Source organism: Oncorhynchus nerka, linkage group LG10 (genome assembly GCF_034236695.1).
Source record: "Oncorhynchus nerka isolate Pitt River linkage group LG10, Oner_Uvic_2.0, whole genome shotgun sequence".
Taxonomy (NCBI): Eukaryota; Metazoa; Chordata; class Actinopteri; order Salmoniformes; family Salmonidae; genus Oncorhynchus; species Oncorhynchus nerka.
In genome coordinates, this window is record NC_088405.1 from 31,876,468 (window position 1) to 31,933,033 (window position 56,566).

Sequence of the window (56,566 nt, forward strand, 5' to 3'; positions counted from 1 at the left end):
ATTTCTAAGTGACCCTAAACGTTTGAACGGTAGTGTATGTAAATGAGACATTTCTGTATTTAATTTTCAATAAATTTGCACATTTCTAAAAACATGTTTTCACTTTGTCATTATGGGGTTTGTGTGTAGACGGGTGAGATTTTTTTGTTTTGTTTAATTCAGGCACAACAAAATGTGGAATAAGTCAAGGGGAATGAATACTTTCTAAACTAAACTATTTTTTGAGCTTTCGTATATCTAGGACAGACACTTTAAAACCTTATTCCATGTGATCTATTTTTTTTACTGTCTTTTATGCAATTTATTAATGTGTTATTCAATGCGTTTCTATGTGCTATAGTAATAGGTGAAATTAAATATTTGATCAAATCACTAAATATTGATACCCAAAGGGGTCATAAAATTCAAAATCAAATAGCTAAATGATCCATGGTATGACCATCTTAAAACAATTCCATGTTAGCTTAAAATGAACTTATTTTGCAAGCAGTAGGCATTTAGGAGTGGAGCCTATAGTTATGTGATGACATCACATGCCCAGCATACCTTAAAGTATTTTACAATCAACATTTATTCAAAATCAGTTTCCCTCATTAGTTACAAGTTCAACAAAAGAAAAATAGAACCCTATTGAACGGATAAAAATGTTGTCGAGCTTTAAAATGTCTCATATCTGCCGTTTCTATTACACGTCAGAATATTTTTTCCCCCTGCTTTTGTCAAATAAACCTGGATCAATGGAAATGCCTAATGTGTGAGAAAGAGGAAGTCAGAGTAAGTAACAGCAGACAAAAACAATGTATATAATCAGAAAAAAAGTGATCACCTTACAAAAACATGTCAACTGTTCCTGATAGGATCCAATGACTTTGGCAAGATCATGTGCGCTTGCAAATAGCCTTGCGCCATCAATTACAGAGAGCTAGATAAGAGGACAATGTATAAGAATGTCTTCATTACAGAATAATTCCATCTCATCGGTTTAACATTAGGAAGAAAAACAGCACACGCTTCAAATGGCAGTTGACCTTTAAATGGAAAAAGTACATTTGATAACACTCAAAGCACTAAATCAAGGTTGTACCGGGTGAAATATACACAAACATGGCCCAATATAAAGAGGGTTATTTAATAAACATCTACAGTAACTAAAGGTCTGAACAATAGGATCAGTAGCTGGCAGCAAAACAATTCTGGACATCATAAATGCTGCATATGCACCCTGGAACGGCCTGTCCTCCAACAGCATTCAATGACAATGTGCTGTTATCCACTACAACACAGAGGAACACAGTTTGTTGAAAAACAAGACAACCCCAAAAGGAGAGAACGAATCAGAGGAATACTGCTTCTTTTTAACATTAAAAGCACCAACTTCTGAAAACAGCTGCAATGATGCCAAACAATGACCCAAGGCCAGGTCCTCCAGAGATACAGTACAATCAAACCAGGACATGCAGTACAGCAGCTATTACTTCTAACCCTTTTCCTTCTTCTTCTTCTTTTCCTTCTTCTTTTTCTCCTTCTTCTTTTTCTTTTTGTTGCCTTTAGGAGATTTGTCTTTCTCGTCATCACTGTTAGAACTGCTTTCTCCTTTATCTTTGTCCTTTTTGTCACATACTTCCACGTTGGGCTTTCCTTTGGTCTCCACTACCTCCAGTTTGACCCTACCATATTTCCCACTGGCATGGCCAGAGGAAGCAGCACAAGAGCCCTTATCCACCCTCCCCTCCTCTCTCCCCCTGGCCTTCTGCAGACCTGGTGGGGTGTGCCCGCGGACCATCGGCATCTTTATCCTGGGGCTTCCAGGGCATTCCTCTTTCACGTAGATCTTCTCCCTGTCGTTCCTGTAACCCTTTGGGCCCTCGTCTAGTTTGTGATACCTCTGATCTCTTGGTTCTCCCTGGTCCCTCCACTCTGGACCCAGGGGGTGCCCGATGTAATGGCTAGGGTGTCTTCGGTCCTCTCCAGGTCGTCTGTCTCCATGCTGCTGCTATAGACAAGGTGAAACAAGTAGCTACAGTTTGGGATTATAATACCACAAATATTTTGGGGAATTTTACTTTTCTATGGATGCTGAAGACAAGTGGACTGGAAAGGAACCTAAAGTTTATACTGAGGGGTGATCTAGGTTGAACAACGCAATGGTTTAACTATGCTGTTTCTTTGGTCAATGCAGTGTATACAGTTGGGTTACTGTGTGGGGCGAGAGAATGTAGCTAGGTACATGCCATGCTAGGCTCATTCCGCCGGTGGGTTGCTGCATGGCCCTCAGCAGTGGTCAGGTCTCCGAAGAACTCCTCACACCTCTGACAGTAGAACCCGATGACCGGAATCAAAAAGGTAGACCCTGAATATACGAATGAAAAGGCATTTAGGTGTCATTCTATTACCAAGTAATGATGGCAACAAAAATAACGCTTATATTTATTTATATTTAACAAGGCAAGTCAGTTAAGAACAAATTCTTATTTACAATGACGGCCTACCAGTCATTTATATTATGTAGATAGAGAATGACTGGGTAGAAAGACAGGTCTATAATGAACAATACTATACCGTCCTGCTTTAGCAATTCCTCCAGTTCCTTCACAAGAGTTTCTTTCCTTTTCATTTGGTCATGTCTCGATCTCCTCTGACTCTCCTCGTCATCTTTGCTCTAGAAAGTCCCATTTCATCACAATGTTAAAATGCAGTGTTTTCTAGTTTAGACATCACAACATGCTGTGACACAACAAACATCAGGAGTAATTATCATCAGTAATAGTGAGGTTTGTCTCAGAGGGAAAAAAGAGTGTGATTGGAATGACACTGCCAAGTAAATGTTACCTTCTGTTTGTCTGAATTCCTTTGGGAATGGTTGCCATCATGTGGATCACTATTGGCCCTTTTCTCCCTTGTTGCTAAAGAAAGGAAAGAAAAATGCAATTAGTCGCATCCTTAATATATACTGAACAAAAATGTAGTGTTGGTCCCAAGTTTCATGAATTGAGATAAAAGATCCCAGAAATGTTCCATATGCACAAAATGCTTATTTAAAAAAATAAAGTACATACATCAAATCAAATGTATTTACATAGCCCTTCTTACATCAGCTGATATCTCAAAGTGCTGTACAGAAACCCAGCCGGAAACCCCAAACAGCAAGCAATGCAGGTGTAGAATCATCCCTATTAGTGATAATCCATCCACCTGACAGGTGTGGCATATCAAGAAGCCGATTAAAAGCCATGATCATTACACAGATGCTGGGGACAATGAAAGGCCACTAAAATGTGCAGTTTTGTCACACAACAAATCAAATTTATTTATATAGCCCTTCGTACATCAGCTGATATCTCAAAGTGCTGTACAGAAACCCAGCCTAAAACCCCAAACAGCAAGCAATGCAAGTGTAGAAGCACAGTGGCTAGGAAAAACTCCCTAGAAAGGCCAAAACCTAGGAAGAAACCTAGAGAGGAACCAGGCTATGTGGGGAGATTATAACAGAATACCACAGATGTCTCAAGTTTTGAGGGAGCGTGCAATTGGCATGTTGACTGCAGGAATGTCCACCAGAGCTGTTGCCAGAAAATTGAATATTAATTTCTCTGCCATAAGCTGCCTCCAATGTCATTTTAGAGAATTTGGGCCAACAGGCCTCACAATCACAGACCACATGCAACCACGCCAATCCAGGACCTCTACACCCGGCTTCTTCACCTGCGGGATCGTCTGAGACCAGCCAGCTGGACAGCTGATGAAACTGATAAGTATTTCTGTCTGTAATAAAGCCCTTCAGTGGGGAAAAACACTTTGATTGGCTGGCTCCCCAGTGGGTGGGCTTGGCTCCCAAGTGGGTGGGCCTATGCCCTCCCGGGCCCAGTCATGATTGTGCCCCTGGCCAGTCATGTGAAATCCATAGATTAGGGTCTAATGAATTTATTTTAATTGACATATTTCCTTATATGAACTTCAACTCAGTAAAATCATTGAAATGTTGCATTTATATTTTGTTCAGTACATATTAACATTTTTCCTGCAAGAGTGAATGGGTTTTGTGTGTGTATGTAATTCATGAACTGAGATAAAAGATCCCAGAAATGTTCCATATGAACAAAATGCTTATTTAAAAAATAAAGTACATACATCAAATCAAATGTATTTATATATGACTGCTCTAACCTTTAATAATGAACTGTAATGACTCCAATGCTTGTCGTATTGGTTCTGTCCCAAGTGCTGGCGAGGCCAGTCTGGGCTCCTGTGATGCCCCAATTACAAGAGGAAGAGGCAGCACTGGTGCTGGTGATGGCACTTTCTCCTCCCTCTTCTGCTCTGGCATCTTACCCTCCTTCTGTTGCTGCAGCTTGACCATCATCTTACTGATCTCTGATGTGCCCAGATTCAGTCCAATGTTCTTCAACATGGTCTTGAACTCCTCACATTCCTTCACAGTGGGGGCGGGCTTCACATCAGGAACAGGCTGCACCCTCTGCTCAGGCCTCACACTGGACTGGACCGGTTGAGGAGGCATCTTGAACTCCAGGACTTCACCATGGTTCCCAAACAGAGGCTGGCTTTGATAGTAGGGTGGGCCTGCTGGCGAGATCTCTGCATCGCTCTGCTGGGTAATGGATGTGGACGGTGCAAAAGGCAGGGTGGCAGGGCGTTGTTTTGACTGGTTATCCTCATTCCCATAGAGGAAGTTCTCCTCATCCTCGACCTCCTCCAGCTTCTGAACAGGCGAGACCTCCCTGGTGCCCTGCAGCCAGGAGAAGTCACAGCCCACTCTCTCGTGGGGGAGAAGATTGCTGTCGGTCTCCTCCTGTCTGCTGATTGGCTTGGACCCATCTGAGGCTTGAAGAAATTCCTGTCTACTGGCCAAGACTGGTCCACATGGAAGACAGTTGCTCTGGATTGCTCTGCTGCTCTGGATATCTCTGCTAAAGTTATTGGCCTATGGAACAAACAGAAAATACATCAATGGGTTTTATTGAGGTTTGATTTTACATTTGTTAGATTGTCTATTCTTCACTGCAGATATAAATTAAAAATGGGTCTCGCCATGTTTGTAGAACATCATTAACTAAACATACCCCATAACAACCCATGACTTTCTCATACTATACCTGTATTGTGAGAATGGCATTCTTGATGGAAGGCATACTGTCCTCCAGTTGCTTGCTGTTCATAACCCGTTTCAGGCCCTCGAGCAGGTCATTGTGTACGGAGGAGTGATTACTGATCCTGCTGCTACAGCTCCGAATGGGGCTCCTTTTGTCCCTGTGGTCGGAATGATGGTCCACTCTGCCCCGGCTCTTTCCATAGCTGCGACTCCTACTCCTTGATCTGCTTTTGCTTCTCACCCGACTTTTCCCTCGGCTCCGGCTCCTACTACGAGCCTTGCTCTTGCTTCTGACCTGGCTCTTTCCACGACTGCGACTCCTGCTTCGTGGTCGGCTTTTGCTTCTTGCCCGGCTTTTCCCTCGGGTACGACTTCTGCTGCGCGGACAGCTCTTGCTTCTTGCCCGGCTCTTGCTTCTTACCTGGCTCTTTGCTCGGCTCTTACTCCTGCCCCTGCTTTCCTTCGCGGGACTGCGAGATTTGCTCCGGAGTCTCTGCCTCTCATAACCCCGGTTTTCTGGTACACCTGGAGCCTTGACTGCCTTCCCTGCGTCCAACAGGTTGACTCCTTTGAGGAAGTCAGGGACTGGCTTATTAGCTGCAAGGCATCTGAGGAATTCTTCCCCAGCTGTCAAGTTCTCACTGAAATACAAGTAAAAACGGTTTAGATTACTGTTCATTGCAAGCAGCCATAGCTGAAAGAGGTTGTGAACTAGGCTATGCATCACAAAATCCTTGAATCTTGACATTTCCCCACCTCTTGTCTCTTTGACATGATTCCAAAGGATTGGCGGGCCACTGTGGCATCTGAAGATGCTGTGTGTCTGGTGGGAGAATCTGTTGACCACCCAGACTGATCACTGTGCTGCGGTCAATGGAGTAACTGCTGCAATGTGGAGTCTGGTTGAGGTACAAACAACATGTAAACATCAGCATACTAGATAGCTGACCATTGTAATCATTAACATTATGGTGTTTTGGCTGAGCGCACCAGTATCCTAGTTTAAGCATTAATACATTTTTATCAAGGAACAAACTAAAGAATATATCGACTAGCTATGGATTTGTTGTGAAGCACATTAGCTGACAACGTTAGCTACGTACATTGATATAATGTTCCCTCATGGGCCTGTGGAGGTATTCACTTCCCGATCCGGGAGGTAAGAAAGGATGACAAGATCCAGGAGGTAAGTGTCCAGGCATTGGAACGTGGGGTGGCGGGCCAAAGGGCCCTCCGTAGCTGGGACCGGGTGGCTGTACATGGGATGGGTGGCCTAAGGGAGCAGGGCCCCGAGGAAGTTCTCCGGGATGGTGAAAACCACGAAACATTGTAGCCGTCAAATGATGACGGCAATTACGTTAATGCTAGATATCAAGACTTATCAGGGAAACCCCGAATGTCAAAACAAACATTTACTCATTAGTTCGCTTGCTTTGAAGTAGCTGGCGGGTGAATGAAAGCGGAAGACCTTCAAGCTGTAAAGTGTACAACATCCGGTATCCTGCATTTCAAAATAAAAGCCCACAAGGATTAGCAATAGCATTACAGCACGTTTTTAAACTATAATCTTTGATTACATTATGATCAAGCATTAATTGATATGCGGAGCTAATGTGGGTCCACTGGTTTTCAAATTGTGTACAAAATACTGATGGTCACAATTAAGATGAAAGTATGACCAAATAAAGATGACAGGCATGTTAAATCAATTAGATTTTATTGCTCACCTCTCATTCATTCACACTTCCAAGTAGTCTTTCTTACATCCAAGTATGTACACAATTTTGTTTATAAGCATCATTAGGTGGCATATTTTAAATAAGTAATAGAGGAGATACCAGTCAAAACTATTTGCAACAGCAAAACATTTTTGAGGCTCAAGCTTATTTTTAACCCATTCCTAGTAACAATAATGTAAACCAAAGCTTACAAAAAAAACCACTGGAGAAATAAAGCTTGTTTCTTTTCAAGTATTAATTAAATTAACTAAGGATGGACTACAATACTTCCACAATTGTCACCTTATCATATGTAGTTACATGACATTCAACTCCTTTTTCAAATAATCTTCAAAATAAGGCTTTATAATTTAGGTGTTACAATGGCAAACATTGGCTTCAACTTTCATGTGGCAAGATAGTGGAACACAGCATAAACACAAGCACTCACATATGCAAAAGAACACATGGGAACAGTCATTTGTTAACAGCCATGGAATTGTGGAAAAGTCTGGTTTGTTTGAGCTCTCATGTCATGCATGACTTGGGACCTTTTCTCTTCTGTTGGAGACATGGTCACTCTCCACATTCTTATTCGGTTTAGGGAAGAAATTATAATAACCATGCTTTATATTAATATTCACATTTAGAAAATAAGGCGTTTTCACTTCATGGCTCTTGCATGATCTCTGCTTCAGTGGCCTGCACTTTCTTTTCAACTAGTGTAGTTTTTGCTCCCCTGGCTAAAGCCTGCTTGATTGTACTGCTGGCCACCCTGCTGGAAGAACTGTTCAAACTGTCCTCCTTGGTTCAAATTCTGACCCCCTCGCCAACCTCCCCCCTGTCCTCTTCCCCTACCATCACCTCTTCCTCTACTATCACCTCTTCCTCTACCTCCGCGACCCCCTCTGCCACCCCTGTCCTGGTGGCGACCTCCTTCTTGATTGTGGTTGTCATGTTGGTAACCACCTCCTCCACCTTGATGCCCTCCTGCAGGGTAACCAGGGCCCTGGAAGCCCCCTTGAAATTTTCCACCCCCGTAACCTCCTCTCCCCCCACCCCCTTGGTGGCCACCTCCTTCCTGGTTATGACCCTGGTAACCACCACCACCACCACCACCTCCTCCTCCTCCGTCCGACCAGCCTCCCTGCACCTTGCCCCCTCTGCCACCCCCTCCTCCACCCCTCCCGCCCCTTTCATAACCCCTCCTCCTCGCTCGTAACCCCCTCGGCCCCCCTGAGAGTGTTGGTCGTAGCCCCCCCTGCTGCCTCCTCGTCCACCACCGCCATACTGTCCACCTCCCTGTGGACCGTCTTGCCTCTTCTGCCAGGTGGGCATCTCTGGTGGGGGGGCCTCAATCTCAGTGGGTCGCCCACCTCTGTCTGGCACACGTCCCATTAGAACCTGCACAACAAAAATGTAAATAAAAAAAGTTAATCAACAGAACGTGTACAAGCCAAGGGGTGTTTTCTGACAGCACAGCCAAAGTAGCCAAAGTAGTTTAAAAATATTTTCTTGACATGAGGTATGAAAAAACAGAATGTGACAGCAGCTCTCAAGGTAGTATTGAGATAAACGTTAAAAGTTAGCAAGTGGAGAATTACAAATCTGCTCCTTACCTTGTTAATGGCACAAGCAGTCTTCTCCCTTATCCTGCCACTACTTGTGCGCATAATCTTGGAGAGGTCCTCTCGTGCAGCAAAGAGGTGAGCCACCGAGACTTTGCTCTTTGTGGCGAGGGTTGAACGCAAAGGCGGGTATACATTGGCCAGCTTTTCAGCATGTTTCTGTGTAACAATAGAAATTCAATTTCTACATACAGTACTCAATTGTTTACAGTACAAATGCATTGTGATTGCAAATATGCTGTAAATGAATAACACAGACTACAACCACAACCAGTTACACTTTGAATAAGTATAACAATCTTCCCAGTACAGAGTTCTCACCTTAGCTTTGTCAGACCAACCAAAGGACTGAACTGTCACGTCAAGACGTTTCAACAACATCTTCCTTCGGACTTCATACTCATTCACAAGTGCTTGATTGATGGCTTCGATTTTTTCCTGTAAAAGAGAAATGTAAATTAGATTAGAACGTTTAATAGTCACATGTACAGGGTTGCAGATGTAATTACAGGGTACAGTGAAATTCTTGGAGATTCGAGCTCCAACAATGCAGGACAAAGTGGACTGCAGTATAGTACGCTGCTTAAGAATGTAACATATATTTTGGTTTGCAGTGGGAAATGTATTCCGCTATGCACATCTTTATTGTTTTTAAGGGTATTACAAAGTGAACTGGTCCAAGTGCCTTCTTCATCAGAGGACCCCCAACATGAGTTGATGGCACTTTGGCTAGAGCTTCTTTCAGCTGAGGAAAAAAGGAGATAATATTAATGTTGAGAGAACTAAACCTTAGCTAAAGTATAGCTGTATTCAACAAAAAGACACATACCTATCATAACATAATACTGACATAGCCTGGTGTGACATGGACTGACCTTCTTCTCGATCCCACTGAAGAACTGGAACATGGTGATGTTGGCTGGGGGTTTGGACATGCCCAGGGACACACAGATTCCCTTCAGCTCCATAAAGACAACACTGCCTCCGGCCTCCTGGGCTGCCTTCTGAGGCTTGTTGACCAGGATCATCCTGGAGGCCTCCAGCTCCGAGATCAGAAAGGCTGAGAGAGAGCATATCATTCAAACGGCAATCATCATACTGTATTAATATGAATTCTATAAATGATAGGGAAACTGACAACACAGGGAGAAGGTTGACTTATGCTGTTCACATACTGATGAGCAGTAGGCAGTTTGTCTTGTTGAGCAGCCTCTGGGTGACATCTCCTGTGGTGAGGACATTGTAAGGACAGGCCAGCTCAGACAGAAGACCACTCATCTCGAGCTGGAACCCCTCTGCCTCACTGGGACCTGGGTGGGGTAGATGGAGAGTTGGTGCAATGACAACCCAGAGAAATACAATTTTCTTTTATTATTCAATGCACAAGCACTGAGATGAGTTAAGAATAAAACCGACTCACAGTTGGTGGCATGGACATTCTCCTCCAGGTGACAGTAGAGCTTGAGCTCTGAGACGATCCAGGCACACACCTTGGTGAACTCTGGTGCTGCTGCTCCCCCGCTCACCGCAGCCTCCAGTGCTCCATCCTCCAACAGAGGGCCTTGGTACCTGAGAAAACAAAGACAGTAACCTCATAAGACTTTCACTAAAAACCTATACTTACCAGTTAATCTAGCTAGTCATTAAAGCAGCAATCAACAGTTGAAAGAATAAAGCCCCCTCCCCACCCTTGTTTTGGTAAAAAGCTGAGGGATGGAGATGGAAAAATGTAACCAATCAAATTCATAGAGCTATGGTGCAAGGACTGACCATCGATGATATAAACATTGATATAAAAATTATAGTTTTAACCATGCTTAGGTATTTTATTAGGATCCCCATTAGCTGTTGCAAAAGCAGCAGCTACTCTTCCTGGGGTCCACACAAAACTTAATACAAAATGACATAATACAGAACATCAATAGACAAGAACAGCTCAAGGACAGAACTACATAGTTGTTTTTTTAAAGGCACACGTAGCCTACATATCAATACATACACACAAACTATCTAGGTCAAATAGGGGAGAGGCGTTGCGCTGCGAGATGTTGCTTTATCTGTCTTTTTAAAACCAGGTTTACGGTTTATTTGAGCAATATGAGATGTAAGGAAGTTCCATGCAATAAGGGCTCTATATAATACTGTATGCTTTCTTGAATTTGTTCTGGAATTGTGAAAAGACCCCTGGTGGTATGTCTGGTGGGACAAGTGTGTGTGTAAGTTGACTATGCAAACAATTTGGGATTTTCAACACATTAATGTTTCTTATAAAAAAATAAGAAGTGATGCAGTCAGTCTCTCCTCAACTCTTAGCCACTGGCATGTATAGTATTTATATCAGCCCTCTGATTACAATTAAGAGCTAAATGTGCCACTCTGTTCTGTGACAGCAGCAGCTTAACTAGGTCTTTCCTTGCCACCCTGGACCACACAACTGGACAATAATCATGATAAGACAAAACTAGAGCATGCAGAACTTGCTTTTTGGAGTGTGGTGTCAAAAAAGCAGAGCATCTCTATTACGGCCAGACCTCTTCCCATCTTTACAACCATTGAATCTATATGTTTTGACCATGACAGTTTACAATCTAAGGCAAGGCCAAGTTATTTAGTCTCCTCAACTTGTTCAACAGCCACATGATTCATTACCAGATTCAGATGAGGTCTAGAACGTAAGGATAGATTTGTACCAAATACAGTGCTCTTGGTTTTAGAGATGTTCGGGACTAGTTTATTACTGGCCACCCATTCCAAAACAGACTGCAACTCTTTGTTAAGGGTTTCAGTGACTTCATTAGCTGTGGTTGCTGATGCATATATGGTTGAATCATCAGCATACATGGACACACATGCTTTGTTTAATGCCACTGGCAGGTCATTGGTAAAAATAGAAAAGAGTAGAGGGCCTAGACAGCTGCCCTGCGGTACACCACTCTTTACATGTTTGACATTAGAGAAGCTTCCCTTAAAGAAACCCCTCAGTTCTATTAGATAGATAGCTCTGAATCCACGATATGGCAGAGGTTGAAAAGCCATAACGCATAAGTAATTTCAACAACAGGTTATGGTCAATAATATCAAAATCTGCACTGAAATCTAACAGTACGGCTCCCACAATCTTCTTCTTATCAATTTCTTTCAACCAATCATCAGTCATTTGTGTCAGTGCAGTACATGTTGAGTGCCCTTCTCTATAAGCATGCTGAAAGTCTGTTGTTCATTTGTTTACAGAGAAATAGCATTGTATTTGGTCAAACACCATTTTTTTCAACAGTTTGCTAAGAGCTGGCAGCAAGTTTATAGGTCTGCTGTTAGAAACAGCAAAGGCCGCTTTACCACTCTTGGGTAGTGGAATTACTTTGGCTTCCCTTTAGGCCTAACAAAGACTTTCCTCTTGGCTCAGATTAAAAATATGACAGATAAGAGTGGCTATAGAGTCAGCTACCATCCTCAGTAGCTTTCCGTCTAAGTTGTCAATGCCAGGAGGTTTGTCCTTATTGATCAATAACAATTTTTCCACCTATCCCACACTAACTTTACAAAATTCTAACTTGCAATGCTTTTCTTTCATTATTTGTTTTGTTATGCATGAATACAATTGCTCACAGTTTGTTGTTGGCATTTCCTGCCTAAGTTTGCCAATGAAATAATCATTAAAATAATTGGCAACATCAAATGGTTTTGTGATGAATAAGCTCTCATTCAATGTAAGATGGAGTTGAATGTCTTTCTGCCCATAATTTCATTTAAAGTACTCCAAAGTTGTTTTCCATCATTCTTTAAATCATTGATATTGGCTTCATAATACAGTTCATTCTTCTTTTTGTTGAGTTTAGCCACATCATTTCTCAATTTGCAGTAAGTAAGCCAGTCAGATGTGCAGCCAGACTTATTAGCCACTCATTTTGCCCCATCTCTTTCAACCATACAGTTTTTAAATTCCTCATCAATCCATGGAGCCTTAACAGTTCTTACAGTCAGTTTCTTAACATGTGCATGTTTATCAATAGTTGTAAGAAGCAATTTCATAAATTCATCAAGTGCAGCGTCTGAATGCTCCTCATTAAATCACATCAGACCAACAAATCATTTTTGAGGGTATTTATTATTTGTTTACATTTACTTTGTTAGAAACATTGGAAGTAAAACAAGTTATATTTGGGGTTCTGATGGGGTACGACAGTTGTATATGCCTCATGAGCTTCTTTTATATTCTTCAAGAATCAATGGATACATAATGAGCTTAGTTCAACTGTCATACCCCATCAGATATTATTATTAACGTATAAGTCCAAAAATGTACCTATCAAAAGGAGCTGTGCATGCTGGGCAATTCGACGGAAACAGAATTACTCCATTTTGTCACTTTAAAAATGTATGCCAAACAAAAAACTATTGATTTTAAAGTTCAACAAACCATACAACTCTATGCACAAAGATTACTTTTAACAATTTCCCCTGAAAATTGTACAAAAGCGAATATAATGGAGGAATTGTGTAAATTAAAACTTTGGTAACAGGATAATAGTAAAATGTCCCTCAGATTTTTATGCTACTAGGTTTATCCCAAAACTCTTAAATATCTGCTCCGAATTAAGATTCAAAGATGTCTGCAGAAAGAATGGGGTGTCAGCTATGACATGGCACCTTGAGTTTGAAGAAATCTATTTTCATTATTGAACTACAGTATGTGAAGTGGATATACACCCGGTAACATAATTACATCATGTGTCCCATAATCTGTACTACATGTAACCGATGTGAAATGGCTAGCTAGTTAGCGGTGGTGCGAGCTAATAGCGTTTCAATCGGTGACGTCACTTGCTCTGAGACCTTGAAGTAGTGGTTCCCCTTGCTCTGCAAGGGCCGCAGCTTTTGTGTAGCGATGGGTAACGATGCTTCGTGGGTGACTGTTGTTGATGTGTGCAGAGGGTCCCTAGTTCGCGCCCGGGTCGGGGCGAGGGGACGGACTAAAGTTATACTGTTACATTGGTGCCGTGACCCGGATCACTGGTTGCTGCGGAAAAAGAGGAGGTCAAAGTGTAACCGATGTGAAATTGCTGGCTAGTTAGCAGTGGTGTGCGCTAATAGCGTTTCAATGGGTGACGTCACTTGCTCTGAGACCTGGAAGTAGTGGTTCCCCTTGCTCTGCAAGGGCCGCGGCTTTTGTGGAGCGATGGGTAAAGATGCTTCGTGGGTGGGGTCGGGGCAAGGGGACGGACTAAAGTTATACTGTTACATACACATAAATGTATAATTATATGAATGTCATTCTCATTTTTCACAAGTTTGACATCACAGCGTTACTTAGCAGAGCACAGTACAATAGAATACAGTTTTCCCAAACTAAACATAAGTGTTGATATTAGTTGGCATGGGTCTTTACATCAACAATTTTGTGATTTGATGTATTTCTGATACCTTTTAAGACTTTCTGGTAGATGTTTTCTAAGACCCCCTTTCCATCTGTTTAGCCTGAAAGCATAGTATTTTACTTATGACTAAATGTATCTATGCCTTCATTTCCCAAAAATATAGCGACTCTTATCTTTCATTTGACACCCAATTTTATACACTTAAATGAACTTCACATGTTGGTGCTCATGGGTCCTTTTCTATGGAAATGCCCTGTTTCAATTGACAAGTAATGGCGTCTTTTTGTAGGCACTATCTCCGTGGTGGTTCGTTGGACAAAGCCTATGGGAAAATGAATGTTTGTTTTTTTGATAAATGTTTTATTTTATTTTTTATTATAAGATCTGTGGTAAACTCAGGTTTATGAGATCGTATACGTTTTGTTCTATGAGATAATCTGCATCAACTAACGTCACTTTGTGAATTTTGAAGCACATAATAAAATAAATAAAAATATGTACATAAAGCACATAACTAACCTCTTCAGAATTGATAAAGGTCATGTTAAAGGACTGATATTATCTCATAGAACAAAACGTACAAGATATCCTCTGTTAATCTCAGACCTTATTTTCGGCGTTTATCCCAAAACCCCATTCTTTTCCCCCATATGAATGGCTGAACGAAACAGCCGTAGCTAATTCATTTCCGGTTTTACGACTACAAACCGGCGAGCTCTATTGAACTGATTTTTACTGTGAATAGCAACCAGTCATGAGATAAGTGGGACCTTTCCAGCTTCAGTGTATTCATAACACTAAGGCGGTGCCTGTCCTCTGTTTGTGCCGGCTGAATAAACATCAAACGGTTGGCATGATAGGTAATTTCAGACTAAATAGATAGGTCACTTTTACATTCACAATATAATCTAAAGTAAGTCATAAAGCCGTATGTATAGTAGCTAGCTAGATGCCACAAAAATGTATGAAAGAGCCTGCAGAGTTTAGATTTACTGCTCAGCTGTCTCTGGCTGTGACAGTAGTCCGATGACAGGCAGTCAACGTATCAGCTAACGTTAGCTAAATTAACCAGTTGAGCTAGCTAGTTAAAATATAATCAGATAAACTAAATAAAGACTATTCTCATAGAAAACTATTTAAACCTACCCCAGATCTTCCAGTGAGTCAATAATATCTGTCTCCATTTCTGTGATGAAACTTCAATTGATTAAATCGCAAGAATAATCTAATATCACTAAAGAACAACACTTCTGCTGGGTTGGCATGCTGGGTCCTAACTCAACCTCTTACCGGTGATAGGGCTGCCCGATACAATGCCTGTACCTCACGGAGTAATGCCAATGCCTCACGGAGTAAGATTTCAATTTCAAAGTATTAGAGGTGTGCTCTAATCTACGGAAGAGTATCAAATCCAAGTGAAGAGAAACATTTAAAAAACTGCGACATGGGGTGAAACTTGGATCTTTTTTTGCATGATCGTCTTTTAAAATAAGTGGCAATATTTCGAGAATAAAGTCGAAATTAAATGTAGTTAATAAAGAGACAATATTTCGAAAGTAAACTCGACATTTAATTTCGAGAATAAGGTAGCAGTTTGGCTATATTTCAAGATTAACATTGGGGATTTGGTGAAAGGCATATGTGCCTGGCTCCCTATTACTGTGCGCCACCACCGTTGAAATGCCTGAGTAAAATTACCTAGGCAAGCCAGTTAAGAACAAATTCTTATTTACAATGACGGCCTACCCCGGCCAAACCCTCCCCTAACCTGGACGACGCTGGGCCAATTGTGCGCCGCCATATGGGACGCCGGTCACAGGACCCCCTGATACAGCCCGGGATCAAACCAGGGTCTGTAAAGACGCCTCTAGTAATGCAGTGCCTTAGACCACTGTGCCACCCAGGACCTGGTGAAACAATACTTGAGAATTGGCTTTAGTTAGAGGGAAATCTGTGCTCTATTAGCACATAATAACCCTATTATTATGTATTCGGATTATTTTCAGAAGGAGGAACCGTGGTTACATACATAAGTGTCATTAGCAGTGGAGGCTGCTGAGCGGAGTACGGCTCATAATAATGGCCGGAACAGATCAAAAAATACCTGTTTGATACCATTCTACTTCAGACATTACCACGAACCAGTCTTCCCCAATGAAGGTGCCACCAACCTCCTGTGGTATGCAGGTGTGTGTGTGTGTGGGGGGATGCTGGAGACCGGGGGTTATGCGTGTGTATGTCCCATGTCAAGCTGCTCTCCAAATTCGCTACTACACCTCTATTTTGCAGCCAATTATAAAGCTATAGCTGCCCACTAGATTGAGTACCCTAACCTGTAGGCAAATCGTACATTACAGTGGGAAAGTCAATTATAGGTTTATCCAACGCTTGAGGGAGGAATGAACAATGAAGCAGCAAGGATTTTAATCAAGTGTCTGTGGGAGGAGAGGAAACTCAAGGACCAACTCTCCACTCCTGCATGCGCAAACCAGCATACCTCATCCAAATCCGTGTGGTTTCTCCTTCTGAAAATAATATGTGGCACAACCTCTTCCAGGTCCTAATATGCCTATTTTATAATAATATGGTTATTATGTGTTAAAAGAGAAAGGATTTCCTAAGTATAGTTTCACCAGGTCGTATAACTGCAGGCAATTTCAATGGTGGCGTTCAAAGCACCAAGAAGCCAGGGAGACATGCTGTTAACCAAATCCCATACTTGAATCTTGAAATATAACTGCGACATTATTCTCAACATTTTGACTTTATTCTCGAAAAACATTTCGAGTTTATTCTCGAAATATTGCCACTTTTAATCCAAGTTCCACCATCCTTTGCCATTTTTTTTCTTCTCTTCACTTGGCCCTAAAACTCTTCCGTACAAATCGAATCATTTGACATGCACTGGAGAAAAAATACAATTCATTTACAGGCATACAGAGATAGCTTTCGTCTGCAATATGTGATATAAATCTAGCTATCAATGGGGTCTATTTAAATTTGATAAATATTTATGTTCAGTCTTTGTGAAGTCCCTGAAGTACTTATGGTCAGCTATCCAACCTATTCTCACCAGGCAATGGTAAACTGTAGTTGGTCTGTGCCATTTGACCGCCACTAGGGGGTGGTGTTTGACAACATATTTCCATGTTTAGAGAAAGGTTTCATCTTTCACTTCAGATGTCAGTGGTTTCAGATATCTAAATAGAACATGAAAGGCATTTTTCCAGATGTTGTCTACCCTTTATTCTTTGAAGACTAAAGATACATATCTTCAAGATAAATGAGATATAAATGCACCTGTACCTGCTCTCTGTGGGAGACATCCTGTTGTGGACATGTCACTCCATCTTCCTTCTCCACTTCCCACTGGATCAATAAGTCATAAATAAATACTGATACTCCATTCTCCTTAAAAAGATCAAATATCTTTCTGTTTCTATGAAATAGAAATGTCGGCAATGCCCCAATGGCCTTGTGTACAAAGAGTCTGATAAACAGGATTCTCTTTTTTATTTGGCGGTTTAAAGTGTAAACAGTTTACAGCTGTTTATCTTTATGGCATGGTGCTCCCCAGTGAAGATACAACAAATATATGCCTAGCGAAGACAGAATTGGCAAATCAACCCATAGCACATGGTCGACAAGATGGAACAGGACAACAGTATTGAAACACAGTATCGAGCAGATTTACAAATAATAGTCAAATATGAAAGATATAGGAAATGGGTACGAACAGCGTATGGTTCATAAGATTCCTGTAAAACGTATTTAAATGTGTATTCGCTTATATTTTAAATATCATAACCCCAAAATAATCCATCAAGGTAGTAGATTTTTGGAACACAAAGATATGCATTTTGATCAAGGTAATAAGTACACTGAACAAAAATATAAACCCAACATGCAACAATTTCAAAGATTTTACTGAGTTACAATTCAAATAAGGAAATCAGTCAATTGAAATAAATTCAATAGGCCCTAATTAGGCCCGTCGGGTCGCAATTGTAAATGAGAACTTGTTCTCAACTTGCCTACCTGGTTAAATAAAGGTGAAATAAAACATAAAATAAAAATAATCTATGGATTTCACATGACTGGGAATACAGATATGCATCTGTTGGTCACAAATACCTTAAAAAAAAAAGTAGGGGTGTGGATCAGAAAACCAGTCAGTATCTGGTTTCACCACCATTTGCCTCATGCAGCGCGACATCTCCTTTGCATAGAGTTGATCAGGCTGTTGATTGTGGCCTGTGGAATGTTGTCCCACTCCTCTTCAATGGCTGTGCGAAGTTTCTGGATATTGGCGGGAACTGAAATACGCTGTTGGACATGTCGATGGAGAGAATCCCAAACATGCTCAATGGGTGACGTGTCTGGTGAGTATGCAGGCCATTGAAAAACTGGGAGATTTTCAGCTTCCAGGAATTGTGTACAGATCCTTGCAACATGGGACCATGTATTATCATGCTGAAACATGAGGTGATGGCACGTCAATGGGCCTCAGGATCACATCACGGTATGTCTGTGCATTCAAATTGCTATTGAGAAAATGCAATTGTGTTCGTTGTCCATAGCTTATGCCTGCCGATACCATAACCCCACCGCCTACATGGGGCGTTGACATCATCAAACCGCTCATCCACGCTGTCTGCCATCTGCCCGGTACAGTTGAATCTGGGATTTAGCCATGAAGAGCACACTTCTCCAGCGTGCCAGTGGCCATCAAAGGTGAGCATTTGCGACGCTGTACTGCAGTCAGGTCAAGACCCTGGTGAGGACAAAGAGCATGCAGAGGAGCTTTCCTGAGGCGGTTTTTGGCAGTTTGTGCAGCAATTCTTTGGTTGTGCAAACCCACGGTTTCATCAGCTGTCCGGGTGGCTGGTCTCAGTTGATCCTGCAGGTGAAGAAAACGGATGTGGAGGTCCTGGGCTGGCATGGTTACACGTGGTCTGCAATTGTGAGGCCAGTTGGACGTACTCGCAAATTCTCTAAAACGATGTTGGAAGTGGCTTATGGTAGAGAAATTAATTATTGCATTCAGCATGCCAATTCCACACTCCCTCAAAACTTGAGACATCTGTGGCATTGTTTTGTGTGACAAAACTGCACATTTTACAGGGGCCTTTTATTGCCCCCAGCACAAGGTGCACCTGTGTAATAACCATGCTGTTTAATCAGCTTCTTCATGCCACACCTGTCAGGTGGATGTATTATCTTGGCAAAGGAGAAATGCTTACTAACAGCATTTAAACAAATTTGTGCACAACATTTGAGAGAAAAGCTTTTTGTGCATATGGAGAATATCTGGGATCTTCTATTTCAGCTCATGAAATATGGGACCAACACTTTACATGTTGCGTTTATATTTTTGTTCAGTATTTATTTTGGGATGTAGCCTATCACATTACTGAGAGATTTGTCCCTTCATAAAATAATTGTGATTCTATGTGTAAATATGCATTCATATTACATACATAAATCCAGAATTCAGGTTGATTAGTTGGTGCATTTTCCCCCACTAATAATACATCAGATATTGGGCCGGAGGGAGTTTTCTGGCCTCAGAATATGTATTGGCTTTACTTTTCCCTCATAAACATAGACTATATGTCTACTGGGTCAGCAGGTAACAGGCTAGAGATGGTACATTTCACTGTTTCACAAATACACAAGGAGTAAAAAACATTGCCATATGATTGGTTACAGGATGCACTTATAAAGATTTGACCGAGATAGTAGTTTACTGTGGTAGCCTTCAATAACAATTTGACAAATCTGAACTGATTAAACTAGGTGCTGAAAAATCTGTTTAATACTGTACATTATCAAAATGTGTATCAATTTGCCACTCATCAACAAATAAAATAACATTGGCACACAATGACAAAATAAACAATGCTACATAATTCTCTCCATAAACAATACAAATAGATAGAATGAAAATAAAATAGATGAAACACAATCAAGTGAGATAACACACTTTTCTCAAGTAGACCAGTTCATGATAATAATGTTGATAATAGTGTCATCAATATTGTTGACAATAATCTGACTGAAAAAATATAAAGTCTTGTTGGAATGTGTCCCATTTACAACAACAAAAAGTATATCGTGGCAGAAGTGAAGTTGCCACTGCCTTAATATCCCTTATCAACATGATAACTCAACCGTTTTCAAAACAAACAATAAAGCCATTTGATGTCAAGTGTGGTAACACCTGTATGTGAGTGTGAGACAAGCAGGGACTTCAGAACCTTCAAAGATCAGATTATTGGTCTTCATTAGTGTAATATTATACATGCACTTGTACTGTATGTTCTCAATACCCAACAGCTCCAATAGAGCTACTGTTTGTAGGATCTGGCACCAAGATCAATGAGAACTCAAGCAGACCAATGTACTCTAAAAGCAGCTCAGCCATTTAGAAAATAACCTCTGTGGCATCAGAACACTTTTCTGTCTTTGATTTCAGCCAGGTATGAGGATATTGTGTGTTTAAGACTTTGCAGGAACACCACATTATCCATGAGTGGTCCAGTAGCAAAGAGAGTGATATTGCTCTGACTCACTAAGCACTGAATAATTTCCATCCCTTAACTCTTGTATATGTGGCGTTGGATATCTCTTGCTAATATACACTATCTTTTCCCCATGCCCCTTCTCCAACACGGAGTGCTCTGACCCTGAGGCCCTGTTCTTGTCTCTGTCCTACTGTGTCGAACAAAAGGTCAGACCCTATTGTCTCTACAGAGATCCATGTCCAACTCACCTGCCCATACCTAGTTCTCCCTATCCTGAAGGGGGTGGAGTCCCTGCAAGCAGTCTCTCTACAGATGAAAATAAAATCTCCTCTTACGTAACCTGCTGTATCCTTGGTGATGGAGGAACTGACCTGCTCACTCAACTGATGCCTGGCAACCACAACACAATGAGCACCTGGGCTCACATCTGGTGCCACTGTAAGCAAGTTAGTAATCAGTGCTCCACTGACTGAGGGCTTAGTGGAGATTCCATTACCTCTGCCTGAAGGCAACAGGCTTGATCCTTCAGCTGATTAAAAAAGGTCAAAGGTCACTCAATGGCTTGTGTGGACAGTGAGACAACAACGTTGACCCATATTCACATATTTAACCTGCATTGCTTTGAAAAATCCAGAATAGGTTGACCACTGACCAGCTTCACTAGTATCGCATGACTGTATGAAAAATCACATGCCTAAACCCATAAATATGTGTACAGTATACATAGTTCACCTTATTGTCCTGAGTGGGCACATATTACAAAGACTAGATTTCATCTTTTGAGTTCAAATCCCTTTAAAATAATAAGGTGGAAAACAATAAAGCTTTCTTGACTAACCAAAAGACACAACTATTCCTTGATTTATAAAACAAGTCTCAAGTGGTTATATTGTTCTTTATCTCATGCTCACACAGCAAGTACCATTTCTTGGATTCCAGAGTAAGATACAGAACTGGCACATAAATGATCATCAGTAGTCATGTTACAATAAACTTACCTTTAGAAACAATGTACCTGCCTCTGTTTCCCTCATCACTCACTTCATCTTTAACTTTCTATTGCTTTACATCTCGATCCATGTATGCATTCTCCCATCTCCAATTGCATTCTCACTTTGCATCCTTCTCCGAGTCCATTATAAAACGTTCACTATGTTCTCAAAACGTTATTGCAACTTAGTCACGTGACCCAAATAACTTCATTTCATGGTATTATACATGCCCTTAATGATTTCTTCAGCGAATCAACAGTAGATATCACATATAGTGTATGTGCACAACAGACCACACACACTGTAAATAGTAAGCATGTACATGCTCCGACATTCATACAGGCACAGGTGGACACCCGATCAATCTGTCAAACACTGGTGAGCCCCGTTTGAGCCCCAACAAACCTAAATCACTTATAGGTAGTCCAGGATCCTTTTCCCATGACACTGATGGGGTGGAAAGGCAGGTGTGTAGAGCTAGGGAGCATTCAGGAGTGTCTGTACCCTACCAAACAAGGGCTTTTTCAGGTCCACCACCCACATCCTCTCACTCCCCTTCACGCTCTTATGGCATGTGAACTCTCATGGTGAATCCCAAACCAGCCCTTTGCCCGAACCAACCTGCTTGGTGTGAGGGAAGGTGAAAGGACCTGGGAAGAGACTGGTTTGGGATTCAGCATCACTATTCACATGTGGTTCACTGAAGACATGTCCGTCTAGGTCAGAGGAGGTCCGTCCTACTCCAGGTCACCAAATGGGGGCCTCAAGCAGCCAAGTACTTCCCCCAGTAAGGACAGCTTCATGATGCGGGCTGCCGAGGACCTCCTGGGGCCCTGGGTCCGGCCCTCGGTGTCGCCATGTCAGCTGTTCTGAGGGCAAGAGGAGAGAGACATACCGTCATCACATTTTTAGAGCTCACGACAGAGGAGAGAAGACAGGAACACCCTTGCCAGTCATTCAGAAGAAGTCACAACTGTAAAGAGATGTTTAAGTGTTTGTAGATTGCCTACAGTGGCAACAAATTGGCTAATGGTATGGATTACGTTCATCTCATAATGGGATCAAGCAATATTTGTGAGTTTCGTTGAGGCTCTGAGGATGGAAACCACTTGCAAATACATTAGATTGAATCAAATCAAATTTATTTATATAGCCCTTCGTACATCAGCTGATATCTCAAAGTGCTGTACAGAAACCCAGCCTAAAACCCCAAACAGCAAGCAATGCAGGTGTAGAAGCACGGTGGCTAGGAAAAACTCCCTAGAAAGGCCAAAACCTAGGAAGAAACCTAGAGAGGAACCAGGCTATGTGGGGTGGCCAGTCCTCTTCTGGCTGTGCCAGGTGGAGATTATAACAGAACATGGCCAAGATGTTCAATGAATGTTGATCCAAATGTTCCCAAGGTAGATGACCCAATAATACCATTAGTGCCTCAGGTTGTAAAAGCAAGATTTGTCTCGATAAAATCGTCAATGCTCTGCGTTTGAGCCAAACTATATGGTCTTTATTTAGCCTTCTAAGGCTGATGAAAATCAACTTCTTGACACAAGCCACCATCAATCTGAATGCCTCTGTGGCCTCTGTGCTCCCTTGATCTAGATAATCTCCCAGCGAATGGAAGAGAAAAAGTCCCTCTTTCCCATGTTACTGAATCCCTTGTTTCCATGGGTATGAAAAGAATTGAGGCTTTAATAACAAAACGTTCTGCGGTGAGGCCGTAGGTAAAAGGTGAAGGAGACAGACTCTGACAACAAAGACAAAGAAAAGACCTTTCACTGTATTGTCCTGCGTCCCTGAATCTGACCTTGCCAGGTCATCCATTTTGGGCTTGATAAGAAAACACATAACACAATGATAACTGTAATGCTGTTATTGGGCTATTGTTAGAAGTAAAAAAAGACAAAGTGTTCAATCATGCATGAGAGAGGATCACCATTAACAAACAGAAGGTGGATAACAACCACTTGAGGGAAAAAGGAGTGATAATGGGAGTCTCGATGTGACACAGGTAAGTGCCAAAATTATTTATTTGGGCAGTTATCTGTATGTTGTGTCACAGAGCATTAAAGCATAACCATCTCCTAAAGACACAACAATACACACATGCACACTCACACAGCGACACATTCCAACACACAGAGACGAATCAAATCAAATCGTTATTTGTCACATGTTTCGTAAACAGCAGGTGTAAGTAGACTAACAGTGAAGTGCTTAATTTCAGGCCCTTCCCAACAACGCAGAGAGAAAGAAAATAGACAAAAGTAAAACACGTAATAATAAAAGTAATAATAAATACACAATAAGTAATGATAACTTGGCTATATACACACACGAGGTACCAGTACTGAGTTATGTGCAGGGGTACGAGCCCCGTCAATGTGAATGAGAGCGTGCTCGGCCCTCTGTTTCCTGTAGTTCACGATCAGCTCCCTTGTCTTGCTGATGCTGAGGGAGGAATTCTGTTCTAGCAACACACTGCCAGGTCTCTGACCTCCCGATAGGCTCATTGTCGATGGTGATCAGGCCTACCAGCATTGTCAGTAAACTTAATGAAAGTGTTGGAGTTGTGCGTAGCCACACAGTCATAGATGAACCTGGAGTACAGGAGGGGACTAAGCAAGTACACTTGAGGGACCCCTGTGGTGTTTAGAAGGTGTTTAGTCCCAGTGTCCTTAACTTAGTGATGAGCTTGGAGGGCACTATGGTTTTGAACGCTGATCTGTAGTCAATGAACAGCATTCTGACAAAGGTGTTCCTTTTGTCCAGGTGGGAAAGGGCAGGTTGGAGTGCAAAAGAGATTGCGTCATTTGTGGATCTGTTGAGGCAGTATGCGAATTGGAGCGGGTCCAGGGTGTCTGAAATGATGGTGTTGATGTGAGCCATGACCAGCCTTTCAAAACATTTCATGGCTACAGATGTGAGTGCTACGGGGTGATAGTCATTTAGACAGGTTACCTTGGCGTTCTTGGGTACAGGGACTATGGTGGTCTGTAGGTATTACATGTAGGTAAATAAAAGTTCAGTGAAGACTCTTGCCAGCTGGTCAGCGCATTCTCTGAGTATGAGTCGTAGTAATCCGAATGTTAACCTGTTTAAAGGTCTTACTCATATCGGCTACAGAGAGCGTGATCATACAGTCGTCCGAAACAGCTGGTGCACTCATGCATGGTTCAGTATTACTTGCCTTGAAGCGAGCATAGAAGGTATTTAGCTCCTCTGGTAGGCTCACGTCACTGGGCAGCTCACGGCTGGGTTTCAGTTTGTAGTTCATGACAGTTTGCAAGCCCTGCCACATCCAACGAGCATCAGATCCAGTAGAGTAGCATCCTGTATTGATGCTTTGCCTGTTTGATGGTTCATTGGAGGGCATAGTGGGATTTATTTTAAGCATCCAGATTAGTGTGACGCTCCTTGAAAGTGGCAGCTCTAGCCTTTAGCTGAGTGCGGATGTTGCCTGTAATCCATTGCTTCTGAATGGGATATGTATGCACGGTCACTATGGGGACAACTTTGTTACACCTATTAATGAAGCCGGTGACTGATGTGGTAAACACCTTAAAGCCATCGGATGAATCCCGGAACATATTCCAGTCTGCACTAGCGAAACAGTCCTGTAGCTTAGCTTCCGCTTCATCGGACCACTTGTATATTGAGTGCATCACTGGTACTTCCTGTGAATTTTTGCTTGTAACCTGGAATCCGGAGGATAGAGTTATGGTCAGATTTGCCAAATAGAGGGCGAGGGAGAGCTTTGTATGCGTTTCTGTGTGTGGAGTGAAGGTGAAGTTTTTTTGCCTCTAATTGCACATGTGACAGGCTGGAAGAAACTAGGTAAGACAGATTTCAGTTTTTCTGCATTAAAATCAATAGCCACAAAGCTCGCCACTTCTGGATGAGCATTTTTTATTTGCTTATGGCCCTACACAGCTCGTTGAGTGCCATCTTAGTGTCAGGATCGGTTTGTGGTTGTAAATAGACAGCTACAAAAAATATAGATGAAACTCTCTTGGTATGGGGTACAGCTTATCACGAGATTCGAAATCAGGGGAGCAGAACCTCGAGACTTTCTTAATGTTAGAGATCGCGCACCAGCTGTTGTTAACAAAGAGACACACCTTCTCCCTTGAGCTTTCCCGACGCTTCCGTTCTGTCCTGCCGATGGATACTAACTAGATCTATATTATCCATGTCCATGTGCACTCAAGACGCTGTGAAACATACAATATTACAGTTCTTCAGGTCCCGTTGATAGGATAGTCTCGAACGGAGCTCGTCCAGTTTGTTCTCCTGTGATTGTATGTTCTCCTGTGATTGTATGTTCACCAATATAACAGAGGGTAGAAGAGGTTTATGTACTCGCTGACGTATTTTCGCCAGGGCCTGGTCCATTGTGAAAAGTATGTCCTGCGCCACCGACTCGTTGAAGTAGAAATATTCATCCAAATCGAGGTCAGTGATTGCTGTTCTGATGCTCATTAGCTCTTTTCGGTCATAGGAGACAATGGCGGAAACATCATTTCCAAAAACAGTTAAGATCAGCCCAAAATAAAACACCCAAAATAGCAGAATTGGTCAGGAGCCTGTAAAACGTCTGCTATACAGCACCATTCTCAATGTACAGAGATCCCCTGACCCATACACAAGCACACACAAGCACACACACACACACACACACACACACACACACACACACACACACACACACACACACACACACACACACACACACACACACACACACACACACCTTAGCTGCAATCACCTTCTCTCTGTGTGGTGTTATCCCGTTCTGTACCACCTCTGCAGGTCCATCCGTCTGCTCCTGGGAATCCCGTCGACCCCTGGGCTGCCCCTGGGCCTCATTCTCCCAGCGGGCAAAGCCTTTGCTCTTGGAGGCCTTCCTGTGTGGTCGGTATCTCATCTTGGGGAAGGTGTGGGAGCTCCCGTCCCCAGCACCCCACGTGTGCTCTGGCCACAGAGGCTCTGTCTGTGTGGCCTGGCTGGTGGTGGCCCGTTGCAGACGCACAGAGATCCGCTGGGCCGAGCCAGTCATCAGGGTGATTGACTTATGCTCCAGGTCAGAACCGCCAGGTGTCACCGAGGGGAACTCAAACACTTCGTCCTCATCTGCAGGGAGGACAATATGACAGGAATGAAATACACTGACCAACCATCATAGTTGAAACGCTGTTGGTTACAGTATATCACTAAAGTGTTGCTGTACCTTTGCAGGTGGGCATGGTGGGGCTGCTGGGTAGAGAGCTGTGGGTCAAGCCCCCAGGTGAGACACTTCGCAGAGAGGTGGAGCGTGGCAGCTTCCTACAGGCCAGTACCAACAGCTCCCTGCACTGCTTATGGCAGTTCACCCCACAATCTGAAACAGAACATATAACAGTGCTATCAGACCATGGCCCTCACAGTGCATGTATAATGTAAAATCCCAAATGTCTTAAATGTGCAGTTCTCCGAATAATAGAAAACAGGCCAATAAATATGCGCACAGTCCATAGAACCTACCCTTACACTTGTATCCCTGTTTGATTATTCCCCAGAGCTAAGAGCAACAAGTCCAGAGGGGCAGGAATTGGAGGGAGTGGGAAAAAGACAAAGGAATGTTAGAATTTGTAATGGTGGAAGCATATTCAGTGTAAACCATTGTGTAATAAACAGGATACAATCTCTCACAACACCCTTCCTGTAAACTCTGTGTGTGTGTGTGTGTGTGTGTGTGTGTGTGTGTTCATTTTTGAATAGGAGGACTTCTCTGTAGAAATTCTCCTTTATTTTCACTGATGCCTAAAACAACACAAAATAGAAAGATAGAGGGAACATAATTTGTGTACATATTTTGACACGCAACAATAACTTTACTGTCACGTAAGATGTGCATCCTTTCATTGTTGACTATGTGAGTGGTGGCATTACCATATAAAATCACATTATTGTTCCGTCGACATGATTCAGTGTCGTTTTTATCAACTTTAATAAACCAATGTATCCTGCAGTCATGTCAACATATTGCATCTCTGTATTTCTAATCCCTCTATGCACTGTGAATCATCTCTGTATTTCTAATCCCTCTATGCACTGTGAATCATCTCTGTATTTCTAATCCCTCTATGCACTGTGAATCATCTCTGTATTTCTAATCCCTCTATGCACTGTGAATCATCTCTGTATTTCTAATCCCTCTATGCACTGTGAATCATCTCTGTATTTCTAATCCTCTATGCACTGTGAATCATCTCTGCTAACTGTGAATCATCTCTGTATTTCTAATCCCTCTATGCACTGTGAATCATCTCTGTATTTCTAATCCCTCTATGCACTGTGAATCATCTCTGTATTTCTAATCCCTCTATGCACTGTGAATCATCTCTGTATTTCTAATCTCTCTATGCACTGTGAATCCTCTCTGTCTCAGAAGGTCATTAATCAACTTCGTCAAGGAGTAAAGATAGACATCTTCTCTCAGCATTGAATGACTCTTGATGATGGCAGTATATTGCTGACATAAACAATCAGAAAGCATTATACTTTTCTTCCAACCAAAAGTGTGCTGTCTCTCTGAGCATAAACAGTTAGTTTATATTAGTGTGTATTACAAAGTGCACAGTATACATACGAATCCAGCACAGTGCTCGCAGAAGGTGGGCTTCAGATACGTCATCTCTGTAAAGTTGTGGATAAAGCCAGGGCCCATTTTATACTGGAGCAAGGGGTTGGCCCTCAGGAAGTAAGCCATCATCTCATCCTTACTAATCAGACCATCCCTGTAGAAGAGGAGCGAGAAAGAGAGACATAGACAGAGAGAAAAATACAGATAAGAGAATGATCAGATGGAGAGAATGACAGCTCCTGTTATGCAAACATTACAGTAACTTCCATCCCTTCTTTCTGTTTTATCCAGACAGGAAGAGATCTACAACAGTGCTCTAGATTAGACACCCAGGTGGTTTGTGACAACTCCAGCCCCTGCATATCTCCAGTCTCCCTCCTATGGAGCACAGCCTCCCAGACCTATTTTCTGAGTCATGGAGCTGCTCAGGCGAGCTGAAATGTGATTTGAAGCGTTCCAGTGAACAGATGAACCGCCCAGGACACGAGGGCAGAGCACTGTGTGTGGCACTGTGTGTCTTTCACGGGCTGCCATAACCTTCACCTCCCCCCTCCTCAAACCATGGCGACAAAGCACCACTCCCAGTCAAGACAGGGCAAGGCTAAAAGCAGATATGACTCTGTTGTGACTTCACAGGGTTTTCCTGCAGATTTACGAGAGGATGTTTGACATTACCAATGACCTCATTTTCACTGTAGCTTTGTGTGGTGAAACATGGTTGTTGATGGCCAGTTACTGTATCTCGCTGTGAAATGTTTAGAATACCCAAAATTGCAGTCTTATTGCATCTTGAATGCTTGAAGCTGCATTAAAGGCAAATGTGTGGAATGTGCGTGTGTATGTGCGTGCGCATGTGTGAGTGAGAAATAGGGAGAGGGTGTTTGTTGGTGACAGAAAGAGGGAAATCGAAGAGGAGGATGAGGTGGCTTAGTTGCGACACCTCTGAACCCGTCATATTTCAAATGTTAGACAGGGTCACTCACTGGTCCTTGTCCAACACACAGAAGGAGTCCAAGAAAGGAAAGTTGGCAGCAATACTCTCAAAGTCCTCCTGAGAGATGTAGCCATCATGGTCATGGTCGTAGTTCCTGAATACAGACTTCCCAGAAAAAGACATGAACAAAATACTGTAAGTGATTTACAAGCACCAGTCTTTTTTTTTTATTCATATTTTAGTAATTGTTGGTTTATATACCTACTCAATATTTGGTATTGTGACAGAAAAAGCCACTGACTGATTCTTGAAATAATGTATGAGATATTTATGGACGGGTTACCCATCCTGTAGATAGTAACATTTTCAAGCGTTCAGACCACAGCCAAGCTATGTCCTCCTGGACTTTATTCAAGAGAAGACACAGATCAGTTACTGTAATGGAAACAACTCACATCCACCACCTTCCTGATGTGCTTGTTCACCACATTGGGGTCAGGTTTGGTTGTCACACCTGACGCCCAGTCCAGAGGGGCCATTGGCTTGTTGGGGGTTGTCGGAGAGGTAGGCTGTGGGGATTGAAAAGATAGAGAGTTAATATAGGAACTCTCAGGTATACTGTATTATTTCTATTTTCATACTTTTCCCCCATGTTTTCTAATAACTACAGCTCCAACAATGCAGACTATAAACCACAACAAGAAGTCTCACCAAAGACTTTGGGTTACGTGGTTCCCTTAGTAAGGATAGCTCATATATTTCATCTTCGGTGTAGTACAGGTCTAGAGAGAGCTGGAGGAAATAGTTTATGATTAAACATGAAAATACATTCAGCCTTTCTGCAATAACAAACACATTTATAATCATGTTACTCTTTTGTACGATCCCACAAAACTGATTGAGTGACAGAACGATAAAACAAGTCAATTTCCTGTTGACGGGGAACCCTTTTAGGGCGGGACACTCACGGTGAGCAGGTAGATGAGGTCCATGTTGGGCTCCACCTGGGCTGCGGCACTCTGCAGGGACACCAGCTCGTTGAAGGTGAGGTAGAGCTGGTGCATCTTTACGATGTTCACCTTGTCGTCATCCACCCAGTCGGAGAAGACCACGTGCACGGCGATCAGGTCCTTCAGGTGGACTCCCAGGATGGGGACCTTGAAGCCTTCGGAGTCTGTGAACGCCTTGCGGTAAGCACAGTAGTTCCCATTGGAGGAGACCAGCTCCGTCATCTCATTCCAGATCTGACGTTGAGAGGGGTAAGATGTCAAGAAGTGAGGACAGCATAGTTATTAGGGTAATAACCATTACAGCTGACATAACGTGTCATAACCGGTCATAACACTATCACAACCCATATATTACCCCTGCTATCACAACCCATATATTTACACCTGTTGTGACATATATTGTGTTATTTTAAGGCTGGTTATGACACCTACATAAGAGTGCCAAACCCCACATTTATTCAAATGTGTTTTTTCCCCTGACAAAAAGTTTCCTTTCATTTGAAAGTTTGTTTCTTAAACCTTTTGTTGTTGTTGTAGTAATGAATTCTTTAGAGTCATGTTTTTTCCCCTCATATCTTAATAAATAACTTGTAGAAAATACACTTTATGACACTCATGGAGCCTCATGACCATCCTGTGTCACTTTACTTGGACTAAGAAACTACACTTTATGACACTGTCAAGAAGCATTATGACCATCAGAATCATATAAGCCAGATAGACCTGTCACGTACATGCCCTTATATCAGTCATCAGTCAAAAGGTGGGTGAATTCTCCTGCTCCCGCATTCATCCCAGTCATCAGCAACAGAGCATTGGGGTACGTGCATTTCTGACATCAATGTATGCGCAATTACAATGAGAACTTAATATGGTCAATTAAAGAAACATATATAACATAAGTATACTGTTGACACGCAGGCTATGGTGTAATGGAATAGTTTTGCCTTGTGTTTTGTGGGTTGTGACACTTATATGTAGGTATCATAACCAGCCATAAAATAACGCAATATGTGTCACAACAGGTTTAAATATATGTGTCATGACAGGCTGTGACAAGTTACGTTGGCTGTTATGACATATAACAGTTATGACGCTGTGTGTCAAGTAAAGTGTTACTGATATTAGATACAGCACCGGAAAGATACAGAGAGAGTGACATGACAGCAATCGATACAATACAGATGGTATCAAATGCCAGGAAATTAGGACGGTATCAATTCTGTGTGGTGTCCTTTCTGAAACCATCACTACATGGTAGTTGATGAATTGGTCTAAATGTATCCTTAGCAGATGCTAAATGAATACGACCATGATCTAAAGTAAACGAAAAGGTAGAATCACATCAGATGATATTAGTGAGGCTGTGACAGAGCAGAGGCAGGCGTGCATGCTGACCTTGGTGACCTCGGGAGCCAGATGCGAGTGAGTCTCCTTCAGACGAGAGATGGAGCTGTGACTCAGACCTCCCACCACAGCCATCAGCGTATTAAAGTTCTGCAGTTGGAGGAGTTTCTGAAGGACAGAGTGGCATGGAACAAAGTGGAAGAGAGGGAGAGATAGTGAGATGGAGAGAGGGATAGATAGAGCGAGAGCAAATGAGGAAGAGAAATACAAATTACAATTTTAAAAAACAAACATACCTAAAACAACTTTATTCCAATACAGTATCTAAAGCAACATTCACCAACATCAATGAATCTCTCTTTACATCAGGGGAACATGCTGTAACATCTTATTTAAAAAATGTCAGAAGCTTTGCCTGTAAAAAACTAAAAACAAAGAGCCCTCTTGAGTTGAACAGACTCGCTTCTGCATTAACTGAGAAATTTCCTTCATAAAAGGATATGAGTATGAGTGCTAGTCATTAGTCTTCTGAATAATTCCTTTATATAATTCCTTGTAGATGATAATGGAGGGAGAAGCCCCTGGTATCTGATCAGATTAAGAGGCCCAACAGCATGCATGATGCTTAATGTCACCCCCTGGCCCCCAGCAATTAGACATGGAGAATCGCATGAATCGAGATGAGACAGTGTTATTGCTAGAGGGAAGCCCTGTTCTTACGTCAGATAGCGCAACGATTCCTCCTGCATTGATCCGTCTCGTTTCTCACACAGAGCAAAGGGGATGGATCAAAAGTTATTCAATTACAATGTGCCATCATATCATGACTTTTCAAAAATACTGGGTGCGTTCCAGTTGTAAGGTTACTTGTGTAATGAATCTTGTGAAAGCTCTTGTGGATTCATGTTGAGAAACGTTATGATACGCAGCTTGTTAAACAGCATTAAGAAATACCATTTCTCACCATAAGCTATAAGACTAGACTTAAATAGCTGATAAAGATACATAAGGAAAGCATAGAGAGGAGGCCTTTCTATAAGAGAAAAGAAAAGCATGTGTGGGCAGCAGTAGCTTTTAATGAGCGGAGGGTGTTTGTGATCTAATTGACAATGTTCCAGTTTCATTGATACAGACGATTTAATGCAAGTCAGGCTCAGCTAACTGTCTGATTAATATACGGTACATGCTTCATATTGAACCATGAGTCCCTCTAGCTTCCTCTGTTGTTCCTTCTCCTTCGGGATGTTCACATACTTATAATGAGAGATTTTCTGAACATGGAGGCGAAAGAAACCGCCTATTCATTTCAAGCGTTACAATGTTGTACAGTTAATGAGAATTTATGCCTCAAGAAATTGCCCCGACCTCCTTTACAGTCGCTTGTGTCAGAGTGGGCGGGTTTTAGCTCATCAGAGAAATGAAATTGTGAGGAGTTGTGGAATATAGGATGTAAGTGGAGAGGTGGGGAGAGTGAAGAAGCGTGGACCAGCAACGCCCCAGCTGTCAGAGAGAGACAGAGATAGAAAAAGAGAGAGGGAAGAAAAAAAACACCCACTAATAAACACTGTGGTAATATGAAGGAGCAGACTTTAACAAATGTTCAGATTGAACCTTTTAGGGCCCTCTAATGGCACTGTCCTGTACGACTCCACAGATACATTTATTTTTTTTACATTTAAATTATACATTTATTTATTTATCATTTATTTGGTCGTTTCATTTTGAGGAGGCTGTCACATTGTGTCATGACAGGATTCTTGGGCAGTTGAACAGGGAAATGCATGAGCCAAGTTGAGGGACGAGTGTCTCGTAAGAGTGATGCCACCTGACGTAAGACAATGCTGTGCTCATCTATTCATGCAGCATAATGACAAGTCTTCCATCTACACTCTTTATGCTCCCTGCATCCTTATTCCCAATTCAACCGTTGCCCTAACCCTAAATATGGGCTAAGTAACAATACATGGCACACAGAAATAATTACACAGTAATAAGTGCACTGTAATGTAAAGTGTTACCATCAAACCTACAACTAGGAAGTGCTCTCTTCCTACCTGGGCCACGTTGATGTATTTGGTGATGACCTCAGCACGGTGTTGGGGTGTCAGCTTACTGAGCACCATGAGCTGAACCCACTGGGAGACTCCGTTGAACAGGGCGATGGAGCGCTCCAGCGTTGGGTTGTCCACCAGACATCCGTGCATTACATAGCTTTGGTAGTCTGTGAACTGGGTTTGGGGGTTGGAGAAAGGGAGAGTTAGTGTCCATGGCATGTACAGTCAGCTGAGTAGATAACACAGACGTCATTGGCATATACTGTGCCCTACATAACTGGTGAATTCACACGTGAACTACCCAGCAAATAAAACTAACTGAAATGTAGAGCAAACGTATCTAAGAACATACTCTGTGGTGGTGCGCAATTAGCCTGGGGACGAGGTTAGTTGACAGCCAAAGCTTTGTTCTTGTACTTAGTAACAGTACTAGAGGGGCTAAAAAGAGTTCTGTGGAAAAAGTACTCTTGGGAAAGAGTCTTGAGGAATGTCACACACAGGGGTTAGATAGGGAAGAAAAGGCCCCAGCAGGTGGATGGGTTCTCAGGCCAAGTGTCTTTTTCCACCGGGGACACTCACTGATATCCTCCTGATGGACTTGTACTCCAGGAACGTGAGGTGTTCAGCCAGCTCCATGGGCTCTAGGTGGTCAAATAGGAGTGAGGCTTTGCCCTTCTTGGCCTGCTTCTTCCTCTGGGTCAGCTTTCTCATCCAGTCATATGATGGACTAGAAAGAAATACACACAATCTGTTGAAACTTGTGACTGTGTGTGACTGTGTGTGACTGTGTGTGTGTGTGTGTCCGCCCGTCCTTGGGTAGTCCCTCACATGGTGGAGATGTCAATGAGTTTGAAGTGTTCCTCACAGCCCAGCTGAGCCGCCACGTCTCTGAACTCCTCAGTGAGGCGGATAAGGCCCAGGTCCAGATTAAACTCTGCAGGGAACACCGTAATCCAATACCTAAGAACACACACACAGCACAGCGGACTGGCTGATTTAACATATACAATATGTTGACTGTTTGCATGTGTACATTATGGCTGAACATCATAGTGTGTAGCCCCATGCACCAGTGCCTGTTGTAAATGAAGGATTCACAATGATATTATAGTCTCTCTCAGAGGGCAAATGCCGACTTGAGGGGGACTGACCCTGCACAAGGACTGCTGGGGGCTCCTTGCGCAGTGAGTAGTAGTAGTGTGATGTAGTGAGATGGACAAGTCCAGCAGATAGTCATAAATGTGGCCTAGATCTTTCTCTAGCCAACAAATCATGTTTTCTTAATCTGGAAACAACACATGAATACAAAGAACCAATAGCATTATGCTCCTTTAACAAGTGAATGGCCATTGTGGTATTCCCCCTTCAGATTAAAATGAACTGCAAAATAACATGAACTTTAGGATGGCCATCGTTACAGTAGATAACATTACATTCAGATGATTTACTTAGTCCTTGAATTTCATACCAAGGTTGCACACAAAATAGTGGGACATATATAATGAATTGGCAGACATTGGTGAAGGGGTTTACCCGTGAAATGAGAGTTTGAGTATTCTGTTAAAGATTGCCCGAGGACTTTTCTGGGTACGTAATGGATCACAAGACTCCTGAGTCATTGAACGCTTTCGCCCCAAACAATATCTCCACTTCAGATGGCTGGCAGTGGCCCACGTCACATGAGGACAGCCACTGGCTGTCACTTCCAATGACATCATCTCATCCCTCATTGCACCAGCCAGTCAGTCACAGAGCCCCGAGAGAGGAGCACAACATTTTCAGCCGAGGGGGCGGGTTGCCTAGCAATAAAAAACATCTTCAATACTAATAAAGAGCTCAGAAGCTCCTGGGTATGAAGTAGTGTTTTTTTTTACCTCATTAAATAGCAGATCTTCAGTCTCGTTCTTTGGCACTCATCTCCCTGGCAGTCACGGTATGTGGGGTTGTGTCAAGGACAGTTTAGCACTTTTTGAAGACATTTCCCAAAGCCCCATTACAAATGGACACCAGTCCCCATTTCCAACAACCCCCATCCCATCCCAAAAAACACAACAATAAAAAACAACTTTCACGAGAAGCAGCTGTAGATTTATTAGTTGGACAAAAGGTCTCCACTCATGAAGAATAACTAAAGTGTTCAGAGAGGAATGCCCAGTATCTGGAAATAAAAACAATGGAAGTTCAGGCCATGTGATGAACCTGCACCACTGCATGTGTGCATTCTCTAAATAACTGTTACTGGGCCAATGTTTTCCCTCCTCGAACCATTGAAATAGAGATCTTAGAAGTAGCTTTGGAGAGGCCTTGGGCAGGGAGCCATGTATGCTGCGTAGCCTGTCTGCTATCACCTTCAAAGGAACACAGCTGTTTCTCTGCCCAGGATCCAGTCACAAGCATCCAGCAGAGCAGACAAACCCCTGCCTTCTCTGTAGTACTTTGGAACTCTCCCAGCATGGAGGGTCACGATGGATGCATATTGGATGTATACATGACTGTGAAAAACACACAATCAGTTGCTCTACTACTCTCAAGAAGAGCGAAGAAATACTCTCATGGGCTAACTCACAAACAATGAGGTGAATCCATGAGAGATACAAATATAAGTACTGTGTATTAAGTACTGAAGGACAAAGATAAGTACTGTACATTTTGTTGGGTTAAAGCAAAAGCAAAAAGTGAGAGTAAAGGCAGAATAGTGCCTTTGTATTCTGTCACATGGAAGAGACTATCTGCTCTGGCTCTCGTCATACCGCATGGAAAATGTAGAATTTGCCACAAACTGGTCCCGGGTCACATATTTTTAAGATTAAGATTGGAAGTAGGCTTATCTCTAATCTGATTCTAGATCTGCGCTTAGGGGCAACTTCCATCTGAATCACCACAGCCATTACTCCAACCAACAGCAGGGAAAAGATGGGGGGGTTCATCAGTCATCAGTGGAGAGGCCTGACGCCAGGCAGAGTAATATCTCAGGGTCATGATGTATGATGGAAGCAAAGAGTTCCGAGAATAAGGCGTTCCCTGTCGAGTGGTCGTCTGAAGACCACGCACGCGACAACAAACCACGTGGTATGGAGTCTCCAGGAAAACACCGTCCAGAACCCTGCTAACTGAATCAGATTCAAATGCAGTCATGACGCACTAGATACAAATCATACAGAGAAATAGGACACTATTAGGTATCGATTGGATCCAGGTTGCACTTCCTTTGAAGCGGTTCTTTATCTCTAACATTTTGCTCTCAAATGCATTTGGAGGAACATGTCTAATTCTTCCTGATGTTTTGTTCAGACAATCTGCATTAACCCAGAGCTTTGCTGATATACTGTCCCTTAAAATAAACAAGCGTTTGTATACTCAGGAAAAGTCAGTCAGGGTTAGTTAGTGTCGCACCACCCAGAAAATACATTTGGCACAGTCAGGGAACACAGCATTCCATAGCGTCCATATTGCATACTCTGCCATATCTAAACACTACCAGAAAGGCTCAAAATGGCACATGACCATTGTTCTTTGTTGTTCTGGTGTGAATCCACATAAAGGATATATCATGAGCAGCTTCCCAGCCAGCTCTTTGGACGTGACATACCAGCGGTGCATCAGCAGCAGGGTGCGAGGGAGCTGGTTGGACTGCAACTCACCATTGTCATCTGTGGAGAGTGATCACACCATAGAAGAGGAACAATTAGAACACCTACAGTATCTATATCTCCATGGATCACATCACACACCACTAAGATAGCTTCCCCACTGTGCTTCTGTGATTGGTCACTCACCAAAAGCCTGGATGCAGGCATCCAGTAGCGTGTTGAGGGGGGCTGCCTTCCCCAGCGTTGATGATCCCATGGTTCCGCGGGGGGACTCCTCACAGATACGGGTTCACGCCCCCGGAGCAGGAGAACACATGGTACGCCTCCACACCTGGAGGTCAGGGGTCAAAGCCTGCTTAGGAGCTCTCTATGAGAAGAGAAGACACAGGGATGCATCTAGATGTCAGCTTACGCTAAGCAAACATAGCTTAGATCTCTTTTTCAGATTCTTGTAAACACATATAAGATATGGTTGCGGATGTTGTTTATTCATAAAGCACACAATCGGAATTTGTGTTCTAACTGTATGGACACATACTAAATCCACCAGGCATATTTCCTTTTACAATACATACTACCACTACATGGATGCTATACCAGGTTTTTCAATAAACTACAGTGGCTAGTGAAAAGAGGTGATTTCTCCAGCGTCATGCTCCTCTCCTCCATCCTCTTCACTTCCTCAATACCCCCTCACCATCTCCCACAGCACGTTTCTGATCCCCACATCTGCAGGAGTGGGACCATCTTCTGAGAACTCCCATGGCAGCCATACATTTTTAATGACTTTCCGATGTGCTCAGTGGGTGGTACCACTAACAGCTCATGATTCCATACAAATTGCATCATTTCTGGCCCAGTAAGCCGGACAAGACTATATCTGTCTACAATGGGACTGGGTTTATGTAATCTGGATACAGTGGTTTATCTCTCTGCCTGATGAATATCAGTGATTGTCAGTTCATACAATATCACCACTGATGCCAACACAAAGTAAGTTAAGTACAGAAAAGGACATTTCAGGATGTTATTCTAGGGTTTTAGATTTCCAGATGAGATTTTACGACACAACAATAAAGGTTGAAATAGCAGAGCAAGTTGTCTGTAGTGATGACAGAGGTTGCGTCATCGGTAGGTTTGGTCGGTTGTTTAGGAAAGTGTTGCTGATTGGGATTGGTTGAGATTGGCCTAAGCCTCGTAGCAAAACAAATCATCAACCAGTGAATAAGGATTAGAGGTGCTTTGTGGGAGCAGGGGACCAAGTCCCTGTTGATTTGGAACTTGTTAATGGTTTTGTGTGTAATCTGTTGCCGTCACCTTGGTGAGGCGCAAACAAGACGTCATCCCCAAGCCTTGTAATTGATTGTGCGACACTTATGTCAATATCATAACTAGTGCAATTGGTGGGGGTTAGGGTCAGGAGTAGGATATGTGTGTGTGTCTGTGTGTGTGTCTGTGTGTATATGTGCATGCTTTTCTGGAAATGAATCAAGCCCTTGTCCCTTGACTGTAAGGAGATTAGTGAACTCTATCTGCAGACGGAGTTGATAATATCTTAGATGTTGAATGTGTTACCATACTGACTAGTATGTATCCCTCAGGTATGATTCATATTTGTTAGTGTTAAAATGAATGACGTCCATGGCCTTGACTGAAGGCAACCTTTCTTAAGGCTCTATTCAATCAGATCCGCTTTAGCCGACATCTGCATAGCGGTTGTTTTGGTGGTGTTGGAGGTGGGACTGCGTTAGAGCTGTCAAATCCACAAGTGGCTCCTGGCATTATACCTAAAGCGGACATTGCCATTGGCTGCACTGAGTCGCATTAAGAGAAATCCCATGCACATACAGTATGTGTACATCCGTTTATATTTCAAATGCATCTCAAAATGTGATAGGTAGGAGGCTTGAGATAGGATTGAAGTAGATATTAGAACATGAATTTGCATTGCAGATTCTATACATTTTTGGGTACTATGCCTTGATTTATGTTTGTCCCGAGTATTAATTAAGTCCTAGATTCAAATCGATCAAGCGTGAATTGGCGATCATCGACCCCCGCATAGCTGGTGTTTTGGAGATGTAACTGTGTTGGAGCTGCGAAATCGGTGAGCAGCTACTCTTGATCATTGTCACAAAGCCACACCTGTCCCACTCCCAGGCTATATAGAAATAATGATGCTCAAATTGAAAATCATTAAACAAAATAATAAGGATTTACATAAGCCTCATCGATGTCCAGATTACATCTCACATTCCAATGTTGGAATTTGTAGATTTCGCAGCTCCAACACAGTTACATCTCCAAAACACCAGACATATTGATGAATACACAAATACAAAGAACGCCTGCTCTTTCCATGACAGACTGACCAGGTGAATCCAGGTAAAAGCTATGATCCTTTATTGATGTCACTTGTTAAATCCACTTCAATCAGTGTAGATGTCCGTGTAGATGAAGGGGAGGAGACAGTTTAAAGAAGGATTTTTAAGACAATTGAGTCATTGACTGTGTATGTGTGTCATTCAGAGGGTGAATGGGCAGGACAAAATATTTAGGTGCCTTTGAATGGGGTACGGTAGTAGATGCCAGGCACACCGGTTTGAGTGTGTCAAGAACTGCAACACTGCTGGGTTTTTTACACTCAACAGTTTCTCATGTGTATCGAGAATGGTCCACCACCAAAAGGACATCCAGCCAACTTGGCACAAATGTGGGAAGCATTGGAGTCAACATAGGCCAGCATCCCTGTGGAATGCTTTCAATATCTTGTAGAGTCCATGCCCTGACGAATTGAAGCTGTTCTGAGGGCAAAAGGGGTTGCAACTGAATATTAGGAAGGTGTTCCTAATATTTTAAACACTCAGTGTAGGTCAATAGTCTATGCAGAGGGAAGAGCAAATGCATGAGGAAGATTTGATCAACATTCAACTAGGTGGAAATTAAGTGTGTACAGTATCTGTTACGTTATTCCCTAGCCAATAGTGTATCACTGCACTGAAACAAAACAGCCGAGGCCTGGTGCCAAAATGGACACCATGGCAGGTATGCCCGAGCTTGTTTAGCTCAAGCAATTACAGTTGATTAATAAGCGTTAAAGGCCCTAACAGCAGCACTCCTCACAAATAAGATCTTTCTGAAGCACCACTGTTTTCCATCATGATTTGCAACGTGATCTCCACTGCATGGACTTGTATGTATTGAAGCAACTACGAAAGCCATAAAAATTGGTCTAAAATCCTCTGTTTTTCTGTGCAGAGAAGATTTCTACCTCTTATTCTGTTTAATAAACCTCCGATTCCCTGTGCAGTCACACAGTTTGCCCCTCTACAGCTGGGCACAGAGACAGTGTCCAGATAAATGGAAAAAGCCATGCAGCCTTGGAGGGTCACACTTCAATAAGTTGAGACGGGCACTGATAAATTAACAACCAAAGGTCTGCAACTCCACTACTGCGCTGACTCCAGATATACCATACATGTTGTGCTCATCTGTGACTCTGAGTTGAAGTTCACATTGTCAACTTCAGAAAACCTTCCAAAGTATGCGATGAGCTTATTGGTCAAAACGGTTGTAAACACAAAGTTGTACGGTAGTGTCCTGACATAAACTCAAACCTCAGCTTTTAGAAGGACGCGTCAGTCAGCAGAATGACTCCCCTGCTGTACATTCTATTCTGATTACAAAGTGCCGAGACAGACAGAACCAACATCATCGCCTATCAAATGGAAAATAAATATTTTTCCAGACACGATACATGATATGCCATTTAGCAGACGCTTTTATCCAAACCGACTCGCAGTCATGCTTGCATACATTTTACGGACTGGTGGTCCTGGGAATCAAACCCACAATCCTGGCATTGCAAGCACCATGCTCTACCAACTGCGTTAGAGGACTACATGACCTCTCACTGGACACAGATGTCAATTCAACATCTATTCCAAGTTGGGTCAATGCACTCTATGTATACACACAAGGACACCACTTCAAGTTAGTGGATTCGGCTATTTCAGCCACACCCGTTGCTGACAGGTCTATTCAAATTGAGCACAGAGCCATGCAATCTCCATAGACAAACATTGGCAGTAGAATGGACTTACAGAAGAGCTCAGAAACTTTCAATGTGGCACTGTCATAGGGTGTCACCTTTCCAAATTTCTGTCATGCTAGAGCTGCCCCGGTCAACTGTAAATGCTATTATTGCAAAATGGAAACATCTCGGAGCAAAAATGACTCACAAGCCACACAAGCTCACAGAACGGGACCGCAGAATAGAATAATTTTGAATAATAGAATAATTTTGCACGCCCAATTTTTCCATTTTTGATTTGTTAAAAAAGTTTGAAATATCCAATAAATGTCGTTCCACTTCATGACTGTGTCCCACTTGTTGTTGATTCTTCACAAAATAATACAGTTTTATATCTTTATGTTTGAAGCCTGAAATGTGTCAAAAGGTCGCAAAGTTCAAGGGGGCCGAATACTTTCGCAAGGCACTGTATTATTTATGACAATGCTTTAATCTTGTATTTTCATGTATGACTTGTTTCCTATACTTGATTGATTGTTTGGATTTGGACTGCAAAGTCACTTGCCCAAGGCATCCCACTGGGCACAGACATCAGTTCAATGTCTAGTTTTGATTGACATTGTGTTGAGTTTTCAACTAACGTGAATGAAATGTGAAATAAACAAAACAATTCACCATGTCATTGTATTTAGGTTAACAGTTAGGTGAAAATTAGACGAAATTAACTTTTGCAAATCCAATCCAGTTTTACACTTTAATTTAACGTCATCACATAGATGGGTTGAATTGACGTGGAAACAACATTGATTCAACCATTCTTTTCCCTGTGCGACGGTGCTTGTTTGTAAATAAAATGTTTTATCGAACAAAATCATTGCTCAGAGTCCTTTGTGGATTCAAAACCATAGCAGTTTTTTTAAACCAAACAATAATATTTTACACAGCACTGCCAGGATTTTCCTAATCCTACTGGCATGGGTCCCATACGATCGACCTTGGGTGGAGAACGGCTATAATTGTTTTGATAAATGTTCAAATTCCAAGAAAGTGTTTAACGTCTCTTTCTGTGAGTCACTGATTGACAGCAGGTCATCTCTGTGTTTTCCAGGAAGCTTTACCATTGAGACAACTCTCTACACAACATTAACACACTTCAATGGTCATGCTATGTGAGTATAGGTGCATTTGGGCGAAAGAAAAGCACCGCACAGTACTAAGAAAAATAGCTATTTCAACACAAATAGTTGTTTCATATAGCAGGTTTAAGACCACTAAAGAAATATGGAACAGTTGCTATTATGTATTATTATCAGGAGGATAGGATGAATCCGCTAAAGTAACCTCAATACAAACACACATCTCTACAATCTCAACAACAACCACCATCACCTGACCACCACTGTATTGCTGAAAACACCTCAACTCAACCATGTCTCTGAACTGGTTGAGGTTGCTGGCTGAGGTCATAATAACAACTGATAACACAATAACACACTGAAATACACGAGGGCGAGGATTCAACGCAAGGTGCGTTATACAGCCAACAATGCAGCTTTTAAAGGCATTTTCCTGCACGAAACGGCTGATGCCTGGAGCCGAAATGGGCACCACGGCAGATGTACCCAAACAGACCTATTTTTTTAATTATGGTACGGCATCAGTGAGATTCAAATCTATAATGTTATGTTCTCTCTATATAGAATTAGTCCCCTGCGCCAACAGGATGGAGCTAGCATGCCATGTTTTTTAAATTCTCAAAGCTGTTCATTTTAGTCTATTCAAACAGACCCCATTTCAAAGGAAACAAGCACTATTTGTAAGAGCTTGTGACAATGAAGACTTGCACTGTTAAGAGATTAATAGGCATTTCACAGTAACTTAATGGTTGCTGGTCATCAGGACGTTAATTTTTAAGTTTCAGTAACTTACTGTCAGCTAGTTGCAAATGGGTTATTGATCAATTTGCTTAATGTTGTCATCTGAAAATTCCAGTAACAGTACAGTAAATCACTGGAAGTTAATGTACATTTAACAATAACTTGCTGTTTGCCAGTTAGGTAACATTAAATTCAAAGCAACTTTCTGGGAATGATGCAGGATAGTTCAATGGGCTTTGGAACATTCTTAACACAAAAACAAAATATTGGTTAGATTTATGGCTCTATTAAATCAGATCCGCTTCAGCCAACATCCGCATAGCGGTTGTTTTGACACTGTCAGAGGTGGAACTGCGTTAGATTGTAGAACTGGAAATGGACAAATGAGGTGATCAACCTTCATCAACATATCGATAAAACCACTTCAACGGGTACAACACTTCCACTAACGGTTGGCATAGAAACCATGCCCCAAATACTCTAATGAGCCCTGCCAGCATATTGTCCCCACCCTAGAAAATGTACTATAAAAATAGATTGTTAACACAAATACTTAAAAAGATACTGAACAGCCAATGCCATGTGAGTTCTTATGTGTAACTTTGACCATTTCGTACCCCAGGGAACAAAGCCGTTGCCAAACTATACTCTTGTTTTTGAGAGTGTGTGAAAATATGTTATAGGTAATAAATATGTACCTGGTGGCACTGCAGAAATACTGACACACTCCCCACTTATAGGTTGCAAGTTCAAATCCACAAAGTGCAGAAATGTATTGTTGCCAATAAGTCTGTAAGTCTGTGGCCAATCTCCATCACACCCACAGATATGGTGGTTCGCATGACATTTCAGGTTGCTGGCAACCAGGAGGTTGTGAGTTCAAGTCCCAGGAGAGGTTGAGTCCCAAGTGTGCTCACAGTACACCATTTTACAAGATTGTACAGCATGTCAAATTACAATAGCTTACCAGCTACGGAGTTGCCGCAAAAATACAGTCAATATAATTTACAAGAGTGTATTGTAATGAGAAAACAGCAGCATACTGTCATTTTACAGCAATACCACCTTCACGTTTTCATATACAGTATATACTTTATTTTTCTCTTGTATTATCACTGACCTGGTGGCGCAGCAGGACATTCAAGAAGTTGCCAACCAATAGGTTGCGAGCCAAAATCCGAAGTCAGGGAACAGTGCAGTTAACTGTAGGTTAGAGTAAAACAACAGTACCAAAGATTACAATAAGTATTTGTTACTGTAAAATGACTACAGTAGAATTATTGGTACTGTAAATCAATTATAGTAACAGTATTGGATACCGTAAAATACCGTACGGTAACATACTGCACCTTTTTTTCTTGCAGGTAACTGGCTGCCAGTAAGTTACCGTAAAAACAACAGGACATTTTTACAGTGTAGCATCCTGACTTAAACCCAAACCTCAGCTTCTAGAAGGACGGTCAGTCAGCAGGATGACACAGTTCAGAGTCGGACAGAAACAACAATCATCACTTGTCAACTGGAAAAGACAACGGACCTGAATAAGGAAAAGTCCTATATACTTCTTTGGAGAATGTGTAATTAACGGTTACAGTCCACTAATAATGAGCCCAAGCCAAAATACGATGATCCCTCCCTCTTCCTAGATAATCCCCAAGCCAAATCTCTGATTTAACCTTTTGTGTCCCAGTATTAGAATTCTGCTGCCTTTTATTACATGTTTCCATCTGCCGTATAAAGCAGAGGAAAATACTAAGAATTAGCAGCTACTTATGCATGTTATTTGACAAATATGATATGACATTACAGTCACATTCTGCATCAGCTTTACCGGCAGTAGGGTACACTACTCCTCAATATCCATATGAGAAGACCGGATACACTGATGCATTTGACGTTTCCTCACTCGTGCTGGTTTGAATACAGCCGTGCATTGTTGGGGTCAGTTCTGCTATGTTGGGATCAGTTCTGCATGACTTGTACTGTTCGCTCAACAATAAGCAAGTGTTTCTGCCTGGGGTTTGCGCGCACACGCACACGCACACACACACACACACACACACACACACACACACACACACACACACTTCCCAGACCACTAGTGTCACTAGCCCAGCATCAAAGAACCACTCTCTTCCTCAGTTCTGACAGACAACTGTAACACAGAGATGCGAGAGCACATTGCCCTGTTGACCTCTAGCAAAAACAAAACACAGCACACATCAACCCCAAGTCAGACAACAATACAAGCAGTCTCTTAGCCACCAACAACAAATAGATAGTACATACAGAGATAAACAAGAGCAGAGTAAGATGTACAACAAAAATAAGGTTTTACATAAGCCTTTTCTGTCTGTTTCAAAATGCTCTGTTAACAGTGCAGGCTACACAATCTTAGATATAGTCGACCAGACCAGTGCTCCAGGCTGCTTCTGGCTGCAGTAGAGTCCCATGGTAGAGTGCAGTACGGTACCCTGGTCCTCCTCCTGTTTTAAACACAGCCTGCAGCAGTGTAACACAGCCCCCATGTGACCCCACACTCCAAAAAAATCAAAGGAGCTCTGCTCAGAAAACCAACCCCCCCAATACCACACATACACATACATCCACACACTTTGACACCGATCGCACAGGCCACACACACACACCAAAAAGGAGAGAAAAACACAGCAGACATGGATAAGGTATGGCATCCAGACCTGGAGTATTTGAACAGAGCCCATGCAGCAGACAGTCAGGGCACACACAGAGGATGAGGCAAGGGCAGATGTTGTTGGAGACACACATGGCTAGAGCCGTGCTCAATGATTTGGCAGGAAGAGAGCAACAGCTGCCCACCACAGCCGTTTGTTGTTAGGCATGAGAGAGAGAGAGGCACACACAGACAGAAAGAGAGAGAGAGAGAGAGTTTGTGTATGCACGCCCCAGACAGTCACATGTCTCTTCTGATCACTGAGCAGATAATGGACTGAATAGTGGCCTGCAGCCTTACTAATCCTACCTACAGCAGCCCTAATGAGTGACACTAAATGGCTGCTGACATCACCTATAGAGTACAGGGTTTTTAATTGACATCATCTGCAGTGCATTCAGAAAGTATTCAGTCCCCTTGACTTTTTCCAAATGTTGTTTAAAAAATAAAAATCCTTGATGAAAACCTGATCCAGAGCGCTCAGGACCCGGGGTGAAGGTTTACTACTTTCCAACAGGACAACAACCCTAAGCAGTGGGGCAGTGGAACAAGTCTATGAGTGGCCCAGCCAGAGCACAGACTTGAACCTGATCGAACATCTCTGGAGAAACCTGAAAACATCTGTGCAGCGATGCTCCCCATCCAAGCTGTAAGAGCTTGAGAGGATCTGCAAGGAAGAATGGGAGAAACTCCTCAAATACAGGTGTGCCAAGCTTGTAGCGTGATACCAAAGAAGACTCCAGGCTGTAATCACTACCAAAGTATTGAGTAAAGGGTCTGAATACTTATGTAAATGTGATATCAGTATTTTATTTTTAATACATTTGCAAACACTTCTAAACACCTGTTTTTGCTTCGTCATGATGGGTTATTAATTGACATCAACAGAGGATGGGGTATTAATTGACATCAACAGAGGATGGGGTATTAATTGACATCAACAGAGGATGGGTTATTAATTGACATCAACAGAGGATGGGTTATTGTGTGTAGATTGATGAGGGGAAAACGATTTCATCCATTTTAGAATAAGGCTGTAAGGTAAAAAGTGAAGGGGTCTGAATACTTTCTGAAAGCACTGTACACAGAATGGGGTTTTCAACTGACATCACCTATAGAGGATGGGGTTTTAACTGACATCACCTATAGAGGATGGGGTTTTAACTGACATCACCTATAGAGGATGGGGTTTTAACTGACATCACCTATAGAGGATGGGGTTTTAACTGACATCACCTATAGAGGATGGGGTTTTAACTGACATCACCTATAGAGGATGGGGTTTTAACTGACATCACCTATAGAGGATGGGGTTTTAACTGACATCACCTATAGAGGATGGGGATTTAACTGACATCACCTATAGAGGATGGGGTTTTAACTGACATCACCTATAGAGGATGGGGATTTAACTGACATCACCTATAGAGGATGGGGTTTTAACTGACATCACCTATAGAGGATGGGGTTTTAACTGACATCACCTATAGAGGATGGGGTTTTAATCGACATCACCTATAGAGGATGGGGTTTTAACTGACATCACCTATAGAGGATGGGGTTTTAACTGACATCACCTATAGAGGATGGGGATTTAACTGACATCACCGATATAGGATGGGGTTTTAATCGACATCACCTATAGAGGATGGGGTTTTAATCGACATCACCTATAGAGGATGGGGTTTTAATCGACATCACCTATAGAGGATGGGGATTTAACTGACATCACCTATAGAGGATGGGGATGGCCCGCCACAGGAGTCGCTAGTGCGCGATGAGACAAGGACTGGCTAAACCCTCCCTAACCCGGACGACGCTTGGCCAATTGTGCGTTGCCCCATGGACCTCCCGGTCGCGGCCGGCTGCGACAGAGCCTGGACGCGAACCCAGAGTCTCTGGTGCGATGCAGTGCCTTAGACCACTGCGCCACCCGGGAAGCAGAAGATGGGGTTTTAATTGACATCACCTATAGAGGATGGGGTTTTAATTGACATCACCTATAGAGGATGGGGTTTTGACATCTATAGAGAATGCAGTTTTTAATTGACATAACGTATACAGGATGGGTTGTTAAATTGACAGTTATACTGGACAGGGGTTTTAAATAACATCACCCATATAGGATGTGGGTTTTAACTGACATCCCCTATAGAGGAAGGGGCTTTAATTGACATCACTTATAGAGGCAGTGGTTTTTAACTGACCACTTACAGAGGTAGGGGTTTTAATTACATCACCTAAAGAGGACTGGGTTTTAGCTGACATCACTTATAGAGGAAGTGGTTTTTAACTGACCACTTACAGAGGACGGGGTTTTAATTACATCACCTAAAGAGGGCGGGGTTTTAGTTGACATCACTTATAGAGGAAGTGGTTTTTAACTGACCACTTACAGAGGACGGGATTTTAATTACATCACCTAAAGAGGGCGGGGTTTTAGTTGACATCACTTATAGAGGAAGTGGTTTTTAACTGACCACTTACAGAGGACGGGGTTTTAATTACATCACCTAAAGAGGACAGGGTTTTAGTTGACATTACCTATAGAGGATGAGGTATTAATTGACATCAGTTATCGCAGATGGGGTTTTAATTGACATCAGTTATAGAGGATGGGGTTTTAATTGACATCAGTTATAGCGGATGGGATTTTAATTGACATCAGTTATAGAGGATGGGGTTTTAATTGACATCAGTTATAGAGGATGGGGTTTTAATTGACATCTGTCACGACTTCCGCCATAGTCGGTCACCCTCTTTGTTCAGGCGGCGTTCGGTGGTCGACGTCCCCAGTCTTCTAGCCATCGCTGCTCCACCTTTCATTTTCCATTTGTTTTGTCTTGTTTTCCCACACATCTGGTTCACATTCCCTCATCAGACTAAATGTATATTACCCTCTATTTCCCCCATGTCTGTGTGTGGAATTGTTCATTGTGTAGGGTGTTACGCTACAGGCTGGCTTGTGCTAGGTTTGTTTCAAACCTAGGTTTGTTTGTTTTGTTTAACTATAGGCATTGGGTGGAGAACGGCTATAATTGTTTTGCCTATGATAAATGTTTGTATTCCAAGAAAGTGTGTACCACCTGGGCAAAAACTGGTTGAATCAACGTTGTTTCCACGTCATTTCAATCAAAAATATCTATGTGATGATGTTGAATTAACGTGGAAAACTGATTGGATTTGCAAGAAGACATCAATGTGAGGGCATTTCATATTTTTTTACCCAACTTTTCAAAACTAGACGTTGAACTGACGTCTGTGCCTAGTGAGTAATGTCTTGTTCTTTGATTCACTGATTGACAGGAGGTCATCTCTGTGTGTTTTCCAGGAAGCTTACCATTGTTACCACTCTCTACACAGCTATGAAACACTTCAATGGTCATTACTGGCAATCCCTCAGCTAGACACACTGCTACAGTATATGAATGTGGGCACATTTGGGCTGAGGATTAGCACTGCAGTACAAAATATATATATATATATTTCAACACAAAGGGTGTCTTCATATAACAGGTTTCAAACCACTATAGAAATATGGAACAGTTTGCCATTCTTTATTATTATCAGAAGGATATCATGAATCCTCTAAAGTAACCTCAATAGACACACACACACCTCTCTACAATCACTCCTTGACAACAACCACCATCACCATCGCCTGACCACCACTGTATTGATCCAAACACCTCAACCCAACCATGTCTCTGAAGTGGCTGAGGTTACTGGCGGAGGTCATAATAACAACACAATAACAAACCCATATGTACACATTGAAATACACTATCGGGATGTTTCAATGTAATGTGTGTTATAGCGCCGCACGTTATGGTAAATGATGCGCATGCATGCCCAACTTAAATGACCTTAAATAATTGTTTATATAGTGCGCTGTACTATAACACGCTTTGCATTAACTCTGGACTAAGGGAGATTCCACGCCAGGATTGCCCCAAAATATTTTTGGAATCTAAGATTGTTCTTGCAATTCTCACATATAAACTTAATTGGGGGGAAAGGATGTTTGACATGCTTTTTACATTTGTATCACACCTTTAATTTTTTTCACAATGAAAGTTTTAGGACCTTTTTAGACCTAAACATGTCTCCTGTAAGACCCTATGATCTGTGGTACCGCACAGGACACAGACGACATCTTGGTATCATTACACTCCTCAAAGTGTGAGCTAACATACGAAGTATGTCTAGATTCTGAAGAAGAAAAAAATACAATAATTTATTCAACATAAAAATATGAACATCTCAAGAAAAACGTTTTAATTTTGGTAATTTTAAAACAGATAAATATTTGAAATGTTGAATAAAATTGTATTTCAGAATCTAGACATACTCCATAAGTTAGAGCACACTATATGTAGTATAATGATACCAAGGTGTTGTCTGTATCATGTATGGTACCACAGACCATAGGGTTTAAAATGCCTGCTAACATCATGATTTTCAGAAAGATGGTTTGTGATACACATGTAAAAAGCATGTTAAACATCCTTTCTCACAATTACTTTTCTTTGTGAGAATTGCCAGAACAATCTAAAATACCTAAATTATTTCGGACTATCCTGGTGTGGAATCGCCCCTAAGAGATCTGAGAAGTTCAAATGGTTCATTATGCAAATGTTCCAACAGAATACAGAGAGAAAAGACACTAAAGCCCTGTTAATACCTGGTTCTAACATCTGTCATTTGTCCGGATCTTGTCCACATTCTGATTGTGCCCTAATTTTTAGACTGGTGTATACAATTAAACAAAACATTGTGATCTGTGAATGAATCAGTCTGTTGAAGAGGGCTATCTCGTTGCAAGTATGCATTGTGGGAGCGAGGAAAGCGTCAGATGGATGTCATTTCAATGAAGTGCGCCCCCTTCTTATCTCAGGCAACGTCATTCCCATGGTATCGGGGTCTACATTATGAGCATAGCGCACGCTCAGCTTGACTTCTCAGCTTGAGCGGATTCTAACAGGGCTCAAACATGAACTAAATGCTCAACCCACAAAAATGCTCAAATGGAGTCATATTATAGCAGCCACTTAAGATAATCCATAAAGACAACCCTACCATGTTGAAAGCATAAACCTTTGCAGAGTCCTCCAACTTCTCCGCACCTTGCTAACCCCCATCACAATGTTTCGCCAGATTATACTAACATAATGTCACTTTGACAGTGCAAGAACGTTCAAACTTTGTCAGAAAAGCAGAGCGACAAATAGGTACTGAACAGTCACAAAGCAAAAATGTTAGTTTACTGTAGAAACTGAACACGGTTGGGTTACAACCAGACCCCAAAACCAATAGAGGCTGCTGAGGGGAGGACGGCTCATAGTAATGGCTGGAATGGAGTCAATGGAAGGGTATCAACCGCATGGAAACCAGGTTTTAATACCACTCCATTGACTCCATTCCAGACATTACTATGAGCCGTCCTCCACTCAGCAGCCTCAACTGCCCAAAACAAAGTGAAGCGCTTGTGTTAGAGCTGAAGATTGAACTTTTCTTTAGCACGGCCCCACCTACCTCAGGAAGAACAGTCAGGTCCTACCAGTAGATGACTTGGATCCACCACCTTCCACACATGGCCTCTGATTGAGAGACTCAAATCCACCTAAGGAGCCTGGCCTGCTCCTACTCATACCCATTCACTGGAAACACCAGCATACTGCTCCAGTACTGTGTATCTTCTCTGGTCTTTTCTGTGGCTGACCCACTTCTATTGTACCTCTCTCTGTCCCCTCTCTCTCTCCTCGTAAAGAGCAGCAGCTCACTCCCGCTAGACCGCTGATTGTTTGTCTAAATGGCAAGTAGACTTCCTCCTATTCTTTCCCAACTTAGTTTTCCTGCCTCTACCTGACTGTTTCCCTTGGCCGGACTAAAAATAGGGCCAACACAAGGTAAAGTGGAAAAGAGGAGGGCAGGAAATGTGTCACAATACCTTTAAGAGGAGGGGGTTGTTGTTGTTCTCTCTTTCACCAAATCAATCTCTCTCTCAAGGATTGCGGTCACTCCACCAAAGACACTAATTTGAACCAAGTGAAGATATCCAGAGGTACATTAGATAACTAACCCTGGTTAACAGATGTCTGCTTTCACTCAAAGCGACGGGGCTGTAACTATTTGGCCCTCAGCAATAGAAGCCCAATCAATTCCCCTTCTCTGGAGCAGCAAAGACAGAGGCAGCATGTACCAGACACTTAGGGAGCCCGTCCGTGTTCAGTCAACTTCAGTGTGTGTGTGTGTGTGTGTGTGGGCATGCTGCAAACCCAGCCCCCTCTGATGCTGCACACATCGTTTTGTCTTCTCCAGAGTCTAAAAACTAAAAACTAAACAAAAACAATGACTGCATATCCTGTCGCTTGGGCGTGCAAGTAACAAGCAACAATGGACCATGGGCTTCTACAGAACATCCCCGCCCATTAACACTGCATTACCACTTCTCAGGAGAAGTCTTCCTTTCAATGTCTGCTCTCATGTGAAGATGTTACTCTTACTCCACTGATACTGGTGACATATGGTATGCAGCCTTTTGATGTAAAGAAACAATATTGAGGCAATGTGTGACTTTTCCACACTAGCATCCATTCATATATGGAGAAAAAAAGATGTTGGTAGCAGTTTCAACTCTACTCCAAGAAGAGTTCCAAGAAGATAATTACTAATGATGATTAATTACTAATGATTCAGGTCTTTGCCCTCCAATGCTGTCAGTCTGGTCCAACAGAATATCATTCCTTAAATCAAAAAAGTCGCGACATTGTCTATATGACAAGTAGATTTGTCTCAGTTTTGAATTTGCGCAACACTTATTGTGAATGGTATGTTGACATTTTCAAAATGTTTCCAACAACAATGTTGTCATCTGTCCTCCCTTTCCCATCTCATTCTGTATCAGTATAAGTTCTTCTTGTTTTGGAAAGCATTGTGGTACTGTAGGCCCCGCTGTTTTGTCACGCAGTTCACTCCATCTATTATGTAAGATCTTTGACTTTACAAGGGTATGATTCATGCATGCAAGTCTTCATTCTGTATTTGGTCCTCTTGTCAATAGAAGTCAATGTTTCAAACTCGCTCAGTTTCAGAGCGTTTCACAAACAAACAGAAAACAAAACAATGATGTGCTTCCAGCAACGGGGAGTTTGCTTACTGATCCAGAACGATTGTCTCAGATAGAGGAGGTGGACGACATACAGTAGAATATGTTGCATTGTGGGAAATCTGGTTATTCCACATGAGTTGTTGTGAGCAGTTACCTGTAAACAGAGGCGCTTACACATGGGCCGCTGGGGTCTGTGGTGGGGTATCAGGACATGGACCCTCTGATGGTTGCTAAGTGCTTTCTGCTGTTAAACCGCCGTCTGTTATTAAGGGAAGCGGTGGTGGTAGGGGGCAGTGGATGGGATATTTCTCCATTTCTCCTCCTATCAAATTGTGGCAGAACTGGAACGTGCACAAACATACTCCTAGAAAAGGGATTCTCAACCAGGGGGGCCCGGACTCTAGCGGGCATCAATTAATTTCCAAGTGGTATTCATGGACAAGCAGGGAAGAAAACTGAAATTTTAAAAAGTTTGTGGAAGAGCCCTGTCTGACGGGACAATTACACATAAAACGATACATAGAAAGTAAAAATAGTATATAGGTCAGAGGCCAGTTAAACTGGACATCAGCAAGTACAAAGAGACAGTGTGCAAAGCCACAACTTCAAGCTACCTGTCTACTAAGGATCAATGCCATACAACTCTCCTTCCGTGGCCTCCAATTGCTCTTAAATACAAGTAAAACTAAATGCATGCTCTTCAACCGATCGCTACCTGCACCTACCCGCCTGTCCAACATCACTACTCTGGACGGCTCTGACTTAGAATACGTGGACAACTACAAATACTTAGGTGTCTGGTTAGACTGTAAACTCTCCTTCCAGACCCATATCAAACATCTCCAATCCAAAGTTAAATCTAGAATTGGCTTCCTATTTCGCAACAAAGCATCCTTCACTCATGCTGCCAAACATACCCTTGTAAAACGGACCATCCTACCAATCCTCGACTTTGGCGATGTCATTTACAAAATAGCCTCCAATACCCTACTCAACAAATTGGATGCAGTCTATCACAGTGCAATCCATTTTGTCACCAAAGCCCCATATACTACCCACCATTGCGACCTGTACGCTCTCGTTGGCTGGCCCTCACTTCATACTCGTCGCCAAACCCACTGGCTCCATGTCTTCTACAAGACCCTGCTAGGTAAAGTCCCCCCTTATCTCAGCTCGCTGGTCACCATAGCATCTCCCACCTGTAGCACACGCTCCAGCAGGTATATCTCTCTAGTCACCCCCAAAACCAATTCTTTCTTTGGCCGCCTCTCCTTCCAGTTCTCTGCTGCCAATGACTGAAACTGGAAACACTTATCTCCCTCACTAGCTTTAAGCACCAACTGTCAGAGCAGCTCACAGATTACTGCACCTGTACATAGCCCACCTATAATTTAGCCCAAACAACTACCTCTTTCCCAACTGTATTTCATTTATTTATTTATTTTGCTCCTTTGCACCCCATTATTTTTATTTCTACCTTGCACATTCTTCCATTGCAAAACTACCATTCCAGTGTTTTACTTGCTATATTGTATTTACTTTGCCACCATGGCCTTTTTTGTCTTTACCTCCCTTCTCACCTCATTTGCTCACATTGTATATAGACTTATTTATACTGTATGTTTGTTTTACTCCATGTGTAACTCTGTGTCGTTGTATCTGTCGAACTGCTTTGCTTTATCTTGGCCAGGTCGCAATTGTAAATGAGAACTTGTTCTCAACTTGCCTACCTGGTTAAATAAAGGTGAAAAATTAACATTCTTATTCCTTCTAGCATGTTCTTAATACTGTCCAGGTAGTATAGTATTACTCACACATCCTTTAACCCCAGCCTTCCAGAGTAACAGACCACTCCCCTAACCGCCTCAAAATGTACTACCTACACTGCTCCCAACTGGCCTCTTCTGCCCTCACCATCACAAGCCTGTCTTTCACATGGCCCTTCTCTCCCTCTATCATACTCTCTTTCGGCACAGTCAGTGAAACACAGACAAGTGTGGAGCAAGTGAGCGCTGCCAATCCACCCACCCACCCACCCACACACACGCACGCACGCACGCACGCACGCACGCACGCACGCACGCATGCACGCCAAAAAAGTATTATATACATTTTTAAAAATGTGTTGTTATCCAATGTTTTTCCACAATGATCCTGGTGTTTTTTATGCTCAAAGTAAAAAAAATGTGCTAAAACTGCATCAAAAGGGGTGCATGCCTTCCTCCCCATCCACAAGAGTTAGACACTTTCTATGATCGGTTTGATAACCCAGAGGTTCACCTTGAAGGACAGACGAATGGACAACATTTACACTTAAAGCTAGGCCTAAATACATTTTCCTTTTGTAGGTTGGGGGGAGGGGGTGAACATGAGACTAGACAACATGAGAACAGCCAAAATCCTCATGAACATGGGAATAGGGTCAATAGACAACATCCCTCTGATGCATTTGATTTATCAAGCTCGAATGTTGTTTTCATGAGTCACTTTTTTAAATGTTATGAACTGCATTTTTCAGTCATTTTGATTGTAACTTTGGATGCTACATTGGTCAATAGCTGAGCGTCATTTTGTCGGGTGCTATGAAATATGCCGCCATATGGCTACATTGGTATTTGCATTTGGGGGAAATGATTTGTAAATTTAGGTTAATGTCACTCTGGTTGTTGGAGCCATCTGTTGTATGGTGAACTGGGGATTCATCAAGGTATATTTGTAAGTAAACCTGTCTTTGATAATAGTCAGTACATACCCAGCCACCGACCTCACCACACGTCACTTACACACGTCACTAACACACACACACACACACACACACACACACACACACACACACACACACACACACACACACACACACACACACACACACACACACACACACACACACACACACACACACACACACACACACACGAGGAGGCTGTTGGGAGGAGCAAAATGAGGACGAGGTCATTGTAATGGCTGGAATTGATAAATGGAATGGTGTCAAACACATGGAAACCACACGTTTGACTCGGTTCCATTTATTCCATTACAATGAGCCGGTCCTCCTATAGCTCCTCCCACCAGCCTCCTCTGGTGTGTGTATTTGTGTGTGTTAGTGACGTGCGGTGAAGCCGGTGGCACACACACACACACTATAAATAGCCCCAGAGTTTAATGGAAACAAGAGCCCCGGCCCATGGCCGCTCTGCAAAAAACAATCTGTGTAGCCTTGCTGGAGAAAGACATTCAGATCGTGTTTAATAGTCATATGTACAGGGTTGCAGGTGTGATTGCAGAGTAAAGTGCAAATCTTAGGCTTCGAGCTCCAACATGCAGGACTAAGTGAAATAAAATAATGAAAATGGTCAAAAATATATATATATAAATAGAACTATGTACAACTGTAGCAGTGATGAATAAATACAGTTGAAGTCGGACATTTACATACACCTTAGCCAAATGCATTTAAACTCAGTTTCACAATTCTTGACATTTAATCCTAGTAAAAATTCCCTGTTTTAGGTCAGTTAGGATCACCACTTTATTTTAAGAATGTGAAATGTCAGAATAATAGTAGAGAGAATGATTTATTTCAGCTTTTATTTCTTTCATCACATTCCTAGTGGGTCAGAAGTTGCATACACTCAATTAGTATTTGGTAGCATTGCCTTTAAATTGTTTAACTTGGGTCAAATGTTTTGGGTAGCCTTCCACAAGCTTCTCACAATAAGTTGGGTGAATTTTGGCCCATTCTTCCTGACAGAGCTGGTGTAACGGAGTCAGGTTTGTAGGCCTCCTTGCTCGCACACGCTTTTTCAGCTCTGCCCACAAATTTTCTATAGGATTGAGCTCAGGGCTTTGTGATGGCCACTACAATACCTTGACTTTGTTGTCCTTAAGCCATTTTGCCACAACTTTGGAATTATGCTTGGGGTCATTGTCCATCTGGAAGACCCATTTG

The 56,566-nt window shown here is 42.3% G+C and overlaps 3 protein-coding genes across 5 annotated transcripts; all 3 read right to left on the minus strand.

Annotated features, from left to right (window-relative positions):
* Positions 1–553: 553 nt before the first annotated feature.
* On the minus strand, positions 554–6,596 carry si:ch211-195b21.5 (uncharacterized). Of its 2 annotated transcripts, none has more exons than XM_029669505.1 (8): positions 6,211–6,596; positions 5,864–6,006; positions 5,112–5,748; positions 4,165–4,939; positions 2,830–2,903; positions 2,560–2,659; positions 2,232–2,350; positions 554–1,990 (listed from the first exon to the last, which is right to left on the minus strand). In XM_029669505.1, exons 1-8 carry the CDS (start codon positions 6,433–6,435, stop codon positions 1,478–1,480), a joined length of 2,586 nt encoding a protein of 861 aa, XP_029525365.1. In that variant the 5' UTR covers positions 6,436–6,596; the 3' UTR covers positions 554–1,477. The 2 variants fall into 2 exon arrangements, with proteins under 2 accessions (XP_029525365.1, XP_029525364.1); XM_029669504.1 differs by having other exon boundaries at positions 554–1,993.
* Positions 6,597–6,807: 211 nt separating this feature from the next.
* fam98a (family with sequence similarity 98 member A) lies at positions 6,808–15,129 on the minus strand. Its single transcript, XM_029669506.2, is given in 9 exon segments — positions 6,808–8,029; positions 8,032–8,229; positions 8,445–8,612; positions 8,775–8,891; positions 9,118–9,198; positions 9,329–9,513; positions 9,629–9,763; positions 9,874–10,022; positions 14,975–15,129. Coding segments are annotated over 9 exon segments (1,560 nt in total). The 5' UTR covers positions 15,013–15,129; the 3' UTR covers positions 6,808–7,540.
* Positions 15,130–19,628: 4,499 nt separating this feature from the next.
* rasgrp3 (RAS guanyl releasing protein 3 (calcium and DAG-regulated)) lies at positions 19,629–37,181 on the minus strand. Of its 2 annotated transcripts, XM_029669512.2 has the most exons (16): positions 37,091–37,181; positions 36,862–36,964; positions 35,189–35,251; positions 34,143–34,274; positions 33,894–34,041; positions 33,315–33,488; positions 31,312–31,428; positions 29,872–30,147; positions 29,615–29,695; positions 29,359–29,472; positions 28,953–29,068; positions 27,976–28,123; positions 26,868–26,904; positions 26,575–26,724; positions 26,098–26,477; positions 19,629–22,216 (listed from the first exon to the last, which is right to left on the minus strand). In XM_029669512.2, the coding sequence occupies exons 1-16, from the start codon at positions 37,158–37,160 to the stop codon at positions 22,208–22,210; spliced, it is 2,118 nt and encodes a 705-aa protein (XP_029525372.1). In that variant the 5' UTR covers positions 37,161–37,181; the 3' UTR covers positions 19,629–22,207. The 2 variants fall into 2 exon arrangements, with proteins under 2 accessions (XP_029525372.1, XP_029525373.2); XM_029669513.2 differs by lacking the exons at positions 36,862–36,964; positions 37,091–37,181 and having other exon boundaries at positions 26,113–26,477; positions 35,189–35,310.
* Between the last annotated feature and the right edge of the window lie 19,385 nt (positions 37,182–56,566).

Excerpts from the sequence above, each read along its gene's own strand:
- si:ch211-195b21.5 (XM_029669504.1), bottom strand. The coding sequence starts at position 6,435 with ATGTTTCGTGGTTTTCACCATCCCGGAGAACTTCCTCGGGGCCCTGCT. Across the intron at positions 6,007-6,210 it reads TGAGGGAACATTATATCAAT|ACTCCACATTGCAGCAGTTA; the intron begins GTACGTAGCTAA and ends TACCTCAACCAG. Across the intron at positions 2,660-2,829 it reads GGAATTCAGACAAACAGAAG|AGCAAAGATGACGAGGAGAG; the intron begins GTAACATTTACT and ends GGGACTTTCTAG.
- rasgrp3 (XM_029669512.2), bottom strand. The coding sequence starts at position 37,160 with ATGGGATCATCAACGCTGGGGAAGGCAGCCCCCCTCAACACGCTACTG. Across the intron at positions 34,275-35,188 it reads AAGATCTGCTATTTAATGAG|GTATTGGATTACGGTGTTCC; the intron begins GTAAAAAAAAAC and ends GTGTGTTCTTAG. Across the intron at positions 29,473-29,614 it reads CACGTAACCCAAAGTCTTTG|CCTACCTCTCCGACAACCCC; the intron begins GTGAGACTTCTT and ends CAATCCCCACAG.